The sequence below is a fragment of the Triticum urartu genome, chromosome 3A (genome assembly GCF_056163025.1).
Source record: "Triticum urartu cultivar PI428250 chromosome 3A, HENAU_Tu73, whole genome shotgun sequence".
Classification (NCBI taxonomy): Eukaryota; Viridiplantae; Streptophyta; class Magnoliopsida; order Poales; family Poaceae; genus Triticum; species Triticum urartu.
In genome coordinates, this window is record NC_141875.1 from 40,694,786 (window position 1) to 40,766,874 (window position 72,089).

The 72,089-nt window shown below is 44.8% G+C and overlaps 2 protein-coding genes across 4 annotated transcripts; one reads left to right on the plus strand and one right to left on the minus strand.

Annotated features, from left to right (window-relative positions):
• The first annotated feature begins 11,706 nt into the window (after positions 1 to 11,706).
• Positions 11,707 to 56,547, plus strand: LOC147978316 (uncharacterized). Its single transcript, XM_087516565.1, has 4 exons — positions 11,707 to 11,844; positions 11,934 to 12,228; positions 12,307 to 12,521; positions 56,269 to 56,547. The coding sequence occupies exons 1-4, from the start codon at positions 11,707 to 11,709 to the stop codon at positions 56,545 to 56,547; spliced, it is 927 nt and encodes a 308-aa protein (XP_087372691.1).
• Positions 18,767 to 21,146, minus strand: LOC125547825 (uncharacterized). 3 transcript variants are annotated; one of them, XR_007300795.2, is made up of 5 exons: positions 20,563 to 21,146; positions 20,418 to 20,489; positions 19,783 to 20,097; positions 19,320 to 19,439; positions 18,767 to 19,221 (listed from the first exon to the last, which is right to left on the minus strand). XR_007300795.2 is itself a non-coding variant. In XM_048711587.2 (5 exons), exons 1-4 carry the CDS (start codon positions 21,060 to 21,062, stop codon positions 19,400 to 19,402), a joined length of 642 nt encoding a protein of 213 aa, XP_048567544.2. In that variant the 5' UTR covers positions 21,063 to 21,146; the 3' UTR covers positions 18,767 to 19,221; positions 19,320 to 19,399. The 3 variants fall into 3 exon arrangements, 1 of the variants encoding a protein (XP_048567544.2); XM_048711587.2 differs by having other exon boundaries at positions 19,783 to 19,812; XR_015618060.1 differs by having other exon boundaries at positions 20,418 to 21,146.
• Positions 56,548 to 72,089: the final 15,542 nt, after the last annotated feature.

Sequence of the window (72,089 nt, forward strand, 5' to 3'; positions counted from 1 at the left end):
ATGCTTTGGGTGTATCAAACGTCACAACGTAACTGGGTGACTATAAAGGTGCACTACAGGTATCTCCGAAAGTGTCTGTTGGGTTGGCACGAATCGAGACTGGGATTTGTCACTCCGTGTAAGCGGAGAGGTATCTCTGGGCCCACTCGGTAGGACATCATCATATGCGCAATGTGACCAAGGAGTTGATCACGGGATGATGTGTTACGAAACGAGTAAAGAGACTTGCCGGTAACGAGATTGAACAAGGTATAGGGATACCGACGATCGAATCTCGGGCAAGTACAATACCGCTAGACAAAGGGAATTGTATACGGGATTGATTAAGTCCTTGACATCGTGGTTCATCCGATGAGATCATCGTGGAACATGTGGGAGCCAACATGGGTATCCAGATCCCGCTGTTGGTTATTGACCGGAGAACGTCTCGGTCATGTCTGCATGTCTCCCGAACCCGTAGGGTATACACACTTAAGGTTCGATGACGCTAGGGTTATAAAGGAAGCTTGTATGTGGTTACCGAATGTTGTTCGGAGTCCCGGATGAGATCCCGGACGTCACGAGGAGTTCCGGAATGGTCCGGAGGTAAAGATTTATATATAGGAAGTCCTATTTCGGCCATCGGGACAAGTTTCGGGGTCATCGGTATTGTACCGGGACCACCGGAAGGGTCCCGGGGGCCCACCGGGTGGGGCCACCTATCCCGGAGGGTCCCATGGGCTGAAGTGGGAAGGGATCCAGCCCAAAGTGGGCTGGGGCGCCACTTCCCTTATGGCCCATGCGCCTAGGGTGAAGGGGGAACCCTAAGGAAGAGTCCCAAGGAGGGAAGGCACCTCCTAGGTGCCTTGGGGGGGGGAGGGAAACCTCCCCTGGCCGCCGCCCCCTAGGAGATTGGATCTCCTAGGGCTGGCGCACCCCCCCTTGGGCTCCCTATATATAGTGAGGGTAGGAGGGCCTCTTGACACCCCTTATGCCTTTGGTGCAGCCCCTCCCTCTCTCCTAAGTCCTTCTCCTCTCCCGTGGTGCTTGGCGAAGCCCTGCAGGATTGCCACGCTCCTCCACCACCACCACGCCGTTGTGCTACTGCTGGATGGAGTCTTCCTCAACCTCTCCCTCTCTCCTTGCTGGATCAAGGCGTGGGAGACGTCACCGGGCTGTACGTGTGTTGAACGCGGAGGTGCCGTGCGTTCGGCACTTGATCATCGGTGATTTGAATCACGATGAGTACGACTCCATCGACCCCGTTCACTTGAACGCTTCCGCTTAGCGATCTACAAGGGTATGTAGATGCACTCTCCTTCCCCTCGTTGCTGGTCTCTCCATAGATAGATCTTGGTGACACGTAGGAAAATTTTGAATTTCTGCTACGTTACCCAATAGTGTCATCATGAGCTAGGTCTATGCGTAGATTCTATGCACGAGTAGAACACAAAGTAGTTGTGGGCGTTGATTTTGTTAAATATGCTTGCCGTTACTAGTCTTATCTTGATTCGGCGGCATCGTGGGATGAAGCGGCCCAGACCGACCTTACACGTACTCTTACGTGAGACAGGTTCCACCGACTGACATGTACTAGTTGCATAAGGTGGCTAGCGGGTGTCTGTCTCTCCCACTTTAGTCGGATCAGATTCGATGAAAAGGGTCCTTATGAAGGGTAAATAGCAATTGGCATATCACGTTGTGGTTTTTGCGCAGGTAAGAAACGTTCTTGCTAGAAACCCATAGCAGCCACGTAAAACATGCAAACAACAATTAGAGGACGTCTAACTTGTTTTTACAGGGTATGCTATGTGATGTGATATGGCCAAAAGGATGTGATGAATGATATATGTGATGTATGAGATTGATCATGTTCTTGTAATAGAAGATCATGGAGCCCCAAGATGGAGATCAAAGGAGCTACATGATATTGGCCATATCATGTCACTATTATTTGATTGCATGTGATGTTTATCATGATTATACATCTTATTTGCTTATAACGACGGTAGTAAATAAGATGATCCCTTACAACAATTTCAAGAAGTGTTCTCCCCTAACTGTGCACCGTTGCTACAGTTCGTCGTTTCGAAGCACCACGTGTTAATCGGGTGTGATAGATCCTTACGTTCACATACAACGGGTGTAAGACAGTTTTACACATGCAAAAAACACTTAGGGTTAACTTGACGAGCCTAGCATGTACAGACATGGCCTCGGAACACAGAAGACCGAAAGGTCGAGCATGAGTCGTATAGAAGATATGATCAACATGAAGATGTTCACCGACGTTGACTAGTCCGTCTCACGTGTTGATCGGACACGGCCTAGTTGACTCGGATCATGTAATCACTTAGATGACTAGAGGGATGTCTATCTGAGTGGGAGTTCATAAGATGAACTTAATTATCCTGAACATAGTCAAAATGATTTTGCAAATTATGTCGTAGCTCACGCTATAGTTCTACTGTTTAGATATGTTCCTAGAGAAAAATTAGTTGAAAGTTGATAGTAGCAATTATGCGGACTAGGTCCGTAAACTGAGGATAGTCCTCATTTGCTTCAGTAGAAGGCTTATGTCCTTAATGCACAGCTCAGTGTGCTGAACCTCGAACGTTGTGTGTGGATGTTGCGAACATCTGACATACATGTTTTGATAAACTACATGATAGTTCAGTTAAACGGTTTAGAGTTGAGGCACCAAAGACGTTTTTGAAACGTCACAAAACATATGAGATGTTTTGAGGGCTGAAATTGGAATTTCAGGCTCGTGCCCACGTCAAGAGGTATAAGACCTCCGACGATTTTCTTAACCTGCAAACTAAGGAGAAAAGCTCAATTGTTGAGCTTGTGCTCGGATTGTCTGAGTACAAAAATCATTTGAATCAAGTGGGAGTTGATCTTCCAGATAAGATAGTGATTTTTCTCCGAAGTCATTACCACCAAGCTGCTAGAGCTTCGTGATGAACTATAATATATCGGGGACATGTATGATGATCCTTGAGATGTTCGTGATGTTTGACACCACAATAGTAGAAATCAAGAAGGAGCATCAATTGTTGATGGTTGGTGAAACCACTAGTTTCAAGAAGGGCAAGGGCACGAAGGGATACTTCATAAAACGGCAATTCAGCTGCTGCTCTAGTGAAGAAACCCAAGGTTGAACCCAAAACCCGAGACTAAGTGCTTCTGTGATAAAGGGAACAGCCACTGGAGCAGAATTACCCTAGATACTTGGTAGATTAGAAGGCTGGCAAGGTCGATAGAAGTATATTGGATATACATTATGTTAATGTGTACTTTACTAGTACTCCTAGTAGCACCAGGGTATTAGATACCGGTTCGGTTGCTAAGTGTTAGTAACTCGAAATAAAAGCTACGGAATAAACGGAGACTAGCTAAAGGTGAGCTGACGATATGTGTTGGAAGTGTTCTCAATGTTGATATGATCAAGCATCGCACGCTCCCTCTACCATCGAGATTGGTGTTTGCGTTGAGCATAGACATGATTGGATTATGTCTATCGCAATACGGTTATTCATTTAAGGAGAATAATGGTTACTCTGTTTATTTGAATAATACCTTCAATGGTCTTACACCTAAAATGAATGGTTTATTGAATCTCGATCGTAGTGATACACATGTTCATGCCAAAAGATAGTAATGATAGTACCACCTACTTGTGGCACTACCACGTAAGTCATATCGGTATAAAATGCATGAAGAAGCTCCATGTTGATGGATCTTTGGGCTCACTCGTTTTTGAAAAGTTTGGGACATGCGAACCATGTCTATTGGTATGCATGAAGAAACTCCATGCAAATGGACCGTTTTGTACTCGCTTGATTTTGAATCACTTGAGACATGCAAATCATACCACATGGGCAAGATGACTGAAAGCCTCGTTTTCAGTAAAATGGAACAAGAAAGCAACTTGTTGGAAGTAATACATTTTTGATGTGTGCAGTCCAATGAGTGCTGAGGCATGTAGTGGATATCGTTATGTTCTTACTTCACAGATGATTTGAGTAGATGTTGAGTATATTTACTTGATGAATCACGAGTCTGAATTATTGAAAGGTTCAAGTAATTTCAGGGTGAAGTTGAAAGATCGTCGTGACAAGAGGATAAAATATCTATGATATGATCATAGAGATGAATATCTGAATTACAAGTTTGGCACAGAATTAAGACATTGTGGAAATTGTTTCACAACTGATACAGCCTGGAACACCATAGTTTGATGGTGTGTCCGAACATCATAACTGCACCCTATTGGATATGATGCATACCATGATGTCTCTTATCAAATTACCACAATAGTTTATGGGTTAGGCATTAGAGACAACCACATTCACTTTAAATGGGGCACCACGTAATTCCGATGAGATGACACCGTATGAACTATGGTTTAGAGAAACCTAAGCTGTCATTTCTTAAAAGTTTGGGACTGTGACGCTTATGTGATAAAGTTTTAGGCTGATAAGCTCGAACCTAAAGCGGATAAATGCATCTTCATAGGACACCCGAAACAGTTGGGTATACCTCCTGTCTCAGATTCAAAAGCAATAAGGGATTGTTTCTAGAATCAGGTCCTTTCTCAAGGAAAAGTTTCTCTCGAAAGAATTGAGTGGGAGGATGGTGGAGACTTGATGAGGTTATTGAACCGTCACTTCAACTAGTGTATAGCAGGGCACAAGGAGTTGTTCCTGTGGCACCTACACCAATTGAAGTGGAAGCTTATGATATTGATCATGAGACTTCGGATCAAGTCACTCCCAAACCTCGTGGGATGACAAGGATGCGTACTACTTCAGAGTGGTACGTAATCCTGTCTTGGAAGTCATGTTGCTAGACAACAATGAACCTACGAGCTATAGAGAAGCGATAGTGGGCCTGGATTCCGATAAATGGCTTGAGGCCATATAATCCGAGAGAGGATCCATATATGAAAACAAAGTGTAGACTTTGGAAGAACTACTTGATGGTCGTAAGGCTGTTAGGTACATATGGATTTTAAAAGGAAGACGGACAATGATGGTAAGTATCACCGTTAAGAAAGCTCGACTTGTCGTTAAGATGTTTTCCGACAAGTTCAAGGAGTTGACTACGGTGAGACTTTCTCACTCATAGCGATGCTAAGAGTCTATTGGAATTATATTAGCGATTACTGCATTATTTATGAAATCTTGCAGATAGGATGTCAAAACATTGTTTCCTCGACGATTTTCTTGAGGAAAGGCTGTATGTGATACAACCGGAAGGTTTTGTCAATCCTGAAAGATGCTAATAAGCATGCAAAGCTCCAGCAATCCTGCTGAGGACTGGAGTAAGCATCTCGGAGTTGGAATGTATGCTTTGATGAGATGATCAAAGATTTTGGGTGTATACAAACTTTATGAGAAATTGGTATTTCCAAAGAAGTGAGTGGGAGCACTATAGAATTTCTGATGAGTATATGTTTTAACATATTGTTGATCAGAAATGATGTAGAATTTCTGGAAAGCATATAGGGTTATTGGGAAAGTGTTTTTCAATGGAAAGCCTGGATTAAGCTACTTGAACATTGAGCATCAAGATCTATAAGGATAGATCAAAACGCATAATGGTACTTTCAAATGAGCACATACCTTGACATGATCTTGAAGGTGTTCAAGATGGATCAGTCAAAGAAGGAGTTCTTGCCTGAGTTATAAGGTATGAAGTTAAGACTTAAAGCTCGACCACGGCAGAATAGAGAGAAAGGACGAAGGTCGTCCCCTATGCTTAAGACATAGGCTCTACAGTATGCTATGCTGAGTACCGCACCTGAAGTGTGCCTTGCCATGAGTCAGTCAAGGGGTACAAGAGTGATCCATGAATGGATCACAGGACAGCGGTCAAAGTTATCCTTAGTAACTGGTGGACTAAGGAAGTTTCTCGGTTATGGAGGTGGTAAAAAGAGTTCGTCGTAAAGGGTTACGTCGATGCAAGCTTAACACCTATCCGGATAGCTCTAAGTAGAGATACCGGATGCATATAATGGAGCAACAATTTAGAATAGCTCCAAGTAGAACAGTTATTTGGAATAGCTCCAAATAGAGCGTGGTAGCTACATCTAGGAGATGACATAGAGATTTGTAAAGCACACACGGATCTGAAAGGTTCGGACCCGTTGACTAAAACCTCTCTCACAAGCAACATGATCAAACCTAAAACTCATTGAGTGTTAATCACATAGTGATGTGAACTAGACTACTGACTCTAGTAAACTCTTGGGTGTTAGTCACATGGCGATGTGACCTGTGAGTGTTAATCACATGGCGATGTGAACTAGATTATTGACTCTAGTGCAAGTGGGAGACTGTTGGAAATATGCCCTAGAGGCAATAATAAATTGGTTATTATTATTATATTTCCTTGTTCATGATAATCGTTTATTATCCATGCTATAATTGTATTGATAGGAAACTCAGATACATGTGTGGATACATAGACAACACCATGTCCCTAGTAAGCCTCTAGTTGACTGGCTCGTTGATCAATAGATGGTTACGGTTTCCTAACCATGGACATTGGATGTCATTGATAACGGGATCACATCATTAGGAGAATGATGTGATGGACAAGACCCAATCCTAAGCCTAGCACAAAGATCGTGTAGTTCGTATGCTAAAGCTTTTCTAATGTCAAGTATCATTTCCTTAGACCATGAGATTGTGCAACTCCCAGATACCGTAGGAATGCTTTGGGTGTATCAAACGTCACAACGTAACTGGGTGACTATAAAGGTGCACTACAGGTATCTCCGAAAGTGTCTGTTGGGTTGGCACGAATCGAGACTGGGATTTGTCACTCCGTGTAAGCGGAGAGGTATCTCTGGGCCCACTCGGTAGGACATCATCATATGCGCAATGTGACCAAGGAGTTGATCACGGGATGATGTGTTACGGAACGAGTAAAGAGACTTGCCGGTAACGAGATTGAACAAGGTATAGGGATACCGACGATCGAATCTCGGGCAAGTACAATACCGCTAGACAAAGGGAATTGTATACGGGATTGATTAAGTCCTTGACATCGTGGTTCATCCGATGAGATCATCGTGGAACATGTGGGAGCCAACATGGGTATCCAGATCCCGCTGTTGGTTATTGACCGGAGAATGTCTCGGTCATGTCTGCATGTCTCCCGAACCCGTAGGGTATACACACTTAAGGTTCGATGAAGCTAGGGTTATAAAGGAAGCTTGTATGTGGTTACCGAATGTTGTTCGGAGTCCCGGATGAGATCCCGGATGTCACGAGGAGTTCCGGAATGGTCCGGAGGTAAAGATTTATATATAGGAAGTCCTATTTCGGCCATCGGGACAAGTTTCGGGGTCATCGGTATTGTACCGGGACCACCGGAAGGGTCCCGGGGGCCCACCGGGTGGGGCCACCTATCCCGGAGGGTCCCATGGGCTGAAGTGGGAAGGGATCCAGCCCAAAGTGGGCTGGGGCGCCACTTCCCTTATGGCCCATGTGCCTAGGGGGGGGGGGGAGGGAAACCTCCCCTGGCCGCCGCCCCCTAGGAGATTGGATCTCCTAGGGCTGGCACACCCCCCCTTGGGCTCCCTATATATAGTGAGGGTAGGAGGGCCTCTTGACACCCCTTATGCCTTTGGTGCAGCCCCTCCCTCTCTCCTAAGTCCTTCTCCTCTCCCGTGGTGCTTGGCGAAGCCCTGCAGGATTGCCACGCTCCTCCACCACCACCACGCCGTTGTGCTGCTGCTGGATGGAGTCTTCCTCAACCTCTCCCTCTCTCCTTGCTGGATCAAGGCGTGGGAGACGTCACCGGGCTGTACGTGTGTTGAACGCAGAGGTGCCGTGCGTTCGGCACTTGATCATCGGTGATTTGAATCACGACGAGTACGACTCCATCGACCCCGTTCACTTGAACGCTTCCGCTTAGCGATCTACAAGGGTATGTAGATGCACTCTCCTTCCCCTCGTTGCTGGTCTCTCCATAGATAGATCTTGGTGACACGTAGGAAAATTTTGAATTTCTGCTACGTTACCCAACAGTGTTATCATGAGCTAGGTCTATGCGTAGTTTCTATGCACGAGTAGAACATAAAGTAGTTGTGGGCGTTGAAATGGGCATAAAAAATTCAAAAAAAATCAAAAAATTGGGAAACCTTCGCATTATGTCATTATATGTGGCCAAGTTCCCAGGAAAAATAATAAACTTGTAATACGGCAATTATTTTAAAAAAGTGTTCTCAGAAACGAGCAATCACGTATGGAGATCAATGGCTTTCAAGCCAAATGATCAATCTTATGGCCACATTCATGGCATAGTTTGTACAAATGATCTCATATTGTGCACAAGGGTGCATATTGGAATGGCAAATAATGTTGCCTAAGGAAGTTTTCTTTTTCTTTGGACGAAAGAACCATTTTCCATTTTTCGAGTGCCCAAAAGAGGGTTTTTTGTGAAGGACCTCCCAAATAATTGTTGCAAAATTGGACCAAATAGTTTTCTAAAATACTAGGCCATATTTAATATACAATTGACCAAATGGTTGGGTGTAAAATTTTTTTATCCACCTCTGGTGAAAAAGACAAATTCTCGCCGATTCAGCTGGAAGCGGGTCAAATTTGAACTGTAGCTGCCTCGTAGTTTGCTATTTATTTTTTCCAAAAATCATTTCTAGGTACATACGTATCTATTTATTCAGAGAAACACCAAAAAAAATTCCAAGATATAACCACTAGCTAGGAACGGTCATTCCCGCCGTTTTGACCACATTTTGAAACAGGCATAAAAAATTCAAAAAAATCAAAAAATTGGGAAACCTTCGCATTGTGTCATTATATGTGGCCAAGTTCCCAGGAAAAATAATAAACTTGTAATACGGCAATTATTTTTAAAAAGTGTTCACAGAAACGAGCAATCACGTATGGAGATCAATGGCCTTCAAGCCAAATGATCAATCTTATGGCCACATTCATGGCATAGTTTGTTCAAATGATCTCATATTATGCACAAGGGTGCATATTGGAATGGCAAACAATGTTGCCTAAGGAAGTTTTCTTTTTCTTTGGACGAAAGAACCATTTTCCATTTTTCGAGTGCCCAAAAAGGAGGGTTTTTTGTGAAGGACCTCCCAAATAATTGTTGCAAAATTGGACCAAATAATTTTTCTAAAATACTAGGCCATATTTAATACACAATTGACCAAATGGTTGGGTGTAAAAAGTTTTTATCCACCTCTGGTGAAAAAGACAAATTCTCGCCGATTCAGCTGGAAGCGGGTCAAATTTGAACTGTAGCTGCCTCGTAGTTTGCTCTTTATTTTTCCCAAAAATCATTTCTAGGTACATAAGTATCTATTTATTCAGAGAAACACCAAAAAATTCCAAGATATAACCACTAGCTAGGAACGGTCATTCCCGCCGTTTTGACCACATTTTGAAACGGGCATAAAAAATTCAAAAAAAATCAAAAAATTGGGAAACCTTCACATTGTGTCATTATATGTGGCCAAGTTCCCAGGAAAAATAATAAACTTTTAATACGGCAATTATTTTAAAAAAGTGTTCTCAGAAACGAGCAATCACGTGTGGAGATCAATGGCTTTCAAGCCAAATGATCAATCTTATGGCTACATTCATGGCATAGTTTGTTCAAATGATCTCATATTGTGCACAAGAGTGCATATTGGAATGGCAAACAATGTTGCCTAAGGAAGTTTTCTTTTTCTTTGGACGAAAGAACCATTTTCCATTTTTCGAGTGCCCAAAAGAGGGTTTTTTGTGAAGGACCTCCCAAATAATTGTTGCAAAATTGGACGAAATCAATTTTATAAAATACTAGGCCATATTTAATGCACAATTGACAAAATGGTTGGGTGTCAAAAGTTTTGATCCACCTCTGGTGAAAAAGACAAATTCCTGCCGATTCAGTTGGAAGCGGGTCAAATTTGAACTGCAGCTGCCTCAGAGTTTACTATTTATTTTTTCCAAAAATCATTTATAGTTACATAAGTACCTATTTAATCATAAATACATGGTTTGGTGGCGATACGTCGAGGTTTGGGTAGTTGCCGAGGCCCCCAACTCTAGAGCGTGTAAACTCGCATGCCCACCGCATGGTCACCGCGTGACCGTGGCATTGTCATGTGTTCTGGGCAGCCTAGGCATGTCTAGTGGGTTGGGAACTCCCCGGGTAGGTGCTAGGAAGAAAATTACAACATAAGAATCTCACGAGGAGACCGATCAATTCTCAAACATGAATTAACAGCCAAGTGTTTGATTAGCGGTATGGGAAATGTACATGGCTAATGGGTGTGAGTTTTGGCTGAGGATGATCAGTTACTAAGAAGACCGTCTTCACAAATTTTCAGCTCAAAAGGAGGAGCCTAGGTGGTACTTGCTTTGCAAACTACCACACTGGACAAAAATATGAATGTTGAAGATGGGCTCAAAATAATGAATGGATTGAGCTGAAATTTGGTGGAGGATGGTTATTTGGGCATAGGAAAGCATTGTAGAAAATTGATATCATTTTGACATGCCAAAGTAGTACTTCCTTCACAATGCTCTTCTATGGACAAAAACTTGGGAAAACTAGTGAGAGAGATTGGATGAATGAAATGAGCTAAAAATTGGTGTAGGTAAGTTACATAGGTATGGTCATGCGCTGGTAGATTTTCAGATAATTTGGGTAAGCCTAGTTAGTACTTACTTCACAAAGCTTCTCTCGAGGTAGAAACTTTGGAAATTTCCTGAGAAAGATTTAGTAGGAAAATTGAGCTGAATATTATCATGTGGCAATGATTTGGGTATGGAAGAGTGCCCGAAAAGTTTGAGGGTAATAGGAGGGGTCTATATAACACTTGCTTTGCAACGTGCCAATTTGGCCATAAAATATAAATTGAACCTGGGCTCACATAGATGATTTGACTGAGCTGCAATTTGGAGGAGGGTGATAATTTGGGCATATGAAGGAACTGTATAAATTTCATGTCATTTAGAGATATAAAAAAGGTACTTCCTTCACAATGCTTCTAGGTGGACAAAAACTTTGGAAATTTGCCGAGGAAGATTTGCTAGGAAAATGGAGCTGAATTTTGTCATGCGGTAATGATTTGGATAGGAAAGAGTGCCCAAAAATTCCGAGGGCAATCAAGAATATATAAATAGCACTTCCTTCATAAAGTGTTGTTGTGAACAGAATAGGAAAATGAATATTGTTGAATTAGTTTTGAACTAGGCAAGGAAGGATTTTTACATATTTTATGAAGATATGCCCCAAAGAATTTATGAGATTTTTTGGGAATGATAGAAATATAGGTTGCTTCACAACCTAGGGCAAAAACTGCCACATGGACATGACACATAGGCAAAACTGATGAGATGGCGCCTAGTCATCACAACCCACCACAATCTACAAGGCTATGACCATCTATATTGGTCATTAACAACTAGAAATAAGGCAGCGGACTAGCACTGTTTGCTTTGTGACCATTTCGTGTAAGGAAATTACGACCTTTCTCACCAAAATGGTCGCAATGGTTTAGGGTTTGGAGCCCCCTGAACAGCTTTTGACCAATTGGTCTAAAATGGTCATAAATTTATGACCAATTCTCGAGGGTCACTGACAGAAGGTCATAAGTTGACATATTTCTTGTAGTGTATTTTCATTTTTATAGTACATATATTGAATTGTACAGGTTTAATCTTTGAATTATGAACGTAGGAAATGTCGTCATCGGACGAAGAAAGTCTCTCGGGGGAGTGCTGCTGGTGCAACAACGACCGAGGTCTGTGCGACAGGCCTCACCTGGACGAAGATCGGCGCTTCAGCATTAAGCTCCAGGAGACCTTCGATGTTGAAATGGTACGCAACGACGAAAAGTGTTTTTTTCGTAATTAAGCATGACTTCAACTATTTCGGCGTGTAATTTTCATCTTTTACAATTCGAGTAGCTTATCCCATGCCATGCAAGACACTATGTCTTGGAGAGGATGGATTTAGAAGACCATGAAAATTTCGAAACAAAGAAAATTCACCTAAGGACCCATCATGATGTGGACTTCGAAGTAAATATGTATAATTCTGAGAGCGTAACCCATTTTAGTTGCAAAAATTGGGAAGCACTTTTCAAGATGTATGGTTTTTGTGAGGGTATGCTTGTCACCATGGATCTTGGTGATCCTGACATCGACCAAGACAATATGGACATTTGGGTCCTTGTTGATACGCTTTCAATTCTACCTCTATGTGAGTTTCTCAAACATAGTTATTAACTAATTTATATTGTCCATTTCGAAAAAGTTGACAACTTATTTCCATTGACAGCTTATTTTCATTGTTCAAACAATATGCGGAACATGGTAGACAGAACCTACTACACCGATGGCTCTGAGTTAACTTATCAGGAGAAAAACCATCTGATCGCATTTTGTACTGATCTTGAGAATTACAATATCTATAATAAAACTCCTCCACATTATGATCAATACGTGCCACTAGTGCACGTGTTGAACTACGGTAACATCCATAGAGATGCTATGGTAAGATTTTTTTACTATTACGACATCTGTGCATCTTTTGCATAAATTCTTTTAAAACTTAACTACATTGCTAACTACGAAGTTATAACTATGTTTTTCAACAGAAAATCCCGGATAATTGTGTGCCTCATCTGATGTATCAGAATGGTCGCCTTGATGTTCTGAACATACAGCCAGGTCATCCTACTATTCTCACCTTTCCATAACGAATTTCTAAAAGAAGTGGAGACATGAAAATCACATAATGGAAAAAATGTATGGACAGTCGTAAGGAGGTACTTGGAAGCAAAAGAAAGCGAAGCACAAAAATTGGAGACAAGATGATCTCCATTCTCCATGATGGAGAGTCAGGGCCTATATTGTTTTATACTATTTTACCTTAAAGAGGGTATTTAGGTCCTACCTCATAATGATCATGTGCTAAGAACAATTAAGTTGGGTTGGTTCGATGACTATGAGCATGATGATCGTATGACTTGTTATTAATAACGAGTAGAAGTAGTATGATGATGATTAGTAGGACTTGTTATTATGATTAAGCATGATGCGAGCATGAAGAATTTTTTATATATATCAGTGGGTGAAATGAACATGGATTGGATTGAAGTGAAGGCAACATGTGATGTATGTCGAAAGTAGTACTAATCCAAACTTGAACAAGTTAGGATATTAGTATTATTTTCGACATGCACCACACATATTGCCTTCACTACAATCGAAGGCATGTTTAGGCATAGTAGTAGCGTTGGTAAACCAAGCACGGAGATAAGAGAGAACACTTCTCTCTGTTAGCTAGCTAACACCCTAAATTAACCCACCCCCAAAACCACCCTCTTTCAAAAAAAAAACAAAAACCTCAGCTCCTGCCAGCTGCTGACGCGTGGATGCCTTTTGGTCCCGGTTGGTGCTACCAACCGGGACCAAAGGCCCTCCTACCTGGGCTCCCCGTAGCGGCCACGTGGAGGCCCATCTGTCCTGGTTGGTGTAAGAACCGGGACTAAAGGAATAGGACTTTAGTACCGACCCTTTAGTCCCGGTTCCCCAACCAGGACAAATGGGCCCTACGAACCGGGACAAATGTCCCTTTTTCTACTAGTGACTCCTGCACCTTGGCCAAGTGGGACTTCTTGCCTCCTGGCATAGCGTTTGAGATAGTCTTCACAAATGTAGATCATCTCGGATAGATGCCATCAGCTAGGTAGTACCCCTTGTTGTAGTGCCGCCCATTGACCTCGAAGTTCACCGGAGGAGAATGACCTTCAAAAAGCTTGGCAAAGATAGGGGAGCACTGTAGCACGTTGATGTCATTGTGAGTTCCAGGCATACCAAAGGAGTGCCAAATCCAGAGGTCCTGTGTGGCCACCGCCTCAAGTACCACACTGCAACCGCCTTTGGCGCCTTTGTACATCCCCTGCCAAGCAAATGGGCAATTCTTCCATTTCCAGTGCATGCACTCGATGCTTCCAAGCATCCCAGAAAATCCACTTGCTGCATTCTGTGCTAGTATCCGAGCAGTGTCTTCCGCATTAGGTGTTCGCAAGTATTGCGGTCCAAACACTACCACCACTGCCCGATAAAACTTGTAGAAACACTTAGTGGTCGTGGACTTGGCCATGCGACCTCGCCGCGGCTTTTCATTGCTCGCCAGCAGGCCGGCGAGGGCGGTGAGGACCATGAGATGTTCCTCTTCCTAAACGTCGGCCTCGGCTTCCTCCTCCAGCAGCGCGGCGAGCGCCTCCTCGTCGTCCGAATCCATTGCTGAGGCAGGCAACTCGCCGAACACCTTGCGGGCGCGGTGGGCGCGCACCCGCCGCTACACTGCCCCTTCGCGTCCGGAACATAGGAAAAATCGCCCAGCCGGTGGTGGAGAGGCTGCCTCGGCAAAACCTTTACTCTTTTTCTGGCGGGGAATGAGCTATCTAGCGGTGGTGGGCTGTGGGCGGCGCCGGGATCATCCGGTTGGCGGCCAAGCGCGCGGGGGGTGGGAGGCGAATCTGGACGATAGGCTTAACTTTTCGCCTGACGGGGTGGGCCAGACGTCCTTTTCCCTTGCGCCAGAGCCCACAAGCGCCCCCCAGTGCGTTGCGTTCGGCCTGCGATGGCCGGGCCCAAAAAGGGCCGAGCCAGCGGATTTCGGCTTCCTAGAGGCGCGACTGGGGCGTTTTTTCGGTGCTGGCGCGAAAAAAATCACCTGAGGGGGCCCTGTTAGGGGCGCGGCTGGAGATGCTCTTAGAGTCATGGCCGAACAGGAGCCCAATCCTGTCGCTTCCCTTACCCTGGTCAAAGAACATCATTAAACAAAATTACCCTTTCCAATTAACACACGCCTTTGTCTAAAAAATCTAACACACGCATGAGGATTCATAGGCGGCGCTGGGTATTGGGTCGTCGGACGCCGCAGCGGACAATGCTCGACATCCTGGGGATTCGGCGTGCGCCACACTTAGTCCCATGCTCTTAGCAGCCGAACCGCAATGGACAAGGCAGCCGCGACGCCTTTCGTACACAGGTTCATGGGGCAGGGGCGGACGCGAGGCCGAGGCGCGACAACAGCGTGGCACAACGGCGGACGCGAGGCCGAGGTGCGGCAGCGTCATGGCATGGCAGCGGCATGGCGCGCCGGCCTTTAGTATCTGGGGCGGAGCTTAGTTTAGTCAAGCGGAAGGCCCCTATGGTACGTTCGGCCCGGAATTAATTTTTATGCAACGACTGCTTAATTGCTCTGGCGCCCTTCAGCATGATAGTGACCTAATTGGGTGCGTCGTCAGCTATATTGCAGTGACGGGTACAAGTATGCGTGCCATGGCGTCGTCAGCCGTACGGAGAAGTATGCTGGCATTCGGTCGGTGACGAACTGAAGCTGGTGGCGGGCAGAGTTAAAATGTCCAGCTATAATAGTAGGCACAGTCTGCAACTGATAACTGTACGACTTTCCTTTAATCTGAACTAGAAGCGCGTTCTCTTAGCAGAACTTGTATATTCAGAATGTTTGAAATGGGTTCAGGTACCTGACCAGCAAAAACATACTCCACACAAGGAGACACTCTGTCCTGTATAATTCCAAGTTATGAGCTAGGCATAAATAGTGGGTGTTGCCTCGTGAGCTCCTCATATGTGCCAACATCCATGATAGCCTATATTTTCTTGAGTCCAAAGAAGTTGTTCAGAGCATAAACCCAAAATAAGGCCTTTACCCATGTATCCTTTGGCACTAGTGAATAAATTTTCATCCAGGCAAGCAACAACTATTTCACGAAAATGTAGTTTCAGATTCGAAAAGCAATTCCTGAGATGTTTTCTTTCTTTTAGCAAATCCGAATTTCCCCGAGTCTTGACTAAAAGTGATAGCCTGACATTTCTACGTACATTATTGTTCTCACTAAATAATGAATTCTGTTCTTTTTACAATGCTGTGAACATGTCTTTCATGTATGTTGGTTCGTCTCTTTTTTATAGGAAGATGCAACGACTGCCAAGGCTACCGAGCTGCTGCCCCCAGCTCCAATAATGGATACTAGTGGTCAAGATGGGGCTGATGACTCACTCTTAAATTGGCATGCAGAGTTTGAGCCGCAACATGATAAACCATTGAGGGCCGTCAAAGGCGTCCTCACGGCGTTCTCAGTTTTTGGTGGATAGTATGGAAGAATGCATCATATCATGCTTTGCACACATGGGCTTGGAAAGAAGCCCATCAGTACTAGTAACAACAAGCACACCTTCAGAGCCAACTTGCTTGGTTCCTACTCGTCTTATAGTGCTGACATGTCACACACGCCGTCGTGTGGTTACCATGGATAACCTTGATGCTGAGATCACACCGTCTAAGGAATACTCGATGCTAGTGTCCTTGGAGCCCATAGTTCAAGAGGTATTATTTATGCAGATGGCGCACTTGCCTATCCCACATCTACATTATCTGAAGCATTCATTCAAAATCCTTAGAAAGCATGGTTCACTACAAGAGATAGGGCCTACTATGACGAGCTAAAAAATATCATCGGATAGCTAATAACGTCACAAATTACCCCTAGTGACATTTTACGGGCGTCACAAGCATCGTCACAGAATCCCCGTCACAGATTACTCCTAGTGACGGCGCACACGCAAAAACGTCATCGAAATTGGGACCTTCAGTGACGTTACACTACTAGGAAAAGTGCTATAGATGGAATTGACACTAATGGCGCACCAGACATGTGATGCGCCATTACTATATACTAATGGCGCACCATGTGTTGGTGCGCTATTAGTGTCCAAATACTAATGGCGCACCACATCCACGGTGCGCCATTAGTAATTTTTTTTTCAAAACTATTAATGGCACACTGTGGGAGTGGTGCGCCATTACTAGTTGAACTAGTAATGGTGCACCATGCCACGGTGTGCCATTAGTAACTTGGCCACCACTTCCACCGAATGCACCCCCCCATGGACCGCCTTTTCAGTTTTTTTTAAAAAATGATGGAAATATCAAAAAAATAAAAGAAAATAAGTTTCCCATGTGATATGTGGTTTAGTTGTTGTGAAAATTTACAAATATGAATTTCGACTTTATTTGCGAAATCTCTCGAGAATTTGTAAAATGCACATAATTTTTGCGTACGAACTCGGATGAAAAAGTTTTTTATATGAAAAATCATCTACCCGAAAAGTTACATCCGAATTTAATTGGGAGAACCCCGTTAAACATTTTCAAAATCCTCAAAAACCTAACAGAAAAAAGATACGGGGCTTTTAAGATCTGGAGAGGCAAAAAAATTCAAAAAAAATTCAAACTTACTAATGGCGCACCTACCCATGGTGCGCCATTACTATCTTCCCGCCTTCAAAATTCAAAATAAGTCAAAAAAATAAAAAAAAGTTACTAATGGCGCACCTGCCCATGGTGCGCCATTAGTATCTTCCCGCCTTCAAAATTCAAAATAAATAAAAAAATAAAAAAAGTTAGTAATGGCGCACCTGCCCGCGGTGCGCCATTACTATGCCGTATATATGGCTGGGCGTGGTCCTCTCCTCCTTACCTCTTCATTCTTCTCCTCCACTCCATCTCCTCCTCTCCTCCACTTCATCTTCCCTTCTCTCCTCCACCATACTACCCTCCTCCTCTCCGGCGACCTCCTCCTCCTCTCCGGCGACCTCCTCCTCCCTCCTTTCCTCCCCTCCCCTCCCCTCACGGTTTCTCCTCCCTCCTCTTCGGTGAGCTCCTCCTCCCTCCTCTCCGGTGAGCTCCTCCTCCCTCCTCTCCGGTGAGCTCCTCCTCCCTCCTCTCCTCCCATCCCCTCATGGTTTCTCCTTCCTCCTCTCCGATGCTCCGGTGAACTCCTCTCCGGCGACCTCCTCCTCCTCCTCCTCCTCCTCCTCTCCGGCGATGTAGGTGAGCGCCTCTCCGGTGACCTCCTCCTCCTCCTCTCCGGCGAACTCCTCTCCGGCAAAAGAACACGGCAGAAGAACGTACAAGATCCAAAAACAGGAACAAAATTTGAAATAATATCGTGCCAAAAAACAAGCAAAAAATGGGCAAAAAAATCACGATCCAGATCCAAATTCAAAATTCAAAAATAGCAATGGCGCACGGTGGGGGTTAGACAGTGCGCCACTACTATTTTCCCGCCTTCAAAATTCAAAAATACTAATGGCGCACCAGTGGCCTATACTAATGGTGCACCGTGGCCTATACTAATGGCGCACCAGTGGTGTGCCATTAGTATACCAGATACTAATGGCGCACCAGTGGTGCGCCATTAGTAAAAAATACTAGTGGCGTGATACTAATGGCGCACCAGTGATGCGCCATTAGTAGGCAAAATTGGTGCGCCATTAGTAGCCCTTTTCCTAGTAGTGTTATATAGAACGTCATCGACTTCCTATTTCCATGACGGTCAATTAATGTCACATGTTAGGAGAAAATATGCCATATTGTACCATATTCGATGATGAGGCAACGTCACTAACATTATGCCACATCATCACCCGAGCGGCTATCCCACTACTAGTGCCATTACTTTTATTATGGATGTAGATGTCATCAAAATATATTTACTTTCTTTCGAATCTAAATTGCGATGAAAATAAGCATTTACTTCACATCACATCAGATTATATAAAAAAGTTGTAGAGAAAAATCACATCATAAATTGATATGTAAGACAAATCATATTATATATGAAATCGTCTCAGCCAAATCATTCTATAAACAAAAATGAGGATAAAAAACTGACTCAAGTTTGACACAAGAAAATAGATAAGATGAAAACTAATATATATTTTTTTGACAGAAAGACTATAGGGAACCCCCTACAGTATAATTGGTGCAACAAACTCAAATTGCAAGTACTATGCCTTGAACGTGGGTGGGTGGGAAGGCATCAACCTCTTCACACCACCGGGCTATGCCTTAGTCAGCATGAAAACTAATATTAACTAAAGACCACATATGTTGTCCTAATGATTGCAATGTAAGGATGGCTTTCATGAACCATCTGGTTTGGACTGGGACTGCAAAGTTGGTTGCTAAGTTGCTTGAGCCCTCAAGAGAAAATCAAGCAGATTATCCATCTCCTTTTGCTTCTTTGCCTAGGCTTCATTCTTCTCTTGTTGGATCTTCTTTAGAGCTTCCAATTCTTCTTGCTGCTTCTTTTGTATCTCTTCATATGATCTCTCTTGTGCTTCAATTCTTGCGGCTAACTCCTCTTGATGCCTATAAATGACAAACACAACAACGTTGCATCATAATGAGATGAAAACTGACAAGATAACATGCATAACCTAGAGCTAGAGGTATAATGGTTAAAGTACATGTAATCAATGCACCCCTTAGCTTAGCATACACATCACCCATGCGTTTATGTTCCGCCAAGAATGCCCTCCTTTCCCTCTCACTCTCCCGAACTAGTGGCATGATTGTAGTACCTGAACCTGCAAGATGAAAAAGAGTGGAACTAAATGAATTGCAAAATACTTACTAGCATGTGTCATAAAACTAACTAAATGAATTCCACTTCAACTCGTTTGGAATTGGACCTTAGACAATGCAACAATTTTTCATGCGCATATGTACTTTCCTAAAACAAACATGAATGTAATACAGTAGCAAAATTCGCACGCAAATACATGTTTGTCGTTGCATTGATGGTAAAAATTAACAAAACAGATTCTGTAATGTAGTACTTTAAATAAGCAACACTATTAATAAGCATTTCACGTAATATTGTATTAACAAGAAATGAAGGTTTGAACGCTTTGGGTCTAATGAGTGTACCAAGTAGCATAGAAGACGCAGCCAGCAAGCCTATGAAAACAAGATGAGAAAATTCAGAAGAGAAAAATGGCAAAACTTAAGATTACTATAGGTGATACACAAGTGCTTGACTAGAAAGATTACTTACAAAAACTTGCCAATAATGGTAGCAAAGATTTACTAGTACATTATGAAGCTATTTACTCAATCAAGCAATTTAATTTGATGGCAATGTGATAAAATATAATATAAGAAACAATGATTCCTTAAATATTAGAGCATCTCCGAGTGCAATGCTGGGACCAAAACCCGTCCACGCCCTCCTCCACCTTCAGCCTGCTCAAAAAGATTTCAGCTAATCAGGCTATCACTGTTCAGATATATGTTCCGTGTTAGCGTTTGCCTATCATATCCCCAATAGTCCGTCCTGCTCATGCTTGCTGCACTCATGTAATTGAAAAATAAAAGTATAAAACTCCTAGCGATTGCATATTTCAGTTGAAAAACATCAATTGCTATCTAAGTGTTGATAAGCTGCACTCGTGTAATTGAATAGTGTTGATATTCCAACGTTAGTCATTATCTCCAGAGTATACACATACTAATAGAAGCATGGGTAAACACGTCAAAAATACAACAAGAAACATTTTGCTCACCTTGGGTTCAGTCTCATCGACGATGTCAGCTTTGAACTTGAGAAATCCCACACACGCTGAACATGTCCACTCCTGCACAGCCAGAAAGCGCCATTGATTTCCTGCTCAAACATTTAAATGGAGAGAATGATAGGAGGAGCACTACAACAAAGCATCTGGATGGGAGCAGCGCCGCAAAATGCCTGCGACAATGGCCTCGTCAGGGAAACAGAGAAGGGCGGCATGGTCTCGAGGAGGATGCAGCGGGCGTGGTAGAGGAGCGTCACGGTGGCTGGCTCCGGCCAGAAGCCCAGAACCCGGCCAGCTGTAAGCCAAGTGAAAGAACTGGAGCAAGAGGTCAGCGTGGTTGGAAGTAGCGGCAGCGGAGATCACGCCATGGACGAGCAGCGCCGAGAGCGTCCAGAAGAGCAGCCGCACGACACGGAGTTCTTCAGGTGGGTCGACCGCTTGTGTCAGCAGATCATGTGGAGATTTGTCCCGTGCAGAGGCTGCTCCTACCGAGCGCGGCTGCCTGCGGCGTCGGCGGCGCCTCTTCCACCACCGGTGCTGCAACGGCTTCCTCCGCGGTCTCGATGGCGGCGGTGGCGGTGGTTGTTGCGTCGATGGTGGGGGCGGCGGAGGTGGACGGGGCGGGAGTGGGAGCATGGGGGCTGCTGGAGAGGAGCAGCGGAGGGGATGCTAGCAGATTGGATCGAGACGGTGAAAGGAAGGAGACGGCGCAAGATTGGACCGGGGCGACGCCAGATGAGATAATGGGGATTAGGGTGGAACTATGGGTAGTTAAATGGGCTTCGTTGAGAAAGTTTTGCCATCGAGCCTAATTAACTTAAAATTTTAATTCTTGGCGCGCAGGGGAGAATAAATTATATGCTTAAACTAGAAAAAAATGTGGGTTTGACACGCTCACGTAAAAAAAGTGTTTTTATAGGGGTAAAAAATGAGGGTTTGTCACGTAGGATGAATGTCTATAATTTGAGCAGAAAAATTAGAAAGGCACATACCATGTTTGTGTATATTCTCCTAATAAAAAAAGTAAAAAGGCACCAGGGAATCTCTCTTTTCGGAAAAACATATCATATACGCGTTTAATCTGATCAAAAAATTATGGAACATTGAAAAAAAAGTCTGCTCTACATGTGGGTTAGACATAAATACAAATGTTTGCCGTGCAAGAATAGCGAAAAATACCAGCAGATCAAAATGTTCACCTTGGAAATATTCCTACCGTAGGTCGTGTAGTACAATGACATGATAAAGATATATTCGCATTGTTTAGATCAACGCGTGAACTCTACCCCGTTGGAAATCCCTACAGGAAAGACCATGTGGGAGGGAGTACTTTTTTCTGTTAGGAAAACAACTGTTGCACTATACTAACATACCCATCAGCTCACCAGCTCAACCAATGAGCATTTTTTTCGGCCACTACTTATTTATAATAGACTCAGAAAATATTTACATTGCTCAATACGCCGTAAAGAAATTCTCATGGGTCCTACGTGTGGACCCCATAGAGAAACACTGAAGCATAGGTCCCGTAGAAAAATCCTCCTACCAAATCATTCCCAACCAATCTCGTATTTACCTTTTTGAGATGGAGCGAAACAACTGCAATGTCACCCCTCAAAAAAAAGAAACAACAACAACGTCATATTCATCAGCTCACGATCCTACTAATGAACTTTTTTCTGGCCACCACATATTTATATTAGGTTGAAAAAAATAATGGCATCACACAATAACCTATGAAGAAATTATGGCGTATTCAACTACCAAAATTGACACATGGGTCCCATAAAAAAACACGACGTGTCGGTCCTACCACTCAATAACCAGTGAAGCAGATATGGCAGGTCCCGCTACTAGTAGTTACATTTGTAAGTCGGTGACTATAGCAAGTTCGTCATGAAAATTACCAAAACGTCATAGAAATTGGTAGCTAGGTGGTGCTCAGCGTTCGAGTCCATTCAATGACATTAATCGTCACTGATTTACAAAAATCAGTGACACGACCTCTAGACCGTCACACATTAGGTACATATGTGACGTTGTCAACCACCGTCATGAGGATTTTCGTCACAGTATCTCAATTTTGTTGTAGTGGTTAAACAATGGCACAATTCAACTGAAAGCCGAGACATCTCATCGCGATAAGCTACTGATATGGGCGCGTGCACTGTTAGTGTCCAAAGATAATAGAAACATCTTGGCACGTGCTGGAATTATATGCGGCATCCTGGGATCGCTGTATAAGATCCCATTAAAATGGTCGTTGATACAAGCTTTTTTATCCTTCTGAAACTCAGAAGGTCACACCTTGGTGACAACCCAGCCAGAAACGGGATTTCCCCTTTTAGCGCTACAGGATTCTATGGGGATCCCATATCAGGACGTGTGTATGATGAATACGTCCCAGATTCTTGTTTTCAAGATGAGGTGGCAGCTACACTATTTTTTGCATATACAACAATGCGCAAAAGCAAGATTGATAGTGATAGTGGGGAAGATGGCCTTGTTAACCTGAATGGGTTGATTACTTTTTGATGGATACGGTAGAATTGGATAACAGCCCCCTAAATTCCTCTGCCTCCAAATTTCTATGCTGATGTTGATGACCCACTTCTTGAAAGGTTAAATTTCAGAATGAGTGATGACAGTGGAAATTCAAGGCCTTTTGGTGTGTACTTTTCAAACCAAGTGACGCGGTTCAATGGCAATTGTTTAAGGGCACATCTTCACCCGCTTTCATAGCTGCTTGGTTGTGTTCTTATTGTGGGAACGGTAAGAACACAACCAAGCAGCTACGAAAGCGGCACGAAGATGTGCCCTTGAACAATAGCGCTAAAAGGAGAAATCCCATGCATCTCTCCCTGGGTTGTCACCAAGGTGTGACCTTCTGAGTTTAAGAAGGATAAAAAAGTTTGTATCAATGACCATTTTAATGGGATCTCATGCAGCGAGCCCAGGATGTCGCGTATAATTCCATCACGTGTCAAGATGTTTCTATCATCTTTGGACACTAACAGTGCACATGCCCCATATCAGTAGGCTTATCACGATGAGATGTTTCGGCCTTCAGCTGAATTGTGCCATTGTTTAACCATGCTTTCTGAGGATTTATAATGAATGCTTCAGCTAATGTAGATGTGGGATAGCCAAGTGCGCCATCTGCACTAAATAATACCTCCTGAACTGTGGGCTCCAAGGACACTAGTATCGAGTATTCCTTAGACGGTGTGATCTCAGCATCAAGATTATCCATGGTAGCCACACGACGTCAATAAGAGGAGTAGGAACCAAGCAGGTTGACTCTGAAGGTGCACTTGCTGTTACTAATACTATTAAGCTTCTTTCCAAGTCCATGTGTGTAAGGCATGATGTGATGCATTCTTCCACACTATCCACCAAAAACTGAGAACGCCGTGAGGACGCCTTTGACGGCCCTCAATGGTTTATCATGCTGCGGCTCAAACTCTGCATGCCAATTTAAGAGTGAGTCATCAGCCCCATCTTGACCACTAGTATCCATTATTAGAGCTGGGGGCAGCACCTCGGTAGCCTTGGCAGTCGTTGCATCTTCCTGTAAGAAAGAGACGAACCAACATACATGAAAGACATGTTCACAACATGTAAAAAGAACATAATTCATTATTCAGTGAGAACAATAATGTACATAGAAATGTCAGGCTATCACTTTTAGTCAAGACTCGGGGAAATTCGGATTTGCTAAAAGAAAGAAAACATCTCAGGAATTGCTTTTCAAATCTGAAGCTACATATTCATGAAATAGTTGTTGCTTGCCTAGATGAAAATTTATTCACTAGTGTCAAAGGATACAGGGCTAAAGGCCTCATTTTGGGCTTATGCTCTCAACAACTTCTTTGGACTGAACAAAATATAAGCTATCATGGATGTTGGCACATATGAGGAGCTCACGAGGCAACACCCACTATTTATGCCTAGCTCATAACTTGGATTATTAGTGCTAAATTATACAGGACAAAGTGTCTCCTTGTGTGGAGTATGTTTTTGCTGGTCAGGTACCCTGAAACCATTTCAAACATTTTGAATATACAAGTTCTGCTAAGAGAGAACACACTTCTAGTTCAGATTTAAGGAAAGTGGTAAGTATCAGTTGCAGACTGTGCCTACTATTATAGCTGGGCATTTTAACTCTGCCCGACACCAGCTTCAGGTCGTCACCGACTGAATGTCTGCATACTTTTCCGTACGGCTGACGACGCCGTGGCACGCATACTTGTACCCATCACTGCAATATAGCTGACGACACACTCAATTAGGTCACTGTCGTGCTGAAGGGCGCCAGAGCAATTAAGCAGTCATTGCATAAAAATTAATCCCGAGCCGAAACGTACCATAGAGGCCTTCCGCTTGACTAAACTAAGTTTCGCGGCGCGCCACGCCGCTGCCATGCCATGATGCTGCCGCGCCTCGGCCTCGCGTCCACCGCCGTGCCACGCCGCTGCCACACCTTGGTCTCACGTACGGCCCTGCCCCACGAACCTGTGTGCCAAAGGCGTCGCGGCTATCTCGTTCATTGCGGTTCGGCTGCTAACGGCATGTACAATGGTTGATAAGATAGTCTTATCTTAAGTTTTGCATGTAATTAGAGATGACAAAAAAACATGTCTACAATGGGTCATCTCTTAGCCTTATCTTCAATAATTAGTTGTTCCTAAAAACATGGTGAGACAAATTCTGCTAAGAGATCATCTCTTGTCGTCTTTTAAATAAGATAAGACAAGTCTTCTCTTATGATTTCTCTCTCTTTCACCTCATTATTTATCCTACGTGGCAGTCTTAAGATAGAACCATTGTACATGCCCTAAAAGCATGGGACTGAGAGTGGCGCACGCCGAGTCCCGAGGATGTTGAGCATTGTCCGCTGTGGCGGCCAGCGACCCAGCGCGGCCCATGAATCCTCAGGTGTGTGTTATTTTTTTAGACAAGGGCGTGTGTTAGTTTTTTTGAGAATTAGGGCGTGTGTTAGTTGGAAAGGGGAATTTTGTTTATGAAAGTTCCTATGTCGTTTGACCAGGGTAAGCGAAGCAGCAGGATTGGGCCCTGAGTCTAAACTTAGACTATTGGCTTGAGTTGGATGAAAAGATTACGGCTGGCCAAACGGCCCATGACGCATACTGATTGATCCGAGTACTATTATCTGCTGCTTAAAACAAAAAGGTACCAGTACTAGTACGCTTTCCTCAAAAAAAAAAAAAAACCCCAGTACTAGTACGCATATATGCTAAACTCTACCAATCTGTGAAAGGTACATGAGTTGCAATAAGGATATTTTGATCAAAAATCCTGCATCAATATAGCAGAAGTACCAATGATTTACCTGAGAGCAGACATGTTTCTTGCTTTTGGAGACACGACCAATGGAAAGATCTGACGGGCCGCCAGATGCCTCACGTTTTTCTTCCTCTCATTTATTACGATCAGATAAGTTGCGCTCACATAGAGGCTCGTCTCGGTAACCAGCATCTTTTTTATAATGCTCTTCTTCATGGCTACGGTTTTCATGATACTGATACCCGGTCGGGCGCCTATCCCGTGGATCCTCAATCTCTTCAAAGTCTTGGTCAAAAGAAAGTGATGCATGACAGAAGTTCATGTAACCGCCCGATCTCCATAGCCACCTCGGTCAGCGTAACCGCCCCGATCCGCATAGCCACCTCGATCGGCGTAACCGCCCCGATACACATAGCCACCTCGGTCGGCGTAGCCGCCCCGATGCCCTCCTCCTCGAGGTGGTGCAGCGCACCTTTGGTTGAAACCACCCCGCGTGTCAGATCCGCGAGGATATCAAGACATTGTCAGCTGTTCCTAAAGCAAAAAGAGCAAAATTATATGAGTACTACTGAAAGGTGCACAAGATCGAATGCCCTAAAAAGGAATTTATTATGGGCAGATTACGAGGATATACGCTAAGCAATCTGGTGTGCCGCTAAAAGTACAGTTTTATTCCTTCGTTAGCACTTCGGCCGTAATACCATATTTTCTAAGTATTTTCTAATTGTGTATGTGTATTGCACAATTGAGGGATGAAAACTGAATTACCTGACGTTGCTGCAATGCGCGGAGCTACGTACGTGGCTAACGCCCAGGCTTTAGCTCCGTATATATACCTCTCACCAACGACAGCAGCCAGGTTTGTTTGCTGTTATGAGGACCAGTAAAATCTCATGGATCCTATTATAGGGAGTACCTAGAACTTATCTAGATGAGACGTAATTTGGTTTCATTTATCTGAAAAACAAGAATGAATACAACCAACGTCAGCACACACACATTTTATAGCATCACATTCAATGGCTATAAAAGGTAAATGAGACCAAATTAAATCTCATCTAGATGAGTTGTAGCAAAACTGCCCATATTATATATCAGCATGGGATGCATCCCGGTTTAAACAAGTTGAGATAACAACCAATCGCCTTGGTTTGTTTTCACATCTTAACAGAAGCGTGCTTGGCCAGCACGACAGCACGACAGCACGACAGGAAGTTCGTAGCAAACTTCCGTTGGTGATTATATATATATATATATATATATATATATATCTTTTGTGGCCTCCTCTGCCACAGAGTTGCCCCTTTCTCATTAGGCTGGGCCTTCCAAGCTAAGGCCAGACTTGTCGTGATTACTCAAAAAAAAGTGTGTGGATCAATTACTCCTTGGTAGCCAGATTCAAAGGCCCAGGCATTAAAAAAGAGAGATATCATTCCCAAATGAGGAGTGCTACGCGTTGGCCCTCAGATCTTTCTAAAAGATCCGCCAACTTGCGAGTCGTCAGATTTGGCACAAATCTAGCACCGAGTGCCGAGTCGTTCTTCATTTCTGCAACATACATAGTGTTGCAAAACTATTTTTGCAACAACGGTTATGTTGCAGAAAATATTTGTAACAAAGGTTGTGTTGTAGATTTATATTTTTACAACAGAGGTCATGTAGCGGGTTTTTTTTTTGCAACAAAGCTTATGTTGCAGATTTTTTTATAACATTGTTTATGCTGCAAAAAATTTAACTGCACCGTTGATTTGCCACTGCAACATTCCCCATGTTTCAGAAACATGAGCGATGTTGCAAGATCTTGAGTTGTGGTGCGTGGGACTAGACTAAGAGCAACTCTAGCAGACCCTGCATTTTGCCGAACTGTAAACTGTGTTTGCAGGTCGCGCGGGGGTGCTTATGCAGGCTGAAAAACGCGGCGGCAGAACAGAAACCGCAAAAAAACCCGTAATATTTTAAAAAAGTTGTTTCGCGGGAGAAATTTAAGCAGTAGCTTGCCGGAGCTCGCTCGCATAGATGGTTCTTCTTCGCATAATAAGTTCCTACACTCCACATACATACATATTAAAGGTCAGAGATGCTAGACATGGCCTACGCTACCGCACCACTACAACAAAATTGAGCTCACCGGAGCTCTTGCGGTAGCTGCCCATCGGCGGCGATCAGTCGGAGTCGGAGTCAAGGTCGATGTAGAGCTTTGCCTGCTCCGCCTTCACCACGCGCAGGCCAGTCTCCTTCGATGCGTGCGCCTGCGATGCCATGACGCCTGTCTCGAAGAAGAGCCGCTCGTACTCGAGCTCGCGCCGGATGCGCTCTTCCATCTCCTCCTGCTCCCTCGCTGACTGCTCGAGGACGACGCGCTCGAGGAGCTCCTCCTGCCTCGGGGGGGAGGTAGTCCTCGGGCCCGATGACGCCTCGGCGCGGCGGCGCATCGGGCACGGCCTCCTCCAGCTCCCTCTTCACCACCTCCTCTGGCCCCCTCTTTACCGGAACGAGCCATGAGCTCGATGTGCCCGTGGATGAGCACCCCGCGGACCAGTTGCCGGATGAGCTCCCCGTGGACCAGTTGCCGGAGGAGGCTTGGCAGCGACGGGCGAGCTCGAGATCGAAGTCCTCGAGCTCGCGGCAGTCGAATGCCGGCGGCGGTCGGGTACCGCGGTTGAGTATCCGACGCGCCCCCCGCTTGCGCGCAGCGTCAGATTTGGCGCGGCGGCGGCGTTCTGCCTCATCCCCCGTATCGGCCATGGAGGTCGAAGGCTCGCCGGCGGCGACAAATCAAGTGGTGCGGTGGGGAATTGGGGGCAAACGCGGTTGCGGGGGTATAGGGATTCGACCCGCATCTGCCCCGCAAACCAACAGTTATACTGGTTCGAGGGTAGCGTTTGCAGGCCGCGGCAAAAATATTTATGGGCCGGACACCGATGCGGGCTCTGGTCTGGCCAGAATAATGGGCCGAGCCTGTATAATCGCCGGAATTATGCGGGTTCGCGCCGGATGCGGGGTCTGCTAGAGTTGCTCTAACACATTGGCTCTCGACGCGGCGGGCGTGTAGCGTATAATCGACCGGATGATTCTAATTGTTCTCCTTCTCAAATTGAGTTAGCCAATTTTGTGCTCATATACTCATTGTTTAGAGAGCAACTAGTTGACGAGCGCTCCTTCGGGACTCTCAGCCGTCCGCCACGTGTCATGCTCTCAGCCGCCCGCCACGTGTTGCGCTCTAGGCGCTCCCACTGGTTTTTTATTTTTCCGCACACGTTTTCAGCTTTTAAATGTTTTTTGGTTTTTTCGATGTTTCGGTTTTTCTTAGCTTTTGGATAAAAAAGGTTTCAATATTTTTCACGAAAAAACATGTTTTTTCCTTTCACGAGAGTCGCGATTTTGCTTTCACAAAGTCACGGTCGTGCCTATCAAAAACGGAAAAAATGTGTTTTATGTTTTTCCCCTTCCGCAAGAGGCATGGTTTTGCTTTCGCGAGAGTCACGGCCGTGCCTCTCGGAAACAAAAAAACGCGTTTTCTATTTTTTTCCTTCCGCAAGAGGCACGGTTTTGCTTCCATGAGAGACACGGTTGTGCTTTCATGAGAGTCACGGCCGTGCCTCTCGAAAACGAAAAAAACGTGTTTTCTATTTTTTCTTCCGCGAGAGGCACGGTTTTGCTTCCGCGAGAGGCACGGTTGTGCTTTCGCGGGAGTCACGGCCTTGCCTCTCGGAAACGAAAAAAAACAAGTTTTCTGTTTTTTTCCTTCCGCGAGAGGCACGCTTTTGCTTCCGCGAGAGGCACAATTGTGATTTCGCGAGAGGCGCGGGCGTGCCTCTTCAGAATGGAAAAAACCTGTGCTCTCGGTTTGGTTTTTTCATCCGGTTTTTTTCGTGAAAAACACGAGAAATCCAACGGTGAAAATGGTTCGAGACTTGCACGTAAGGTTTAAGAGATAAAATGTTTTGGATAAACGGATCTACCGGAAAAGGGAAAACTCCCAGGTTGTGACAAGTCGCGCACATGCAGCACGCCACTTGTCGCAACCTGGGAGGTGGGAGTGATCTTTTCAACGAGTACTCCTCAATTAGTGATTTCGCATTGTCTATCTTCTGGATGGCTATATTAGCCTAACCATATTTTCTTGGGAGCAGTGCAACATCCCACATACAGATGTGTGAAATTGTTTGCTTTATTTGCTGACACCGTGTCATAGCAGCACAGTCGCGATAAATGTGATAAAATTCTTTAAGGAGTGGCACGGACATACACACAACTTAAAATTTTAGGAACAAGCAGTGAAGTATGCCAGTGTGGTACATATGGATCTGCCGAAACCCTTCAATTCTATTAGCTGGCACCTTCGTAGCAGTATGGCTGACATCGTATTGGCAAAACGGTCACAGTGAAGAACTTAAATATTTTAAGTCTATGGAATGGATTTTCTCCGTAGCCTCGTATTACTTATCTGGTGCATGTGCTCTGGCCTGGTCTGGCATCATTTTAATCATGACATGCATGCTGTGACATGGACACTCGATTACAGATGGCCATTAACTATTTTTAGCATGGTTTCGCCGCAATCAATATATTCTGCATAACTTGTGGCATTGACTTTCACTGAAGTTTCTTGTTCATTTACCAGTGACGTGGTTTCGCTCCAATGCACCGTCATTATTCCATGTGTGGCATGGTTCCGCTGCAGTATACACCTTTGTGTTATGGCATGGTTTCGCCGCAATCAATATTTTGTGAGTAACTTGTGGCATAGACTATCATCCAAGTTCCTCGGTTCAGTCATTAGTAGCACGGTTTCGTTACAATTTCATTTTTTTGATGGTAGGGTTTCACAACTACCTGCATAGGTGTTCTTCGGATATTAACTGGATCTAAGTGTGAGAGAGTCCTCGGGAGTCAGGAGATTAGAAGAACTGCAGAATGGGGGAAATTATTCAGTTCTTGGTGTGGTCTTCTCGTTCGTGCTGACTACGGCAACTTGCGGATCTGGCAACCTACATCCACATCAATACATATTTAGGTGTGTTTGTTCATGTATTAATTATTTTGTGCTAACTGTTCTTGTTTACTGTCATGTCGTCTAGAAAGTGTTTATCTTGTAAAAAGACCACCGAGTGTCGATGAACAGCAATGATGCACTGTTAATATTTTTGATCCGCCAAATTACGACAATCTGAATGATAAGGCTAGGGTTTTTTTAGTTGAGACAGTAATTTTAGACATAATGATATTATGGTCCCTCCAGATAGTAATTCTAGACATTTTTCACAAACTTATAATTCCAGAAAGTTGAGTAAGCTTTTCAAATCCACAACAACAAAGTTGGAAGAATTGAGTTATTATCTGCGTAAATTTCTTGGGAGTAAAGAATATGGCAGATTGGGAAAGATTCAGAAACAAATGTACGTACATGTGCTAACTTCTTATCTGATGGTAGCACAATTTTTTTTAAGTAGCAACCAGTTTGGACAAGGTTATATGTTTTGCAGAACAAAATAAAGTCTCCGTTGTTCAAATTAAGGAAAACGAGTTAATGTGGAACTACATTGTTTCATTACTATCATGGTGTAGTTCACCTTATCAATAAATAAATTGTACTCTCAATTTTAAAGTCCAAATATCATCGTCTATGCTATGCACTAAATATTTACTTTGCTTTTCAAATAGAAAGTATTTTAAGCTTTCGAGTCAAAAAGGGGCCCTTGTTGATGTCTTGCCCCAGGGCCTCCTAAATCTGTGGTCCGGCCCTGGTTGAAGATAATTGATTCTGAATTCTGCACATTTTAGTTGGACGGAATTGATTCTGAATTCTCCATTGCGACATGAATTGAAGTTGCTAGTGTTCTGGATTTCTAGACACCCCTCAATCTGGTGCAATCGTTTCTTTACTGTTTTTGCAATTGGGTCAATGCATACACATTTCAAGGATGGTACTTGAAGAAACAATTGTGGGCACTTTTGTTTGCTGCATACATGGGAAGTGGAGTACTATGGCATATGCGCATGTGTTAATCATAACATTTTTTGCGGGTATGTTAACATAGCACTAAAACAATGTTACTGAGAATAGAGAAGTAGTCAAGCTGGCCATAATTAATGATATCATAATATATAGCTCGAAGTAGAATACTCAAAGATGACCATTTGGGAGCACTAAGTCATATACTACATGGCACGACCTTATTTTTCCAGGTGTTTTTCACATGCTGCTACATGGCACTAGCTAGATTACTATCTGGCTCTTCATCGAAGAACAAAATTATACAATAATAATCGGTGGGAAAATGGCAACAAAGGTGCATGCAATGGTCGAGCTATTACTTTAGTTCGGTAGGTAACCATTCCATGACTAAAATAGATGCAACAAATACATACATCATCCCGGTGTAGCGACCCCTCACAATGAATGAAAGAGGCGCACACTACATGTCTAGCCATAAACATCCCACCCAATGATGCCTGTGGCGCTTATTTTCATCTGTATAATAGCCATGAACATATCCAACGATGGACACATCTATAATAACTAAAACAATAATATATCTATGAGTTGCCTATGGTGCTCAATTTTTCTCCTCTTGTTTTCCCCAGGAGCTACATATCGAAGTGTCCGGCATGCAGAAATATGAATGTGCGCGGATGTATATATATGATCGAGTGGAGCATATGCCTATATGCAATTGTAGCATGAACAGCATATAGCTGAATGCATAAATAAGTTCAAAAGAATGTCATTGATCATATGTAGAATCTTACTGGCTACTAGCTAGCTAGCAAGTTGGATAATAAAACATTGAAATTCGGCAAAGCCGTATCTTCCAAAAAGAAAGAATATATCGTAGCCTGCTCTCTCTGAGAGATGATTTGTGAAAGAAAAAAGAATTCTGCTTCAAGAAAAATCAACGCAAAATGAAGTCGCACCCGCAAAAAAAAAAACGCAAAATGAAATCGGATAACCGGCCTGTTGACTCTTCCCTAGATGAAAATTAAACAAGTCAAGCGAGCACCAAAAGTTTATGCCAACATATAGGATAATAGGAGCATGCAATGATCAGCAGAGCAACAACACATACGTAGATCAAGATATCAGTTTTATTGCAGTAATAAGTCGATGAAAAGCACAGGCCTACTTTCAATATCTATACGAGTAGGCAACTAGGCATAGCTAAATTGAGCATATTTACCGAGCACGGTGGGTTAATTAAGCGGCAGGAACTACTTCCTGGTTACAAAAAGCAGACCTATACTAGGTGGGAGTGGGACACATTCATACTAGCTCTTGGCCGACAGGTTCCAGGTTCGTTTCGCCGGGTGACCAGGCGCGAACGTGCACTTCAGGCGGCAAGCGCACAGTCATAGTCGTCATCATCGTCGTCGCCGTCCGACTCGGCCTTCCTGTGCCGCCCGCCGCACCAGGCGTCACACGGCGCGGCGGCGTAAACGGCATAGTCGGCAATGCCGCCGTCTTGGACGACATGGCTCATGACCTTCGACGCAGGCGCCATGATGAGGAGCTAGCTTGAGTATGCTGCCGAATCACAAGCTTGAGGTCTAATAAGAGCGAGCAGCAGCTGCAAGCTAGCTACTGGTAGTGGTGTTGGTGGAGCTAATGCTAGCTGTGTTGGTGTGTCTGATGTCTGCAGAGTATAGCCGCGTGTGGTGTGGGTTTTATAGGACGACAGGATGTGTGGGAAATGTGGCGGCACGCGGCCGCGAGCGCCGGGAGCGTGCGTCGGACATGCCGCGCGTGCATGGCCATGGCGTGGCACGGGCACGGCGCCGCACACTCAGCAGCCGGGGAGCCTCGCCGACACCGCCATGCCGCTGACAGGTGAGCTCCTGGACCAGCGTGGTCTACATGCCAGTGGCTGCGGTGGCTCCGGTGCCGGGTGGCCTGGACCGCTCGACGTGGAGGAAGGAATCGCGAGGACGATGGCGGGCCAACCGGGCAGCGAGCTAACGGGAGGCGGAAAAGGCTAGCTAGAACCGTCGACGCAGATCAGTAGACTCGAGGTCCAGGGAGCCTTTTATCAAAGGCATCTCGGGTGATGAGATATCTCGCACTTTACTGCAATTTAGTGCGGATATATATTCTGTCGCCTGCATGCGTTTCTTCCGGCCGGTGATCAATGTTAATCCCAGTTGCCACACCAGCGGTACATAGTAGTATGAACAAAGACGACTAGCTAGATTGATGATGATCATGGTTGATCCGTCGTTGCCGAATACGGCAGTGCCGCACGTAGTGCTGATTTTCAATGCTGGAATCGGCAATGTTGTATGAGCTTTGCTACTCATCATGGCACGTAGTACATCAACAGACAATTACGGGGCTTTACGGGCCTGGGCGCTCACCCCACCAGTTAAATCAGGGGCGGTTAATTAGGAGGAGAATGCTATTTTGCCCAATTAGAAAAAGAACAAGTCAGCTGATCCGCAAAATCCCATCGCTTTAGTCCATGTGTCTAGCATTTTTTATGTTGCCTAGTGCTGGAAGATTGCCCGTTTAAGCGGGAGCTTGGCAATGAGCACCCCCATCAGTAAGAGCATCTACGGCCGGCCTTCTCGGATCCTCAAACATCCGCACACATTACTACTGGAATCGAGTTATACGCCAAGTGCTACGGACATTTGGCAAAGGGCCAAAACCCGCCGGCAAAGCTTTTGTCGAGTGCTGTACTCGGCAAAAGCCACCCAGCGTACATCTCTCCGACAAACTGGAATTTGCCGAGAGTCAGGACACGGACACTCGGCAAAGACTTTGCCGAGAGACAAACAGTACCACCCGGCAATATAAAGTGACTCATGTCGGCTGGTTCCGCCATTTCTTTGCTGAGAGTGGCTCTCGGCCAAGATGCCACAGCCGGCCAGCGCATGCCACTTTGCCGTGAGTGTCTCTCAGCAAAGATGCCACGGCCAACTACCAGCGTGCCACTTTGCCGAGAGCCGCTCTCGGCAAAGATTCTTTCCCAGACAACTTTTTACTGCTTTTCCTCGGATCCCTGCCGAAAAAATATATATACAATACATAAACATGCATTTCAAGTCCCAATGTCTAACAACAAACTCACATAACCATTACATAAAATATTTTACACGAACTTCTTTTGAAATCACAAGATAGCTCTTTAGTACAAATGCCTACTTAATAAACAATAAAGTGGTCAATATGCATTTCTACATGCGACCACAAGATAAAAGCAACATCACAATTATCACAAACTGAAGAAGAATTATCAAGTTCTTCCATCCACTGAACCCGATAAGCTGTTTCTAGCTAGCACATCCAGTGAACCCATTAATTCAGATTTTCTCTTCTACTTAAGCACATACTGATTGTAATGATACTCTACCTTCTCTCTGCTATTGAACGAGTCGTGGGAGCTGCCTTCGTAGTAAATCACTTGTTCATTGCATTCAGACCATGAATTATAGACTCCTGGACATCTACCTCTGTACACCACATACCACTTCATCTACAAAGATAGAAAAAAGGGAGAGAAGGAATGCAAGGTTAAAAATATCACATCATACATAATCCACGTAAGCGTTCATCACTCATGCAATCAAAAGCATCGCAAGTGGAAATCTAAGAAGTCCATATCAGCACCTACATGACTATATCACTAAATCAACGCCAAACTATCTAGGTGGACTACTCGGACGAGTAGTCGGTGAAACCGGTGATCGTGGAGTCAGAGCACGTCGGGGCATCCCCCACGATGGAGGACCAAGCGTCGTCGGGAATGTACGTCGGTGGACTCAATGGCATCGAGTTGCCACACTCCTTACGTGGTGGGGCCTTCTTCTCCTTAGCTGGTGGATTCTTCTTGGTCAGGTCCTCAAAATACTTTATTAGGATCAACTGCGGGTGCTTCCCAATGAGCGCCGCCAAGCGGTCCTCGACGAGCTTCTCCTTGACCGCGGAGTCGACACCAATGAAAGATGTGTCGTCGGAGGAAGCCATAGCCGCGAAATCGACCGATGCTAACACCTTTCATCACACAATGAAAAATAGCATAAGAATCAAACATCAAAGATTACTTCTAAGCAAATTAATCATGATGGACACTATGTCACAGATATTTCAACTTTTTGTGATGGTCGAGCTGGGCGAGTCCATCGTGCGTGAAAAACGTATATCACAGGACGAACTCGCATAGATCGACCGCCATCGGCAAAAGACGATTAACTTTCTCTAAGAACAACTCTCATCTCTCACATGTATATATGGTAGAACTCTCTCTGGTGGTGGTATATATGGTCGACACTATCTCACTGATATTTCGACTTCCAGTGATGGTCGAGCTGGGCGAGTCCATCGTGCGTGACAAATGTATATCACAAGAAGAACTCGCCCAGATCGACCGCAATCTGCCAAAGTCAATTTTCTTCCTCCAACAACTCTCATATCTCTGACGTATATATGGTGGAACTCTCTCTGGTGGTGGTATATATGGTGGACACTATCTCATGGATATTTCGACTTTCGGTGATGGTCAAGTTGGGCGAGTCCATCATGCGTGACAAATGTATACCACAAGAAGAACTTGCCCAGATTGACCGCCATCATCAAAAGTCGATTTTCTTCCTCCAAAAAAAACATCTCTCATTGACTGTCGATGATGGTCGCTCTTCTTCTATTCCTCCTACTATGAAAAGATCACAGAGGAGGAACAGAGGAAGCGTGACCCCCTACAACAACAATCGGTATCTGTCAAATATCATCAGGGTGACCTCCATAGCATCCATACAAACAACAAGAACTAATAGATGCATAAAAAATTATCTATACAAAAAAATCAACAATTATCTAAATTCATCCATCATTCTTTGCATCCCTCTATGCATTCATGCATACATCCATCCATCCATCTATATATTGACACATACAAAAAACTACAAAAAATTACTACAAAAAAAGTCCATGCATCAATCCATGCATTAATTAATACATACATATATACATTCATACATCCATGCATCCATCAATCCTTGCATCCATATAAAAATCCATGCATCCCTACGTACATTCATGCATACATACAAGATCGGGGAGGGGGAGACGAAGCTCACCGAGAGGTGGAGGTGGTGCCTGCGGGGTTGGGGAGGCGGGGGGGGGGGGGGGGGGCGTCGACGGGGTTGGGGGGGGTGGCGCCGGCGGGTTTGGGGGCGCCGGCTCGGTGGTGGTGGGGACGTCGGTGGGACAGGGGGCGCCGGCTCGATGGTGGTGGGGGCGCCGGTGGGGCGGCGGGAGGGAGGGGGTGGGGTGTGTGGTGCGTGGTAGAGAGAGAAGTGAGAGAGAAGAGACAGCGCGGGGAGTTACGTGTTCGTCGACCTTTACCGAGAGTTTGTCGGTGCGGCTCTCGGTAAAGGTACGAGACCTAGATCTAGGGTTTACACCTTTTCTGAGAGTCACACTCGGTAAAGGATAAAACCTAGGATCTAGTTTACATTATCCTGAGAGCGGCACTCGAAAATGCCGCACATACCGACAGCTGCACTCGGAAATGACACTCCTCCCTCATCTATGCAAGGCCTAGGCATGCCACAAGGACATAAAAATGTTTCCCCGTGCCGCGGTCGGGCATAATTTCATGTGCCGCCTTCCTGATCTGCAATTTCCAGTGATGAAACCCTAGCAGAGCAATAAATTTGTCGAATATTGCACGCGTCCCCTGATACGTCTCCAACATATTTATAATTTTTTATTGTTCCATGCTGTTATATTATCAATCTTGGATATTTTATAATCATTTTATATCATTTTTTGGTACTAACCTATTGACATAGTGCCAAGTGCCAGTTGCTGTTTTCTGCATGTTTTTTACATCGCAGGAAATCAATATCAGACGGAGTTCAAATGCAACGAAACTCCACGGAGATTTTTATGGACCAGAAGACACATAATGGGCCCTAGCTGCGCCTGGGGGGTGCTCCGAAGAGAGCACAACCCACCAGGGCGCGCCAGGAGGCCCAGGCGCGCCCCGGTGGGTTGTGGCCATCGCGGGTGCCCCCCGGACCTCCTCTTTGCTCTATAAATACCCCAATATTCCCAAAACCGTAGGGGAGTCGACGAAATATTGATCCAGCCACTGCAGAGTCTAGAACCACCAGATCGAGTGATGCATAGAGAAGTAATCACATGTTTTTATACGGATCTCATCAATGACGAGGTACCGTATATAATGGCATACTCAAGATCATTTGGCGATCGAGTGGTGCGTTCAGGAGCTTAGCTCCATGATTTAAATTGACACTCAGAAAGATCAATTGGCTCGTGACATTGCCAAATAATTAATAATGCCAACGCATTTTGTTTGAGTATTCGGTACCGAAGAGGCTGGATATTTCATAGAAAGTCTTACATCATATTCCTTTTTCACGACCGATGAGGCCGGAATTATCCATCTCTCTCTAGGCCGATGAGACTAGGCATACTTCTCCTTGGCCGACGAGGCCAGGAGATCTTTTCAATTTCCGCGACCGACGAGGCCGGGAATCATTCATGTCTTGACCGATGAGGCTGGACACGCTTTGTTCGCGACCGACGAGGCCAGACAAATTTTGGGAGACTTTACTATGAACCCAGTGCCGATGAGGCCGGACGTTTCATATAAGGGCCGACCAGGCCTTCGGACATTCGTACATGCCACTTTTACTTCTCGGCATATCATGAGAATATTTCGGGTTACAAGACAATGACCGTTGCACTAATGGTGCTAATTCGTAGGCCAGACTGCATTTTCTTGGCTAAGAATCCACATGTTTTCAACATTTTATGTTCTCTGATGATTGCACTAATGGTGCTAACACTACTAGGAAAAGGGCTATAGATAATATGGACACTAATGGCGCACCAGACATGTGGTGCGCCACTACTATATAGCAGTGGCGCACTGACACTAATGGCGCACCACACCCATGGTGCGCCACTACTAACAATTTTTTTTCCAGAAATACTAATGGCGCACCAAGGCACAGTGCGCCATTACTAGTTTTAACTAGTAATGGCGCACCACTCACCCCGTGCGCCACTACTATCTTTTTTTTTGCAAAACTATTAATGGCGCACCACCAGCTGGTGCGCTATTAGTAACCAGGGTTACTAATGGCGCATTTGTAGGTGGTGCACCATTAGTAACCTAAGACCAGCTAGATATTTTGGACAACCACCTACACACTCACTTTCCCCACTTCATTCTCTCCACCTTATCCTCCAAGCTTGTCTCGGCTGCCTCCTCCTCCTCACCTCATTTGCACCATAGATTCATCCAAATTAAGTGTTAAATTACCTTTTTTTAATAGGTAAGTAAAGGGAAAGCTTTCTTTATGTTGTAGATCTACTTTTTTCTCCCTCCAACAACGTGCACATGCACTTTTTATGGCCTAGCTAGATCTATGTGTGTTTTTGGTGTCGCATATGTTTGTGGTGTTGCATATATGTTTGTGTTTGCAGGTACCGGTATTTGAAATGCGATAGTTGCCAATATTTTGCCGGAATGTTGATTCATTTCCGTTTCGGCGAGAATTTTGGCACTATGCATTCTTTTTGGTCCTATTTTTAGGGAAAGTCATGCCAAATTTTTTCTTGGTTCTAAAATATCGTTTTGCTCTACCCCGCGGGCGACCATGGTCCGCACGATGACCGAAGGCATCATGAATAGGTTTTTGAGCTCCACGAAGGCCGAGATGCTTCAAAAGAACAAGACGGAGATAAGATGTCCGTGTCGAAGATGCAAGCTGAAGAGCCTTATTGCGGACCCGGATTCCGGGCAGGTGCAGGACCACCTGCTCTTGCGTGGTTTCATGGATGGCTATCGGTGGCAAGGTGATGAAGATGACTATGAAGTCGTCCATGGGGGCCGGGCAAGAAATGAGGAAGGGCAGCAAGACAACCACCGCGGCGAGGGAGGGCGAGAAGACGAAGAATCTCCAGGATATGATCACGACGGTGATGCTGTACACAGTCATCATGTAGAAGATGCCGGACATGATGATGAGGAAGATCAAGACGAAGGGCATGATCATGAAGATGAAGATGCCGGAGCAGACAACGATGGACCATCGATGGGCTGGGTGCAGGACCCTCATATTCAAGAGCTGCTTCTCAAGTAGACGGATAACGCATGAGCTGCCGCCCGAGATAAAGCCAAGCTGGATCAACTGGAGATAGACGTGGTTACTCCATTGCATGAAGGATGCAGGCCCGAGGATACCCGCCTGAAAGTAACGCTCATTGCTCTGGAGATGAGGGTAAAACACAAAATGACCGACGCATGCTTCGACGAGAACATGTCATTCTGGCACGAACGTCTTCCCAAGGGGAACAAGTGCCCGACCAGTTTCGAGGAGGTGAAGAAAATTGTGTGTCCTCTGGATTTACCACACGTGAAATACCATGTGTGCATGAACAATTGCATCATTTATCGGGACAAGCACGCAGAGTCTACCATATGTCCAGTGTGCGGCGTCACTCGATACAAGAAGAGGAAGAAAGCTCCTCGAAAAGTGGTGTGGTACTTTCCGATCACTCCTCGTCTGCAGCGGTATTTCGCGGACCCTAAGGTAGCAAACCTCCTGCATTGGCACACAGATAGGGAGGAGAAGAAGTGAGAAGATGATGCAAATGATCCGGAGATAAATAAAAAAGACAAGATGCTGAGTCACCCTAAGGATGTGAGCCAGTGGCAAGCGTTGAACTTCGAACACCCAGAATTTGGGAACGATCCAAGGAACATCGTGTTGGGCGCGAGCACCGATGGAGTCAATCCGTTTGGCAGTCAGAGAAGCACACATAGCACCTGGCATGTGTTTGTGTGGATGTACAACCTTCCCCCTGGTTGTGCATGAAGAGGAAGTACATTCACATAAGTATGCTAATTGAAGGACCGAAAGAACCAGGGAACAACATCAATCTGTATCTGGGGCTACTGAAATAGGAGCTAGACACGCTGTGGAAAACGCCAGCCAATACGTGGGACGCTGCAGAGAAAGAATATTTCCCTATGAGAGCCGCACTGCTCACGACGGTGCAGGACTATCTCGGTTACGGATATGTCGCGGGGCAGGTGGTCCACGGATTTTCTAGATGCGTCCAGTGCATGGATGAAACAACGTATCGCCAGCTAGATAGAGATCCTGGGTCTTCGAAAACCATGTTCATGGGACATCGAAGGTGGCTTCGCGACGATGACCCATGGAGAAAACGCAAGAATCTGTTCGATGGTGAAACCAAACCCCGAAGACGCGCGCGTACGAGGAGCGGCGAGGAAATAGACGAGCTGTTGAAAAATTGGAACTGCCGGGAAAGAAGCAACATGCGCCAAAGCCGGGAAAAAAAGCGAAAGGCGCCAGAGCCGCTGCTGAAGGTATGGAAAACGAGGTCTGTTTTCTAGGACTTGTCGTACTAGAAGATCCACCGTGTGCCCCACAGCCTTGATGTCATGCATATCACGAAGAACGTCTGCGGGAGTCTGCTTGGTACCCTGCTCAACATGCCAGAGAGGACCAAAGATGGGCCGAAAGCAAGGGCAGACTTGAAATCAATGGGCATCAGGGAGGAGCTTCACGCTAATGATGATGAGGCGAAGCAGGACACGGAAAGTCGCGCAAAGGCAAAAAGGCCAAGAAAACCGGAAATGACTTCCCTCCCGCGTGCTTCACTCTAAGTCAGGAGGAGATCGATCAGTTTTTCACCTGCCTCGTAGGAGTAAAATTTCCTTACGGTTACACGGGGAAGATAAGAAGATACCTAGACTCAGCGAAGCAGAAGTTTAGCGGGATGAAGTCTCACGACTGTCACGTGCTGATGACGCAGATACTTCCAGTTGCAATCCGTGGGATCATGGACGCGCACGTCCGTGAAACGCTATTTGGCCTATGCAACTTTTTCGACGTCATCTCTCGGAAGTTGGTTGGCGTGAGGCAACTCAGAAGGCTACAGGAAGAGATCGTGGTGATACTATGCGAGCTTGAGATGTACTTCCCGCCCGCATTCTTCGACGTTATGGTGCATCTGCTGGTCCATATCGTGGAGGATATCATCCAACTCGGGCCGACGTTCCTGCACATCATGATGCTGTTCGAAAGGATGAATGGTGTCATCAAAGGATATGTTCACAACATGTCACGTCCAGCGGGAAGCATAGCCAGGGGCTTTCTGACCGAAGAGTGCATCTCCTACTGCACGAATTATCTAGGCATCAAGAACCCCGTTGGTCTACCCGTCAATAGGCACCTCGGCAGGCTCACTGGATGGGGTCACCGTGAGGGTCGCCGCGAAATGCATGTCGACTTCGAGGGTCAACTCGCCGACTTTGAAAGAGCAAACCTAGTCGCGCTACAACACATAGACGTGGTCGATCCTTGGGTGGTAGAGCACAAAACCTTTATTGAGAAGACGTACAATGACCGAGGCCAATAGAGGACGGACGGAGTTATAATCAAAGAGCACAACTCATGTTTCACGCGTTGGTTCAAGCAGAAGCTTCTGCCATACCCTTTACATGAGGATTCTTCCGCGAAAGAACAACTCATATTCGCCTTGTCATAGGGCGCCGAGCACAACCCGATGATGTATGAGGTGTACGATATCAACGGCTACACATTCTACACCGAGGGAAAGGACATGAAGAGCGATGGTTATCAGAACTCCGGGGTAACGATGGAATCCTACACCGGTAACGACAAGGACAAATACTACGGAAGGGTCGAGGAGATCTGGGAGCTGAGCTACGCTGGAGAGAAGGTCCCGATGTTCCATGTCAGATGGGCCAAGAGCGTCATAAAAGAAGACCGGTATTTCACCACCATGGTTATACCCGAAGCCAAATCCAAGACCGCGGCCGCAAACGTCACCGTGAAAAATGAGCCATGGGTACTGGCTTCCCAAGTGGACCAATGCTTCTTCATTACCGTCCCGTCAAAGGCCAGTCGTGTTGTCGTGAGGAGAGGTAAAAGGAAGATCATCAGAATGGATGGAGTTGCCAATGAGCAAGACTTCGACAAGTACGGCGACCCGAAGATGGAACATGACGACGACGATGAAGTAGCAGCATACACCACAAGAAGAAGCAGGACCACCATATCTAAAGGACGTCCGTTCAAGAGAAAAACTCCTATTTACGAAAAATAAGGGCAAGAAGATTGTGAACAGATAGCTAGCTAAGATTGATTGTATTTAAATTGTAGCCTTCATTTCTCGATTGTATTTCGACATATTGAAATGATATTTCTTCTGTTCTAGTGTCCTCATGAATATTTATTTATGTTTAATATGGTATTGAATTCCTAATCACAAAAAGTATTGAATTTGTTAATATTTTCTGAACTCATGAATATTTTTAAATTTCATGGGCACTTTTTGAATTCATGAATATTTTTTCAAATTTGATGATATTTTTTTTCATATTCAATATGAAAAAATATTGAATATTCATTAGGACACTCGATCTCGATCCCCCTCCATCTCGATCGCTATCCCCCCTCGCCAGATCCCCCTCGCCACCGAGCACCCCCCGCACCCTCCCCCGCTCCACCGCCGTCGACGACCCCCCGCACCCTCCCCCTCTCCACCACCGCCGCCGACCCCCCGCACCCTCCCCCGCTACACCGCCGCCGCCGACCCCCCGCACCCTCCCCCGCTCCACCGCCGCAGATGACCCCCCGCACCCTCCCCTGTCTCCTCGCTCGGTTCCCCGAATGGAATCGGCCGAGCGCACCACCCACCCCTCCCTCCACCCCCGAGCGAGACCTAAGGTTCAAGACGCCGCTGCCGGCCCTCCGCTAGGCAATAAAAAATCCTAAAAAAATACTAATGGCGCACCGCTAGGGGGTGCGCCATTGCTATCCAAAAAAAGATTACTAATGGCGCACCGCTAGGGGGTGCGCCATTGCTATACAAAAAAAAGATTACTAATGGGGCACCTCTGGGTGGTGCGCCATTGCTATCCAATTTTTTTTCTAATGGCGCACCGCTAGGGGGTGCGCCATTGCTAAGCCTCCCCCCACTAAAATCCCCAATCCCCTTTATTCCCCAGCCCAATCGATCGCATCTCTCTCAGCCCCCCACCCACTACGCCGACCCACTGCGCCGCCGCCGCCGCTGCCCCGACCCACTGCGCCGCAGCCGCCCACGCGCCCCCGTGCTCGCTGTCCCCGGCCGTGCTCGCTGCCCCCGCCGCACCCGACCACCACCGCCCATGCGCCCTCGTGCTCGCCGTCCCCGGCCGTGCTCGCTGCCCCCGCTGCACGACACGGAGTTCTTCAGGTGGGTCGACCGCTTGCGTCACCAGATCATGTGGAGATTTGTCCCGTGCAGAGGCTGCTCCTACCGAGCGCGGCTGCCTGCGGCGTCGGCGGCGCCTCTTCCACCATCGGTGCTGCAACGGCTTCCTCCGCGGTCTCGATGGCGGCGGTGGCGGTGGTTGTTGCGTCGATGGTGGGGGCGGCGGACGTGGACGGGGCGGGAGTGGGAGCATGGGGGCTGCTGGAGAGGAGCAGCGGAGGGGATGCTAGCAGATTGGATCGAGACGGTGAAAGGAAGGAGATGGCGCAAGATTGGACCGGGGCGACGCCAGATGAGATAATGGGGATTAGGGTGGAACTATGGGTAGTTAACTGGGCTTCGTTGAGAAAGTTTTGCCATCGAGCCTAATTAACTTAAAATTTTAATTCTTGGCGCGCAGGGGAGAAGAAATTATATGCTTAAACTAGAAAAAATTGTGGGTTTGACACGCTCACGTAAAAAAAGTGTTTTTTATAGGGGTAAAAAATGAGGGTTGGTCACGTACGATGAATGTCTATAATTTGAGCAGAAAAATTAGAAAGGCACATACCATGTTTGTGTATATTCTGCTAATAAAAAAAATAAAAAGGCACCAGGGGATCTTTCTTTTCGGAAAAACATACCATATACGCGTTTAATCTGATCAAAAAATTATGGAACATTGAAAAAAAAAGTCTGGTCTACATGTGGGTTAGACATAAATACAAATGTTTGCCGTGCAAGAATAGGGAAAAATACCAACAGATCAAAATGTTCACCTCGGAAATATTCCTACCGTAGGTCGTGTAGTACAATGTGGGAGGGAGTACTTTTTTCTGTTAGGAAAACAACTGTTGCACTATACTGACATACCCATCAGCTCACCAGCTCAACCAATGAGCATTTTTTTCGGCCACTACTTATTTATATTAGACTCAGAAAATATTTACATTGCTCAATACGCCGTAAAGAAATTCTCATGGGTCCTACATGTGGACCCCATAGAGAAACACTGAAGCATAGGTCCCGTAGAAAAATCCTCCTACCAAATCATTCCCAACCAATCTCGTATTTACCTTTTTGAGATGGGGCGAAACAACTGCAATGTCACCCCTCAAAAAAAAGAAACAACAACAACGTCATATTCATCAGCTCACGATCCTACTAATGAACTTTTTTCTGGCCACCACATATTTATATTAGGTTGAAAAAAATAATGGCATCACACAATAACCTATGAAGAAATTATGGCGTATTCAACTACCAAAATTGACACATGGGTCCCATAAAAAAACACGACGTGTTGGTCCTACCACTCAATAACCAGTGAAGCAGATATGGCAGGTCCCGCTACTAGTAGTTACATTTGTAAGTCGGTGACTATAGCAAGTTCGTCATGAAAATTACCAAAACGTCATAGAAATTGGTAGCTAGGTGGTGCTCAGCGTTCGAGTCGATTCAATGACATTAATCGTCACTGATTTACAAAAATCAGTGACACGGCCTCTAGACCGTCACACATTAGGTACATATGTGACCTTGTCAACCACCGTCATGAGGATTTTCGTCACAGTATCTCAATTTTGTTGTAGTGGTTAAACAATGGCACAATTCAACTAAAAGCCGAGACATCTCATCGCGATAAGCTACTGATATGGGCGCGTGCACTGTTAGTGTCCAAAGATGATAGAAACATCTTGGCACGTGCTGGAATTATATGCGGCATCCTGGGATCGCTGTATAAGATCCCATTAAAATGGTCGTTGATACAAGCTTTTTTATCCTTCTGAAACTCAGAAGGTCACACCTTGGTGACAACCCAGCCAGAAACGGGATTTCCCCTTTTAGCGCTACAGGATTCTATGGGGATCCCATATCAGGACGTGTGTATGATGAATACGTCCCAGATTCTTGTTTTCAAGATGAGGTGGCAGCTACACTATTTTTTGCATATACAACAATGCGCAAAAGCAAGATTGATAGTGATAGTGGGGAAGATGGCCTTGTTAACCTGAATGGGTTGATTACTTTTTGATGGATACGGTAGAATTGGATAACAGCCCCCTAAATTCCTCTGCCTCCAAATTTCTATGCTGATGTTGATGACCCACTTCTTGAAAGGTTAAATTTCAGAATGAGTGATGACAGTGGAAATTCCAGGCCTTTTGGTGTGTACTTTTCAAACCAAGTGACGCGGTTCAATGGCATTTGTTTAAGGGCACATCTTCATCCGCTTTCATAGCTGCTTGGTTGTGTTCTTATTGTGGGAACGGTAAGAACACAACCAAGCAGCTACGAAAGCAGCACGAAGATGTGCCCTTGAACAATAGAGCTAAAAGGGGAAATCCCATGCATCTCTCCCTGGGTTGTCACCAAGGTGTGACCTTCTGAGTTTAAGAAGGATAAAAAAGTTTGTATCAACGACCATTTTAATGGGATCTCATGCAGCGAGCCCAGGATGTCGCGTATAATTCCATCACGTGTCAAGATGTTTCTATCATCTTTGGACACTAACAGTGCACATGCCCATATCAGTAGGCTTATCACAATGAGATGTTTCGGCCTTCAGCTGAATTGTGCCATTGTTTAACCATGCTTTCTGTGGATTTATAATGAATGCTTCAGCTAATGTAGATGTGGGATAGCCAAGTGCGCCATCTGCACTAAATAATACCTCCTGAACTGTGGGCTCCAAGGACACTAGTATCGAGTATTCCTTAGACGGTGTGATCTCAGCATCAAGATTATCCATGGTAGCCACACGACGGCAATAGGAGGAGTAGGAACCAAGCAGGTTGACTCTGAAGGTGCACTTGCTGTTACTAATACTATTGGGCTTCTTTCCAAGTCCATGTGTGTAAGGCATGATGTGATGCACTCTTCCACACTATCCACCAAAAACTGAGAACGCCGTGAGGACGCCTTTGACGGCCCTCAATGGTTTATCATGCTGCGGCTCAAACTTTGCATGCCAATTTAAGAGTGAGTCATCAGCCCCATCTTGACCACTAGTATCCATTATTGGAGCTGGGGGCAGCACCTCGGTAGCCTTGGCAGTCGTTGCATCTTCCTGTAAGAAAGAGACGAACCAACATACATGAAAGACATGTTCACAACATGTAAAAAGAACATAATTCATTATTCAGTGAGAACAATAATGTACATAGAAATGTCAGGCTATCACTTTTAGTCAAGACTCGGGGAAATTCGGATTTGCTAAAAGAAAGAAAACATCTCAGGAATTGCTTTTCAAATCTGAAGCTACATATTCATGAAATAGTTGTTGCTTGCCAAGATGAAAATTTATTCACTAGTGTCAAAGGATACAGGGCTAAAGGCCTCATTTTGGGCTTATGCTCTCAACAACTTCTTTGGACTGAACAAAATATAAGCTATCATGGATGTTGGCACATATGAGGAGCTCACGAGGCAACACCCACTATTTATGCCTAGCTCATAACTTGGATTATTAGTGCTAAATTATACAGGACAAAGTGTCTCCTTGTGTGGAGTATGTTTTTGCTGGTCAGGTACCCTGAAACCATTTCAAACATTTTGAATATACAAGTTCTGCTAAGAGAGAACACACTTCTAGTTCAGATTTAAGGAAAGTGGTAAGTTATCAGTTGCAGACTGCGCCTACTATTATAGCTGGGCATTTTAACTCTGCCCGACACCAGCTTCAGGTCGTCACCGACTGAATGTCCGCATACTTTTCCGTACGGCTGACGACGCCGTGGCACGCATACTTGTACCCATCACTGCAATATAGCTGACGACACACTCAATTAGGTCACTGTCGTGCTGAAGGGCGCCAGAGCAATTAAGCAGCCATTGCATAAAAATTAATCCCGAGCCGAAACGTACCATAAAGGCCTTCCTCTTGACTAAACTAGGCTTCGCGGCGCGCCACGCCACTGCCATGCCATGATGCTGCCGCGCCTCGGCCTCGCGTCCACCGCCGTGCCACGCCGCTGCCACACCTTGGTCTCACGTACGGCCCTGCCCCACGAACCTGTGTGCCAAAGGCGTCGCGGCTATCTCGTCCATTGCGGTTCGGCTGCTAACGGCATGTACAATGGTTGATAAGATAGTCTTATCTTAAGTTTTGCATGTAATTAGAGATGACAAAAAAACATGTCTATAATGGGTCATCTCTTAGCCTTATCTTCAATAATTAGTTGTTCCTAAAAACATGTTGAGACAAATTCTGCTAAGAGATCATCTCTTGTCGTCTTTTAAATAAGATAAGACAAGTCTTCTCTTATGATTTATCTCTCTTTCACCTCATCATTTATCCTACGTGGCAGTCTTAAGATAGAACCATTGTACATGCCCTAAAAGCATGGGACTGAGAGTGGCGCACGCCGAGTCCCGAGAATGTTGAGCATTGTCCGCTGTGGCGGCCAGCGACCCAGTGCGGCCCATGAATCCTCAGGCGTGTGTTAGTTTTTTTAGACAAGGGCGTGTGTTAGTTTTTTTGAGAATTAGGGCGTGTGTTAGTTGGAAAGGGGAATTTTGTTTATGAAAGTTCCTATGTCGTTTGACCAGGGTAAGCGAAGCAGCAGGATTGGGCCCTGAGTCTAAACTTAGACTATTGGCCTGAGTTGGATGAAAAGATTACGGCTGGCCAAACGGCCCATGACGCATACTGATTGATCTGAGTACTATTATCTGTTGCTTAAAACAAAAAGGTACCAGTACTAGTACGCTTTCCTCAAAAAAAAAAAACCCAGTACTAGTACGCATATATGCTAAACTCTACCAATCTGTGAAGGGTACATGAGTTGCAATAAGGATATTTTGATCAAAAATCCTGCATCAATATAGCAGAAGTACCAATGATTTACCTGAGAGCAGACATGTTTCTTGCTTTTGGAGACGCGACCAATGGATAGATCTGACGGGCCGCTAGATGCCTTACGTTTTTCTTCCTCTCGTTTATTACGATCAGATAAGTTGCGCTCGCATAGAGGCTCGTCTCGGTAACCAACATCTTTTTTATAATGCTCTTCTTCATGGCTACGGTTTTCATGATACTGATGCCTGGTCGGGCGCCTATCCCGTGGATCCTCAATCTCTTCAAAGTCTGGGTCAAAAGAAAGTGATGCATCACAGAAGTTCATGTAACCGCCCGATCTCCATAGCCACCTCGGTCAGCGTAACCGCCCCGATCCGCATAGCCATCTCGATTGGCGTAACCGCCCTTATACACGTAGCCACCTCGGTCGGCGTAGCCGCCCCGATGCCCCCCTCCTCGAGGTGGTGCAGCGCACCTTTGGTTGAAACCACCCCGCGTGTCAGATCCGCGAGGATATCAAGACACCATCAGCTGTTCCTAAAGCAAAAAGAGCAAAACCATATGAGTACTACTGAAAGGTGCACAAGATCGAATGCCCTAAAAAGGAATTTATTATGGGCCGAATGAATAGCATAGCAAAACAACACAGCGTGGTAGAGTATCCATCTTGTATTTAGGATCGCAATGAAACAGAGCCGAATGAATTGAACCCTAATAGTATTGCATGAAACTGCATTGAATTGAACCCTAATACGGGGCACGACAGCATAAACAGTAGGGCGTCCCATCAGTCAGACTAACACACATCGAAGGATAGCTAACCCTAGCATCTATCAGGCACCAAGGGATTATGAGGACACTAGGAAATCGGAATCAGGGGATCTGATGGCACGAGGAGGGGTGCCGAGGAGCGCTTGCCGCAGGCGCGGGGAGGGAGGAGGCGGTGGTAGCAGCCCCTAAAGCTAAGGTACCCCTCCGGCACGAAACCCCAAGCGCGCGGGCAGATCGGGGCAGGAAAATCGCAAAGGGGATCAGGACGGGAGACGGGGACGGACCCGAGCCTTGTCGGCGAGGCGGAGCGCGAGCCTGGAGATGGGGAGCGGCGCGTCGTATATGAAGGCGTGGTTGATGCACTCGTTGCGGAGGAAGCGGGAGAGGACACGGCCGTCGGCGGTGAGGCCGGCGAGCGCGACCCCGGCGTGGTCAGCGACGCGGAAGACCTTGCGCTGGTGCGAGGAGAGCTCGTTGGCGGACTTGTTGGCGGTGGCGAGGTCGAGGACACGGATCAGGTCGACGATGGCGGCGTGGATCTGGGCGCTCGACCGAACTCCTTGCCGGCTTTCCCTCGCTTCCGTTCCCTTGCTTCCCTTCCCTTGGGAGAGGAAGGAGAAGGTGGGGGCGGCGGCGCGGGGGGAGGGGAAGGGTGAGATGGCCGACGGCAAGGCTCGGGGTGGATCGGCGATGTGGGAGACAAGGGGAGAGATCGGGGTGGCGGCGGCGATGTGGGAGACGAGGGGAGGGTCGGGGTGGGTGGCAGATCTGGAGCCCTAGGGTTCCTGGGGTGAGAAGTTGAGGGAGTTTTTTTTGAGACAAAGAGGGGGGTGAGGGATAAAGGGCTGCCGTCGGATCCGAGAGCATCCGACGGTGTGTGAGCACGATCCGCGTGACATGCCCATGGGCCAATCAGAACCCAGTACACGTTATGACCTTCTAAATTGATCGTAATCGACTAAAAATAAGGTGTTGAACCATATTTTTTTTTCAAAAAAGGTGTTAAATCATATAAACAGTTTTATGATATGAGAAATTCAAAAAGAAACATTTTCATTGTGCACAAGGGTGCATATTGGAATGACAAACAATGTTGCCTAAGGAAGTTTTCTTTTTCTTTGGACGAAAGAACCATTTTCCATTTTTTGAGTGCCCAAAAGGAGGGTTTTTTGTGAAGGACCTCCCAAATAATTGTTGGAAAATTGGACCAAATCATTTTTCTAAAATACTAGGTCATATTTAATGCACAATTGACAAAATGGTTGGGTGTAAAAAGTTTTTATCCACCTATGGTGAAAAAGACAAATTCCCGCTGATTCAGCTGGAAGCGGGTCAAATTTGAACTGTAGCTGCCTCGTAGTTTGTTCTTTATTTTTTTCCAAAAATCATTTCTAGGTACATAAGTATCTATTTAATCAGAGAAACACAAAAAAAAATCCAAGATTCAACCACTAGCTAGGAACGGTCATTCCCGCCGTTTTGACCGCATTTTGAAACGGGCATAAAAAGTTCAAAAAAAATCAAAAAAATTGGGAAACCTTCGCATTGTGTCATTATATGTGGCCAAGTTCCCAGGAAAAATAATAAACTTGTAATACGACAATCATTTTTAAAAAGGGTTCTCAGAAACGAGCAATCACGTATGGAGATCAATGGCTTTCAAGCCAAATGATCAATCTTATGGCCACATTCATGGCATTGTTTGTACAAATGATCTCATATTGTGCACAAGGGTGCATATTGGAATGGCAAACAATGTTGCCTAAGGAAGTTTTCTTTTTCTTTGGACGAAAGAACCATTTTCCATTTTTTGAGTGCCCAAAAGATGGTTTTTTGTGAAGGACCTCCCAAATAATTGTTGCAAAATTGGACCAAATATTTTTTATAAAATACTAGGCCATATTTAATATACAATTGACCAAATGGTTGGGTGTAAAAAGTTTTTATCCACCTCTGGTGAAAAAGACAAATTCTCGCTGATTCAGTTGGAAGCGGGTCAAATTTGAACTGTAGCTGCCTCATAGTTTGCTCTTTATTTTTTCCAAAAATCATTTATAGGTACATAAGTATCTATTTATTCAGAGAAACACCAAAAAAATTCCAAGATATAACCACTAGCTAGGAACGGTCATTCCCGCCGTTTTGACCACATTTTGAAATAGGCATAAAAAATTCAAAAAAAAATCCAAAAATTGGGAAACCTTCGCATTGTGTCATTATATGTGGCCAAGTTCCCAGGAAAAATAATAAACTTGTAATACGACAATTATTTTAAAAAAGTGTTCTCAGAAACGAGCAATCACGTGTGGAGATCAATGGCTTTCAAGCCAAATGATCAATCTTATGGCTAAATTCATGGCATAGTTTGTTCAAATGATCTCATATTATGCACAAGGGTGCATATTGGAATGGCAAACAATGTTTCCTAAGGAAGTTTTCTTTTTCTTTGGACGAAAGAACCATTTTCTATTTTTCGAGTGCCCAAAAGAGGGTTTTTTGTGAAGGACCTCCCAAATAATTGTTGCAAAATTGGACCAAATATTTTTTCTAAAATACTAGGCCATATTTAATACACAATTGACCAAATGGTTGGGTGTAAAAAGTTTTTATCCACCTCTGGTGAAAAAGACAAATTCTCGCCGATTCAGTTGGAAGCGGGTCAAATTTGAACTGTAGCTGCCTCGTAGTTTGCTCTTTATTTTTTTCCAAAAATCATTTCTAGGTACATAAGTATCTATTTATTCAGAGAAACACCAAAAAAATTCCAAGATATAACCACTAGCTAGGAACGGTCATTCCCGCCGTTTTGACCACATTTTGAAACGGGCATAAAAAATTCAAAAAAATCAAAAAATTGGGAAACCTTCGCATTGTGTCATTATATGTGGCCAAGTTCCCAGGAAAAATAATAAACTTGTAATACGGAAATTATTTTTAAAAAGTGTTCTCAGAAACGAGCAATCATGTGTGGAGATCAATGGCTTTCAGGCCAAATGATCAATCTTATGGCTACATTCATGGCATAGTTTGTTCAAATGATCTCATATTGTGCACAAGGGTGCACATTGGAATGGCAAACAATGTTGCCTAAGGAAGTTTTCTTTTTCTTTGGACGAAAGAACCATTTTCCATTTTTCGAGTGCCCCAAAGGAGGTTTTTTTGTGAAGGACCTCCCAAATAATTGTTGCAAAATTGGACCAAATCATTTTTCTAAAATACTAGGCCATATTTAATGCACAATTGACCAAATAGTTGGGTGTAAAAAGTTTTTATCCACCTCTGGTGAAAAAGACAAATTCCCGCCGATTCAGCTAGAAGCGGGTCAAATTTGAACTGTAGCTGCCTCGTAGTTTGCTCTTTATTTTTTCCAAAAATCTTTTCTACGTACATAAGTATCTATTTAATCGGAGAAACACTAAACAAATTTCAAGATTCAACCACTACCTAGGAACGGTCAAACCCGCCGTTTTGACCGCATTTTGAAACGGGCATAAAAAATTCAAAAAAAATCAAAAAATTGGAAATCCTTCGCGTTGTATCATTATATGTGACCATGTTTCCAAGAAAAATAATAAACTTGTAATACGGCAAATATTTTAAAAAAGTGTTCTCAGAAATGAGCTATCAGGCGTGAAGATTCATGGCTTTCAAGCCAAATAGTCAAATCTTAGGGCCACATTCTTGGCATAGTTTGTTCAAATGATCTCATATTGTGCACAAGGGTGCATCTTGGAATTCCAAACAATGTTGCCTAAGGGAGTTTTCATTTTCTTTGCACGGAAAATACATTTTCCATTTTCCGAGTGCCCGAAATGAGTTTTTTTTGTGAAGGACCTATCATATATTTGTTGCAAAATTGGACGAAATCAATTTTATAAAATACTAGGCCATATTTAATGCACAATTGACAAAATGGTTGGGTGTCAAAAGTTTTGATCCACCTCTGGTGAAAAAGACTAATTCCCGCCGATTCAGTTGGAAGCGGGTCAAATTTGAACTGCAGCTGCCTCATAGTTTACTATTTATTTTTTCCAAAAATCATTTATAGTTACATAAGTACCTGTTTAATCATAAATACATGGTTTGGTGGTGATACGTCGAGGTTTGGGCAGTGGCCGAGGCCCCCAACTCTAGAGCGCGTAAACTCGCATGCCCACCGCATGGTCACCGCGTGACCGTGGCATTGTCATGTGTTCTGGGAAGCCTAGGCATGTCTAGTGGGTTGGGCACTCCCTAGGTAGGTGCTAGGAAGAAAATTACAACATAAGATTCTCACGAGGAGACCGGTCGATGCTCAAACATAAATTAGCAGCCAAGTGTTTGATTAGCGGTACGGGAAATGTACATGGCTAATGGGCGTGAGTTTTGGCTGAGGATGATCAGTTACTAAGAAGACCGTCTTCACAAATTTTCAGCTCAAAAGGAGGAGCCTAGGTGGTACTTGCTTTGCAAATTACCACACTGGACAAAAATATGAATGTTGAAGCTGGGCTCAAAATAATGAATGGATTGAGCTGAAATTTGGTGGAGGATGGTTATTTGGACATAGGAAAGCATTGTAGAAAATTGATATCATTTTGACATGCCAAAGTAGTACTTCCTTCACAGTGCTCTTCTATGGACAAAAACTTGGGAAAACTAGTGAGAGAGATTGGTTGAATGAAATGAGCTAAAAATTGGTGTAGGTAAGTTACATGGGTATGGTCATGCGCTGGTAAATTTTCAGATCATTTGGGTAAGCCTAGCTAGTACTTACTTCACAAAGCTTCTCTCGAGGTAGAAACTTTGGAAATTTCCTGAGAAAGATTTGCTAGGAAAATTGAGCTGAATATTATCATGTGGCAATGATTTGGGTATGGAAGAGTGCCCGAAAAGTTTGAGGGTAATAGGAGGGTCTATATAACACTTGCTTTGCAACGTGCCAATTTGGTCATAAAATATAAATTGAACCTGGGCTCACATAGATAATTTGACTGAGCTGCAATTTGGAGGAGGGTGATAATTTGGGCATATGAAGGAACTGTATAAATTTCATGTCATTTAGAGATATAAAAAAGGTACTTCCTTCACAATGCTTCTAGGTGGACAAAAACTTTGGAAATTTGCCGAGGAAGATTTGCTAGGCAAATGGAGCTGAATTTTGTCATGCGGTAATGATTTGGATAGGAAAGAGTGCCCAAAAATTCCGAGGGCAATCAAGAATATATAAATAGCACTTCCTTCATAAAGTGTTGTTGTGAACATAATAGGAAAATGAATATTGTTGAATTAGTTTTGAACTAGGCAAGGAAGGATTTTTACATATTTGATGAAGATATGCCCCAAAGAATTTATGAGATTTTTTGGGGAATTTTGGGAATGATAGAAATATAGGTTGCTTCACAACCTAGGGCAGAAACTGTCACATGGACATGACACATAGGCAAAACTGATGAGATGGCGCCTAGTCATCACAACCCACCACAATCTACAAGGCTATGACCATCCATATTGGTCATTAACAACTAGAAATAAGGCAGCGGACTAGCACTGTTTGCTTTGTGACAATTTCGTGTGAGGAAATTACGACCTTTCTCACCAAAATGGTCGCAATGGTTTAGGGTTTGGAGCCCCCTGAACAGCTTTTGACCAATTGGTCTAAAATGGTCATAAATTTATGACCAATTCTTCGAGGTCACTGACAGAAGGTCATAAGTTAACATATTTCTTGTAGTGTATTTTCATTTTTATAGTACATATATTGAATTGTACATGTTTAATCTTTGAATTATGAACGTAGGAAATGTCGTCATCGGACGACGAAAGTCTCCCGGGGGAGTGCCGCTGGTGCAACAACGACGAGGTCTGTGCGACAGGCCTCACCTGGACGAAGATCGGCGCTTCAGCATTAAGCTCCAGGAGACCTTCGATGTTGAAACGGTACGCAACGACGAAAAGTGTTTTTTTCGTAATTAAGCATGACTTCAACTATTTCGGCGTGTAATTTTCATCTTTTACAATTCGAGTAGCTTATCCCATGCCATGCAAGACGCTATGTCTTGGAGAGGATGGATTTAGAAGACCATGAAAATTTCGAAACAAAGAAAATTCACCTAAGGACCCATCATGATGTGGACTTCGAAGTAAATATGTATAATTCTGAGAGCGTAACTCATTTTAGTTGCAAAAATTGGGAAGCACTTTTCAAGATGTATGGTTTTTGTGAGGGTATGCTTGTCACCATGGATCTTGGTGATCCTGACATCAACCAAGACAATATGGACATTTGGGTCCTTGTTGATACTCTTTCAATTCTACCTCTATGTGAGTTTCTCAAACATAGTTATTAACTAATTTATATTGTCCATTTCGAAAAAGTTGACAACTTATTTCCATTGACAGCTTATTTTCATTGTTCAAACAATATGCAGAACATGGTAGACAGAACCTACTACACCGATGGCTCTGAGTTAACTTATCAGGAGAAAAATCATCTGGTCGCATTTTGTACTGATCTTGAGAATTACAATATCTATAATAACTCCTCCACATTATGATCAATATGTGCCACTAGTGCACGTGTTGAACTACGGTAACATCCATAGAGATGCTATGGTAAGATTTTTTTACTATTACGACATCTGTGCATCTTTTGCATAAATTCTTTTAAAACTTAACTACATTGCTAACTACGAAGTTATTACTATGTTTTTCAACAGAAAATCCCGGATAATTGTGTGCCTCATCTGATGTATCAGAATGGTCGCCTTGATGTTCTGAACATACAGCCAGGTCATCCTACTATTCTCACCTTTCCATATCGAATTTCTAAAAGAAGTGGAGACATGAAAATCACAGAATGGAAAAAATGTATGGACAGTCGTAAGGAGGTACTTGGAAGCAAAAGAAAGCGAAGCGCAAAAATTGGAGACAGGATGATCTCCATTCTCCATGATGGAGAGTCAGGGCCTATATTGTTTTATACTATTTTACCTTAAAGAGGGTATTTAGGTCCTACCTCATAATGATCATGTGCTAAGAACAATTAAGTTGGGTTGGTTCGATGACTATGAGGATGATGATCGTATGACTTGTTATTAATAACGAGTAGAAGTTGTATGATGATGATTAGTAGGACTTGTTATTATGATGAAGCATGATGCGAGCATGAAGAATTTTTTATATATATCAGTGGGTGAAATGAACATGGATTGAATTGAAGTGAAGGCAACATGTGATGTATGTCGAAAGTAGTACTAATCCAAACTTGATCAAGTTAGGATATTAGTATTATTTTTGACATGCACCACACATATTGCCTTCACTACAATCGAAGGCAAGTTTAGGCATAGTAGTAGCGTTGGTAAACCAAGCACGGAGATAAGAGAGAACACTTCTCTCTGTTAGCTAGCTAACACCCTAAATTAACCCACCCCAAAACCACCCTCTTTAAAAAAAAACCTCAGCTCCTGCCAGCTGCTGACGCGTGGATGCCTTTTGGTCCCGGTTGGTGCTACCAACCGGGACCAAAGGCCCTCCTGCCTGGGCTCGCCGTAGCGGCCACGTGGAGGCCCATCTGTCCTGGTTGGTGTAAGAACCGGGACTAGAGGTATAGGACTTTAGTACCGACCCTTTAGTCCCGGTTCCCCAACCAGGACAAATGGGCCCTACGAACCGGGACAAATGTCCCTTTTTCTACTAGTGACTCCTGCACCTTGGCAAAGTGGGACTTCTTGCCTCCTGGCATAGCGTTTGAGATAGTCTTCACAAATGTAGATCATCTCGGATAGATGCCATCAGCTAGGTAGTACCCCTTGTTGTAGTGCCGCCCATTGACCGCGAAGTTCACCGGAGGAGAATGACCTTCAACAAGCTTGGCAAAGATAGGGGAGCACTGCAGCACGTTGATGTCATTGTGAGTTCCTGGCATACCAAAGGAGTGCCAAATCCAGAGGTCCTGTGTGGCCACCGCCTCAAGTACCACACTGCAACCGCCTTTGGCGCCTTTGTACATCCCCTGGCAAGCAAATGGGCAATTCTTCCATTTCCAGTGCATGCAGTCGATGCTTCCAAGCATCCCAGAAAATCCTCTTGCTGCATTCTATGCTAGGATCCGAGCAGTGTCTTCCGCATTGGGTGTTCGCAAGTATTGCGGTCCAAACACTGCCACCACTGCCCGATAAAACTTGTAGAAACACTTAGTGGTCGTGGACTTGGCCATGCGACCTCGCCGCGGCTTTTCATTGCTCGCCAGCAGGCCGGCGAGGGCGGCGAGGACCATGAGATGTTCCTCTTCCTAAACGTCGGCCTCGACTTCCTCCTCCAGCAGCGCGGCGAGCGCCTCCTCGTTGTCTGAATCCATTGCTGAGGCAGGCAACTCGCCGAACACCTTGCGGGCGCGGTGGGCGCGCACCCGCCGCTACACTGCCCCTTCGCGTCTGGAACACAGGAAAAATCGGCCAGCCGGTGGTGGAGAGGCTGCCTCGGTGAAACCTTTACTCTTTTTCTGGCAGGGAATGAGCTATCTAGCGGTGGTGGGCTGTGGGCGGCGCCGGGATCATCCGGTTGGCGGCCAAGCGCGCGGGGGGTGGGAGGCGAATCTGGACGATAGGCTTAACTTTTTGCCTGACGGGGTGGGCCAGACGTCCTTTTCCCTTGCGCCGGAGCCCACGAGTGCCCCCCAGTGCGTCGCGTTCGGCCTGCGATGGCCGGGTCCAAAAAGGGCCGAGCCAGCGGATTTCGGCTTCCTAGAGGCGCGACTGGGGCGTTTTTCGGTGCCGGCGCGAAAAAAATCACCTGAGGGGGCCCTGTTGGGGGCGCGGCTGGAGACGCTCTTAGAGTCATGGCCGAACAGGAGCCCAATCCTGTCGCTTCCCTTACCCTGGTCAAAGAACATCATTGAACAAAATTACCCTTTCCAATTAACACACGCCTTTGTCTAAAAAAACTAACACACGCATGAGGTTTCATAGGCGGCGTTGGGTGTTGGGTCGTCGGCCGCCGCAGCGGATGATGCTCGACATCCTGGGGATTCGGCGTGCGCCACACTTAGTCCCATGCTCTTAGCAGCCGAACCGCAATGGACAAGGCAGCCACGATGCCTTTCGTACATAGGTTCATGGGGCAGGGGCGGACGCGAGGCCGAGGCGCGACAGCAGCGTGGCACAACGGCGGACGCGAGGCCGAGGTGCGGCAGCGTCATGGCATGGCAGCGGCGTGGCGCGCCGGCCTTTAGTATCTGGGGCGGAGCTTAGTTTAGTCAAGCGGAAGGCCCCTATGGTACGTTCGGCCCGGAATTAATTTTTATGCAACGGCTGCTTAATTGATTTGGCGCCCTTCAGCACGATAGTGACCTAATTGGGTGCGTCGTCAGCTATATTGCAGTGACGGGTACAAGTATGCGTGCCATGGCGTCGTCAGCCGTACGGAGAAGTATGCTGGCACTCGGTCGGTGACGAACTGAAGCTGGTGGCGGGAAGAGTTAAAATGTCCAGCTATAATAGTAGGCACAGTCTGCAACTGATAACTGTACGACTTTCCTTTAATCTAAACTAGAAGCGCGTTCTCTTAGCAGAACTTTTATATTCAGAATGTTTGAAATGGGTTCAGGTACCTGACCAGCGAAAACATACTCCACACAAGGAGACACTCTGTCCTGTATAATTCCAAGTTATGAGCTAGGCATAAATAGTGGGTGTTGCCTCGTGAGCTCCTCATATGTGCCAACATCCATGATAGCCTATATTTTCTTGAGTCCAAAGAAGTTGTTCAGAGCATAAACCCAAAATAAGGCCTTTACCCATGTATCCTTTGGCACTAGTGAATAAATTTTCATCCAGGCAAGCAACAACTATTTCACGAATATGTAGTTTCAGATTCGAAAAGCAATTCCTGAGATATTTTCTTTCTTTTAGCAAATCCGAATTTCCCCGAGTCCTGACTAAAAGTGATAGACTGACATTTCTACGTACATTATTGTTCTCACTAAATAATGAATTTTGTTCTTTTTACAATGCTGTGAACATGTCTTTCATGTATGTTGGTTCGTCTCTTTCTTATAGGAAGATGCAACGACTGCCAAGGCTACCGAGCTGCCGCCCCCAGCTCCAATAATGGATACTAGTGGTCAAGATGGGGCTGATGACTCACTCTTAAATTGGCATGCAGAGTTTGAGCCGCAACATGATAAACCATTGAGGGCCGTCAAAGGCGTCCTCACGGCGTTCTCAGTTTTTGGTGGATAGTATGGAAGAATGCATCATATCATGCTTTACACACATGGGCTTGGAAAGAAGCCCATCAATACTAGTAACAACAAGCACACCTTCAGAGCCAACCTGCTTGGTTCCTACTCGTCTTATGGTGCTGACACGTCACACACGCCGTCGTCTGGCTACCATGGATAATCTTGATGCTGAGATCACACCGTCTAAGGAATACTCGATGCTAGTGTCCTTGGAGCCCATAGTTCAGGAGGTATTATTTATGCAGATGGCGCACTTGCCTATCCCACATCTACATTATCTGAAGCATTCATTCAAATTCCTTAGAAAGCATGGTTCACTACAAGAGATAGGGCCTACTATGACGAGCTAAAAAATATCATCGGATAGCTAATAACGTCACAAATTACCCCTAGTGACATTTTACGGGCGTCACAAGCATCGTCACAGAATCCCCGTCACAGATTACTCCTAGTGACGACGCACACGCAAAAACGTCATCGAAATTGGGACCTTCAGTGACGTTATACTACTAGGAAAAGTGCTATAGATGGAATTGACACTAATGGTGCACCAGACATGTGGTGCACCATTACTATATACTAATGGCGCACCATGTGTTGGTGCGCCATTAGTGTCCAAATACTAATGGCGCACCACATCCACGGTGCGCCATTAGTAAAAAAAAAAAATTTCTCGAAACTACTAATGGCACACCGTGGGAGTGGTGCGCCATTACTAGTTGAACTAGTAATGGTGCACCATGCCACGGTGCGCCATTAGTAACTTGGCCACCACTTCCACCGAATGCACCCCCCATGGACCGCCTTTTCAGTTTTTTTTAAAAAATGATGGAAATGTCAAAAGAATAAAAGAAAATAAGTTTCCCATGTGATATGTGGTCTAGTTGTTGTGAAAATTTACAAATATGAATTTCGACTTTATTTGCGAAATCTCTCGAGAATTTGTAAAATGGGCATAACTTTTGCGTACGAACTCGGATGAAAAAGTTTTTTATATGAAAAATCATCTACTCGAAAAGTTACATCCGAATTTAACTGGGGGAACCCGTTAAACATTTTCAAAATCCTCAAAAACCTAACAGAAAAAAGATACGGGGCTTTTAAGATCTGGAGAGGCAAAAAAAATTCAAACTTACTAATGGCGCACCTACCCATGGTGCGCCATTACTATCTTCCCGCCTTCAAAATTCAAAATAAGTCAAAAAATAAAAAAAGTTACTAATGGCGCACCTGCCCATGGTGCGCCATTAGTATCTTCCCGCCTTCAAAATTCAAAATAAATCAAAAAATAAAAAAAGTTAGTAATGGCGCACCTGCCCGCGGTGCGCCATTACTATGCCGTATATATGGCTGGGCGTGGTCCTCTCCTCCTTACCTCTTCATTCTTCTCCTCCACTCCACCTCTCCTCCCCTCCATCTCCTCCTCTCCTCCACTCCATCTTCCCTTCTCTCCTCCACCATACTACCCTCCTCCTCTCCGGCGACCTCCTCCTCCCTCCTCTCCTACCCTCCCCTCCCCTCACGGTTTCTCCTCCCTCCTCTTCGGTGAGCTCCTCCTCCCTCCTCTCCGGTGAACTCCTCCTCCCTCTTCTCCTCCCATCCCCTCATGGTTTCTCCTTTCTCCTCTCTGATGCTCCGGTGAACTCCTCTCCGGTGACCTCCTCCTCCTCCTCTCCGGCGAACTCCTCCTCCTCCTCTCCGGCGATGTAGGCAAGCGCCTCTCCGGTGACCTCCTCCTCCTCCTCTCCGGCGAACTCCTCTCTGGCAAAAGAACACGGCAGAAGAACGTACAAGATCCAAAAACAGGAACAAAATTTGAAATAATATCGTGCCAAAAACGAGCAAAAAATGGGCAAAAAAATCACGATCCAGATCCCAATTCAAAATTCAAAAATAGCAATGGCGCACGGTGGGGGTTAGACGGTGCGCCACTACTATTTTCTCGCCTTCAAAATTCAAAAATACTAATGGCGCACCAGTGGCCTATACTAATGGCGCACCGTGGCCTATACTAATGGCGCACCAGTGGTGTGCCATTAGTATACCAGATATCAATGGCACACCAGTGGTGCGCCATTAGTAAAAAATACTAGTGGCGTGATACTAATGGCGCACCAGTGATGCGCCATTAGTAGGCAAAACTGGTGCGCCATTGGTAGCCCTTTTCCTAGTAGTGTTATATAGAACGTCATCGACTTCCTATTTCCATGACGGTCAATTAATGTCACATGTTAGGAGAAAATATGCCATATTGTACCATATTCGATGATGAGGCAACGTCACTAACATTATGCCACATCATCTCCTGAGCGGCTATCCCACTACTAGTTCCATTACTTTTATTATGGATGTATATGTCATCAAAATATATTTACTTTCTTTCGAATCTAAATTGCGATGAAAATAAGCATTTACTTCACATCACATCAGATTATATAAAAAAGTTGTAGAGAAAAATCACATCATAAATTGATATGTAAGACAAATCATATTATATATGAAATCGTCTCAGCCAAATCATTCTATAAACAAAAATGAGGATAAAAAACTGACTCAAGTTTGACACAAGAAAATAGATAAGATGAAAACTAATATATTTTTTTTGACAGAAAGACTATAGGGAACCCCCTACAGTATAATTGGTGCAACAAACCCAAATTGCAAGTACTATGCCTTGAACGTGGGTGGGTGGGAAGGCATCAACCTCTTCACACCACCGGGCTATGCCTTAGTCAGCATGAAAACTAATATTAACTAAAGACCACATATGTTGTCCTAATGATTGCAATGTAAGGATGGCTTTCATGAACCATCTGATTTGGACTGGGACTGCAAAGTTGGTTGCTAAGTTGCTTGAGCCCTCAAGAGAAAATCAAGCAGATTATCCATCTCCTTTCCCTTCTTTGCCTAGGCTTCATTCTTCTCTTGTTGGATCTTCTTTAGAGCTTCCAATTCTTCTTGCTGCTTCTTTTGTATCTCTTCAAATGATCTCTCTTGTGCTTCAAGTCTTGCGGCTAACTCCTCTCGATGCCTATAAATGACAAACACAACAACGTTGCATCATAATGAGATGAAAACTGACAAGATAACATGCATAACCTAGAGCTAGAGGTATAATGGTTAAAGTACATGTAATCAATGCACCCCTTAGCTTAGCATACACATCACCCATGCGTTATGTTCCGCCAAGAATGCCCTCCTTTCCCTCTCACTCTCCCGAACTAGTGGCATGATTGTAGTACCTGAACCTGCAAGATGAAAAAGAGTGGAACTAAATGAATTGCAAAATACTTACTAGCATGTGTCATAAAACTAACTAAATGAATTCCACTTCAACTCATTTGGAATTGGACCTTAGACAATGCAACAATTTTTCATGCGCATATGTACTTTCCTAAAACAAACATGATTGTAATAAAGTAGCAAAATTCGCACGCAAATACATGTTTGTCGTTGCATTGATTGTAAAAATTAACAAAACAGATTCTGTAATGTAGTACTTTAAATAAGCAACACTATTAATAAGCATTTCACGTAATATTGTATTAACAAGAAATGAAGGTTTGAACGCTTTGGGTCTAATGAGTGTACCAAGTAGCATAGATGACGCAGCCAGCAAGCCTATGAAAACAAGACGAGAAAATTCAAAAGAGAAAAATGGCAAAACTTAAGATTACTATAGGTGATACACAAGTGCTTGACTAGAAAGATTACTTACAAAAACTTGCCAATAATGGTAGCAAAGATTTACTAGTACATTATGAAGCTATTTACTCAATCAAGCAATTTAATTTGATGGCAATGTGATAAAATATAATATAAGAAATAATGATTCCTTAAATATTAGAGCATCTCCGAGTGCAATGCTGGGACCAAAACCCGTCCACGCCCTCCTCCACCTTCAGCCTGCTCAAAAAGATTTCAGCTAATCAGGCTATCACTGTTCAGATATATGTTCTGTGTTAGCGTTTGCCTATCATATCCCCAATAGTCCGTCCTGCTCATGCTTGCTGCACTCATGTAATTGAAAAATAAAAGTATAAAACTCCTAGCGATTGCATATTTCAGTTGAAAAACATCAATTGCTATCTAAGTGTTGATAAGCTGCACTCGTGTAATTGAATAGTGTTGATATTCCAACGTTAGTCATTATCTCCAGAGTATACACATACTAATAGAAGCATGGGTAAACACGTCAAAAATACAACAAGAAACATTTTGCTCACCTTGGGTTCAGTCTCATCGACGATGTCAGCTTTGAACTTGAGAAATCCCACACACGCTGAACATGTCCACTCCTGCACATCCAGAAAGCGCCATTGATTTCCTGCTCAAACATTTAAATGGAGAGAATGATAGGAGGAGCACTACAACAAAGCATCTGGATGGGAGCAGCGCCGCAAAATGCCTGCGACAATGGCCTCGTCAGGGAAACAGAGAAGGACGGCATGGTCTCGAGGAGGATGCAGCGGGCGTGGTAGAGGAGCGTCACGGTGGCTGGCTCCAGCCAGAAGCCCAGAACCCGACCAGCTGTAAGCCAAGTGAAAGAACTTGAGCAAGAGGTCAGCGTGGTTGGAAGTAGCGGCAGCGGAGATCACGCCATGGACGAGCAGCGCCGAGAGCGTCCAGAAGAGCAGCCGCACGACACGGAGTTCTTCAGGTGGGTCGACCGCTTGTGTCAGCAGATCACGTGGAGATTTGTCCCGTGCAGAGGCTGCTCCTACCGAGCGCGGCTGCCTGCGGCGTCGGCGGCGCCTCTTCCACCACCGGTGCTGCAACGGCTTCCTCCGCGGTCTCGATGGCGGCGGTGGCGGTGGTTGTTGCGTCAATGGTGGGGGCGGCGGAGGTGGACGGGGCGGGAGTGGGAGCATGGGGGCTGCTGGAGAGGAGCAGCGGAGGGGATGCTAGCAGATTGGATCGAGACGGTGAAAGGAAGGAGACGGCGCAAGATTGGACCGGGGCGACGCCAGATGAGATAATGGGGATTAGGGTGGAACTATGGGTAGTTAAACGGGCTTCGTTGAGAAAGTTTTGCCATCGAGCCTAATTAACTTAAAATTTTAATTCTTGGCGCGCAGGGGAGAATAAATTATATGCTTAAACTAGAAAAAATTGTGGGTTTGACACGCTCACGTAAAAAAAGTGTTTTTATAGGGGTAAAAAATGAGGGTTTGTCACGTACGATGAATGTCTATAATTTGAGCAGAAAAATTAGAAAGGCACATACCATGTTTGTGTATATTCTCCTAATAAAAAAAGTAAAAAGGCACCAGGGAATCTCTCTTTTCGGAAAAACATACCATATACGCGTTTAATCTGATCAAAAAAATTATGGAACATTGAAAAAAAAGTCTGCTCTACATGTGGGTTAGACATAAATACAAATGTTTGCCGTGCAAGAATAGCGAAAAATACCAGCAGATCAAAATGTTCACCTTGGAAATATTCCTACCGTAGGTCGTGTAGTACAATGACATGATAAAGATATATTCGCATTGTTTAGATCAACGCGTGAACTCTACCCCGTTGGAAATCCCTACAGGAAAGACCATGTGGGAGGGAGTACTTTTTTCTGTTAGGAAAACAACTGTTGCACTATACTAACATACCCATCAGCTCACCAGCTCAACCAATGAGCATTTTTTTCGGCCACTACTTATTTATATTAGACTCAGAAAATATTTACATTGCTCAATACGCCGTAAAGAAATTCTCATGGGTCCTACGTGTGGACCCCATAGAGAAACACTGAAGCATAGGTCCCGTAGAAAAATCCTCCTACCAAATCATTCCCAACCAATCTCGTATTTACCTTTTTGAGATGGAGCGAAACAACTGCAATGTCACCGCTCAGAAAAAAGAAACAACAACAACGTCATATTCATCAGCTCACGATCCTACTAATGAACTTTTTTCTGGCCACCACATATTTATATTAGGTTGAAAAAAATAATGGCATCACACAATAACCTATGAAGAAATTATGGCCTATTCAACTACCAAAATTGACACATGGGTCCCATAAAAAAACATGACGTGTTGGTCCTTCCACTCAATAACCAGTGAAGCAGATATGGCAGGTCCCGCTACTAGTAGTTACATTTGTAAGTCGGTGACTATAGCAAGTTCGTCATGAAAATTACCAAAACGTCATAGAAATTGGTAGCTAGGTGGAGCTCAGCGTTCGAGTCCATTCAATGACATTAATCGTCACTGATTTACAAAAATCAGTGACACGACCTCTAGACCGTCACACATTAGGTACATATGTGACGTTGTCAACCACCGTCATGAGGATTTTCGTCACAGTATCTCAATTTTATTGTAGTGGTTAAACAATGGCACAATTCAACTGAAAGCCGAGACATCTTATCGCGATAAGCTACTTATATGGGCGCGTGCACTGTTAGTGTCCAAAGATGATAGAAACATCTTGGCACGTGCTGGAATTATATGCGGCATCCTGGGATCACTGTATAAGATCCCATTAAAATGGTCGTTGATACAAGCTTTTTTATCCTTCTGAAACTCAGAAGGTCACACCTTGGTGACAACCCAGCCAGAAACGGGATTTCCCCTTTTAGCGCTACAGAATTCTATGAGGATCCCATATCAGGACGTGTGTATGATGAATACGTCCCAGATTCTTGTTTTCAAGATGAGGTGGCAGCTACACTATTTTTTGCATATACAACAATGCGCAAAAGCAAGATTGATAGTGATAGTGGGGAAGATGGCCTTGTTAACCTGAATGGGTTGATTACTTTTTGATGGATACGGTAGAATTGGATAACAGCCCCCTAAATTTCTCTGCCTCCAAATTTCTATGCTGATGTTGATGACCCACTTCTTGAAAGGTTAAATTTCAGAATGAGTGATGACAGTGGAAATTCAAGGCCTTTTGGTGTGTACTTTTCAAACCAAGTGACGCGGTTCAATGGCAATTGTTTAAGGGCACATCTTCATCCGCTTTCATAGCTGCTTGGTTGTGTTCTTATTGTGGGAACGGTAAGAACACAACCAAGCAGCTACGAAAGCGGCTCGAAGATGTGCCCTTGAACAATAGCACTAAAAGGGGAAATCCCATGCATCTCTCCCTGGGTTGTCACCAAGGTGTGACCTTCTGAGTTTAAGAAGGATAAAACAGTTTGTATCAACGACCATTTTAATGGGATCTCATGCAGCGAGCCCAGGATGTCGCGTATAATTCCATCACGTGTCAAGATGTTTCTATCATCTTTGGACACTAACAGTGCACATGCCCATATCAGTAGGCTTATCACGATGAGATGTTTCGGCCTTCAGCTGAATTGTGCCATTGTTTAACCATGCTTTCTGAGGATTTATAATGAATGCTTCAGCTAATGTAGATGTGGGATAGCCAAGTGCGCCATCTGCACTAAATAATACCTCCTGAACTGTGGGCTCCAAGGACACTAGTATCGAGTATTCCTTAGACGGTGTGATCTCAGCATCAAGATTATCCATGGTAGCCACACGACGGCAATAAGAGGAGTAGGAACCAAGCAGGTTGACTCTGAAGGTGCACTTGCTGTTACTAATACTATTGGGCTTCTTTCCAAGTCCATGTGTGTAAGGCATGATGTGATGCACTCTTCCACACTATCCACCAAAAACTGAGAACGCCGTGAGGACGCCTTTGACGGCCCTCAATGGTTTATCATGCTGCGGCTCAAACTTTGCATGCCAATATAAGAGTGAGTCATCAGCCCCATCTTGACCACTAGTATCCATTATTGGAGCTGGGGGAAGCACCTCGGTAGCCTTGGCAGTCGTTGCATCTTCCTGTAAGAAAGAGACGAACCAACATACATGAAAGACATGTTCACAACATGTAAAAAGAACATAATTCATTATTCAGTGAGAACAATAATGTACATAGAAATGTCAGGCTATCACTTTTAGTCAAGACTCGGGGAAATTCGGATTTGCTAAAAGAAAGAAAACATCTCAGGAATTGCTTTTCAAATCTGAAGCTACATATTCATGAAATAGTTGTTGCTTGCCTAGATGAAAATTTATTCACTAGTGTCAAAGGATACAGGGCTAAAGGCCTAATTTTGGGCTTATGCTCTCAACAACTTCTTTGGACTGAACAAAATATAAGCTATCATGGATGTTGGCACATATGAGGAGCTCACGAGGCAACACCCACTATTTATGCCTAGCTCATAACTTGGATTATTAGTGCTAAATTATACAGGACAAAGTGTCTCCTTGTGTGGAGTATGTTTTTGCTGGTCAGGTACCCTGAAACCATTTCAAACATTTTGAATATACAAGTTCTGCTAAGAGAGAACACACTTCTAGTTCAGATTTAAGGAAAGTGGTAAGTTATCAGTTGCAGACTGCGCCTACTATTATAGCTGGGCATTTTAACTCTGCCCGACACCAGCTTCAGGTCGTCACCGACTGAATGTCCGCATACTTTTCCGTACGGCTGACGACGCCGTGGCACGCATACTTGTACCCATCACTGCAATATAGCTGACGACACACTCAATTAGGTCACTGTCGTGCTGAAGGGCGCCAGAGCAATTAAGCAGCCATTGCATAAAAATTAATCCCGAGCCGAAACGTACCATAAAGGCCTTCCTCTTGACTAAACTAAGCTTCGCGGCGCGCCACGCCACTGCCATGCCATGATGCTGCCGCGCCTCGGCCCCGCGTCCACCGCCGTGCCACGCCGCTGCCACACCTTGGTCTCACGTACGACCCTGCCCCACGAACCTGTGTGCCAAAGGCGTCGCGGCTATCTCGTCCATTGCGGTTCGGCTGCTAACGGCATGTACAATGGTTGATAAGATAGTCTTATCTTAAGTTTTGCATGTAATTAGAGATGACAAAAAAACATGTCTATAATGGGTCATCTCTTAGCCTTATCTTCAATAATTAGTTGTTCCTAAAAACATGATGAGACAAATTCTGCTAAGAGATCATCTCTTGTCGTCTTTTAAATAATATAAGACAAGTCTTCTCTTATGATTTCTCTCTGTTTCACCTCATCATTTATCCTACGTGGCAGTCTTAAGATAGAACCATTGTACATACCCTAAAAGCGTGGGACTGAGAGTGGCGCACGCCGAGTCCCGAGGATGTTGAGCATTGTCCGCTGTGGCGGCCAGCGACCCAGCGCGGCCCATGAGTCCTCAGGCATGTGTTAGTTTTTTAGACAAGGGCGTGTGTTAGTTTTTTTGAGAATTAGGGCGTGTGTTAGTTGGAAAGGGGAATTTTGTTTATGAAAGTTCCTATGTCGTTTGACCAGGGTAAGCGAAGCAGCAGGATTGGGCCCTGAGTCTAAACTTAGACTATTGGCTTGAGTTGGATGAAAAGATTACGGCTGGCCAAACGGCCCATGACGCATACTGATTGATCTGAGTACTATTATCTGCTGCTTAAAACCAAAAGGTACCAGTACTAGTACACTTTCCTCAAAAAAAAAACCCAGTACTAGTACGCATATATGCTAAACTCTACCAATCTGTGAAGGGTACATGAGTTGCAATAAGGATATTTTGATCAAAAATCCTGCATCAATATAGCAGAAGTACCAATGATTTACCTGAGAGCAGACATGTTTCTTGCTTTTGGAGACGCGACCAATGGAAAGATCTGACGGGCCGCTAGATGCCTCACATTTTTCTTCCTCTCGTTTATTACGATCAGATAAGTTGCGCTCGCATAGAGGCTGGTCTCGGTAACCAGCATCTTTTTTATAATGCTCTTCTTCATAGCTACGGTTTTCATGATACTGATGCCCGGTCGGGCGCCTATCCTGTGGATCCTCAATCTCTTCAAAGTCTGGGTCAAAAGAAAATGATGCATGACAGAAGTTCATGTAACCGCCCGATCTCCATAGCCACCTCGGTCAGCGTAACCGCCCCGATCCACATAGCCACCTCGATCGGCGTAACCGCCCCGATACACATAGCCACCTCGGTCGGCGTAGCCGCCCCGATGCCCTCCTCCTCGAGGTGGTGCAGCACACCTTTGGTTGAAACCACCCCGCGTGTCAGATCCGCGAGGATATCAAGACACCGTCAGCTGTTCCTAAAGCAAAAAGAGCAAAACCATATGAGTACTACTGAAAGGTGCACAAGATCGAATGCCCTAAAAAGGAATTTATTATGGGCCGAATGAATAGCATAGCAAAACAACACAGCGTGGTAGAGTATCCATCTTGTATTTAGGATCGCAATGAAACAGAGCCGAATGAATTGAACCCTAATAGTATTGCATGAAACTGCATTGAATTAAACCCTAATACGGGGCACGACAGCATAAACAGTAGGGCGTCCCATCAGTCAGACTAACACACATCGAAGGATAGCTAACCCTAGCATCTATCAGGCACCAAGGGATTATGAGGACACTAGGAAATCGGAATCAGGGGATCTGATGGCACGAGGAGGGGTGCCGAGGAGCGCTTGCCGCAGGCGCGGGGAGGGAGGAGGCGATGGTAGCAGCCCCTAAAGCTAAGGTACCCCTCCGGCACGAAACCCCAAGCGCGCGGGCAGATCGGGGCAGGAAAATCGCAAAGGGGATCAGGACGGGAGACGGGGATGGACCCGAGCCTTGTCGGCGAGGCGGAGCGCGAGCCTGGAGATGGGGAGCGGCGCGTCGTATATGAAGGCGTGGTTGATGCACTCGTTGCGGAGGAAGCGGGAGAGGACACGGCCGTCGGCGGTGAGGCCGGCGAGCGCGACCCCGGCGTGGTCAGCGACGCGGAAGACCTTGCGCTGGTGCGAGGAGAGCTCGTTGGCGGACTTGTTGGCGGTGGCGAGGTCGAGGACACAGATCAGGTCGACGATGGCGGCGTGGATCTGGGCGCTCGACCGAACTCCTTGCCGGCTTTCCCTCCCTTCCGTTCCCTTGCTTCCCTTCCCTTGGGAGAGGAAGGAGAAGGTGGGGGCGGCGGCGCAGGGGGAGGGGAAGGGTGAGATGGCCGACGGCAAGGCTCGGGGTGGATCGGCGATGTGGGAGACGAGGGGAGAGATCGGGGTGGCGGCGGCGATGTGGGAGACGAGGGGAGGGTCGGGGTGGGTGGCAGATCTGGAGCCCTAGGGTTCCTGGGGTGAGAAGTTGAGGGAGTTTTTTTTGAGACAAAGAGGGGGGTGAGGGATAAAGGGCAGCCGTCGGATCCGAGAGCATCCGACGGTGTGTGAGCACGATCCGCGTGACATGCCCATGGGCCAATCAGAACCCAGTACACGTTATGACCTTCTAAATTGATCGTAATCGACTAAAAATAAGGTGTTGAACCATATTTTTTTTTCAAAAAAGGTGTTAAATCATATAAACAGTTTTATGATATGAGAAATTCAAAAAGAAACATTTTCATTGTGCACAAGGGTGCATATTGGAATGACAAACAATGTTGCCTAAGGAAGTTTTCTTTTTCTTTGGACGAAAGAACCATTTTCCATTTTTTGAGTGCCCAAAAGGAGGGTTTTTTGTGAAGGACCTCCCAAATAATTGTTGGAAAATTGGACCAAATCATTTTTCTAAAATACTAGGTCATATTTAATGCACAATTGACAAAATGGTTGGGTGTAAAAAGTTTTTATCCACCTATGGTGAAAAAGACAAATTCCCGCTGATTCAGCTGGAAGCGGGTCAAATTTGAACTGTAGCTGCCTCGTAGTTTGTTCTTTATTTTTTTCCAAAAATCATTTCTAGGTACATAAGTATCTATTTAATCAGAGAAACACAAAAAAAAATCCAAGATTCAACCACTAGCTAGGAACGGTCATTCCCGCCGTTTTGACCGCATTTTGAAACGGGCATAAAAAGTTCAAAAAAAATCAAAAAAATTGGGAAACCTTCGCATTGTGTCATTATATGTGGCCAAGTTCCCAGGAAAAATAATAAACTTGTAATACGACAATCATTTTTAAAAAGGGTTCTCAGAAACGAGCAATCACGTATGGAGATCAATGGCTTTCAAGCCAAATGATCAATCTTATGGCCACATTCATGGCATTGTTTGTACAAATGATCTCATATTGTGCACAAGGGTGCATATTGGAATGGCAAACAATGTTTCCTAAGGAAGTTTTCTTTTTCTTTGGACGAAAGAACCATTTTCCATTTTTTGAGTGCCCAAAAGATGGTTTTTTGTGAAGGACCTCCCAAATAATTGTTGCAAAATTGGACCAAATATTTTTTATAAAATACTAGGCCATATTTAATATACAATTGACCAAATGGTTGGGTGTAAAAAGTTTTTATCCACCTCTGGTGAAAAAGACAAATTCTCGCTGATTCAGTTGG

Bases quoted from the DNA above. Each gene is read 5' to 3' on its own strand.
- LOC147978316 (XM_087516565.1), top strand. From the start codon at position 11,707: ATGTCGTCATCGGACGAAGAAAGTCTCTCGGGGGAGTGCTGCTGGTGC. The intron at 11,845-11,933 runs GTACGCAACGAC...CAATTCGAGTAG, and splicing joins AGACCTTCGATGTTGAAATG to CTTATCCCATGCCATGCAAG. The intron at 12,229-12,306 runs GTGAGTTTCTCA...TTCCATTGACAG, and splicing joins GCTTTCAATTCTACCTCTAT to CTTATTTTCATTGTTCAAAC.
- LOC125547825 (XM_048711587.2), bottom strand. From the start codon at position 21,062: ATGCTCCCACTCCCGCCCCGTCCACCTCCGCCGCCCCCACCATCGACG. The intron at 19,813-20,417 runs GTGAGCAAAATG...TTGTTTTCATAG, and splicing joins TCGATGAGACTGAACCCAAG to GCTTGCTGGCTGCGTCTTCT. The intron at 19,440-19,782 runs GTACACTCATTA...TTCATCTTGCAG, and splicing joins TGCGTCTTCTATGCTACTTG to GTTCAGGTACTACAATCATG.